Source organism: Coturnix japonica, chromosome 5 (genome assembly GCF_001577835.2).
Source record: "Coturnix japonica isolate 7356 chromosome 5, Coturnix japonica 2.1, whole genome shotgun sequence".
Taxonomy (NCBI): Eukaryota; Metazoa; Chordata; class Aves; order Galliformes; family Phasianidae; genus Coturnix; species Coturnix japonica.
Window position 1 is genome coordinate 48,791,138 of NC_029520.1, and position 72,089 is coordinate 48,863,226.

At 41.7% G+C, this 72,089-nt stretch overlaps 1 protein-coding gene and 1 long non-coding RNA gene across 3 annotated transcripts in view; both read left to right on the forward strand.

The window, feature by feature from the left end:
* KCNH5 (potassium voltage-gated channel subfamily H member 5) overlaps positions 1–14,335 on the forward strand; it is a 153,911-nt gene extending 139,576 nt beyond the window's left edge. Inside the window, exon 11 of the mRNA XM_015865668.2 lies at positions 1,076–14,335. Coding sequence (XP_015721154.1) covers positions 1,076–2,023 — 948 coding nt within the window. The 3' untranslated portion in view covers positions 2,024–14,335. The remainder of the gene's footprint in view (positions 1–1,075) is intronic.
* Positions 14,336–22,790: 8,455 nt separating this feature from the next.
* LOC107315281 lies at positions 22,791–31,201 on the forward strand. Of its 2 annotated transcripts, none has more exons than XR_004307584.1 (4): positions 22,791–22,820; positions 27,051–27,177; positions 27,286–27,439; positions 29,012–31,201. It is a non-coding gene; the product is annotated as an uncharacterized LOC107315281 (long non-coding RNA). The 2 variants fall into 2 exon arrangements; XR_001555853.2 differs by having other exon boundaries at positions 22,792–22,820; positions 27,001–27,177.
* Positions 31,202–72,089: the final 40,888 nt, after the last annotated feature.

Genomic DNA, 72,089 nt, shown 5'->3' on the forward strand with positions numbered 1-72,089 from the left:
CATGGTGCAGAGCAGCAGTCAGAAAATGTGGCATCACTTATGAGTAACAAGCATAGAGTCAACTTGAAGGGTTGAGGTAGCAATTCCTTGGGTCCTTCCACATGCTCACATTCCTTTCTCTATGGAGCGATGCTTCAGGGTGAAACATCTGCATCACTAAGTGCCTTCCTCTTCCTACAGCATCATGAGACTGTGGATATTGCTGTGTGTTAGAATCACACAGTTCCGTTATGATGCTCCTGGGACACTCACACATATTAGACACATAAAGTGTTGTGCTGCTTTGTGAAGCCACATGACACAGCACATGGGGAGCCTAATTGCACCCTCTGGCCGCTGCCACATCAGTAGCAAGAGGGAGAGCTCAGAAGTAGTGCACACGTTTGGATGTTCCAGTCTCTGAAAGAGTGTACTCATTGAGTTATGCTTATGGCTATGCTGAATTATCGTTTCCTTTTGATCTGCACTAAAGAGAGGAACAGAACAGGTATAAGTGTGAGTGTAATGGATAGGTGCGGGTCTCTGCATTCAGGTTCTTGTTTGCTTCTTTTCTTCCCTTTGTTCAGTTTCTTTCCTCCTGCCATCAGGATATTTTTAGTTTTTCAGGACTGTATCTTCTGCATCAAAATACAGGTGGAACTCACTTTTTATCTGTACCTTAAAGATGGTGTGTGCACATATGTATATATATGCACTAGCATATATCTGAGATTACTATGATCATAGAATCATAGAACAGCCAGGGTTGGAAGGGATCACAATGATCATCCATTTACAACCCCCCTGCTGTGTGCAGGGTCACCAACCACCAGACCAGGCTGCCCAGAGCCACATCCAGCCTGGCCTTGAATGCCTGCAGGGATGGAGCATCCACAACCTCCTTGCACAGCCTGTTCCAGTGTGTCACCACCCTTGATCAGCACCATTGTAATTGACTATAAGAAACTGAGATAGAAAGGAAGGAGAAATATCTTTCCCCAATTAGGATCATGTTGTTTCCCCATCTGCCACTTGTGCTGCACTGTTGTGTTTGGTGTCCTGTGGGTACTGACTGTTTTGGTCTTGTCCCCTGTAGATCATCTTCAGGAAGATCAGTGATGTCAAGAAGGAAGAAGAGGAGCGCATGCGCCAGAAGAATGAGGTGACACTGAGCATTCCTGTGGACCACCCCGTGCGGAAACTCTTTCAGAAGTTCAAACAGCAAAAGGAGATGAGGAATCAAGGCTCAACCCACATCGACCCAGAAAGGAACCAGCTTCAGGTGGAAAGTCGGAGTGTGCAGAATGGGGCCTCTATCACAGGCACCAGCGTGGTCACTGTGTCTCAGATCACCCCCATCCAGACATCCCTGGCTTATGTGAAAACCACTGAGGCAGTGAAGCAGAACAACAGGGATGCAATGGAGCTCAAGCCCAACGGGAATGGAGATCAAAAGTGTCTCAAAGTGAACAGCCCCATGCGGATGAAAAATGGAAATGGGAAAGGGTGGCTTCGACTGAAGAACACGATGGGGACCCACGAGGAGAAGAAGGAAGACTGGAACAACGTCACAAAGGCTGAATCAATGGGGTTGCTCTCTGAGGACCCTAAGTGTAACGACTCAGAGAATGGTGTAAATAAAAACCCACTGAGGAAAACAGACTCTTGTGACAGTGGAATAACTAAAAGTGACCTTCGCTTGGATAAAGCCGGTGAGACTCGCAGCCCCCTGGAGCACAGCCCCATTCAGGCTGATGCTAGGCATCCCTTCTACCCTATTCCTGAGCAGGCCTTACAAACCACGCTGCAGGAAGTCAAGCACGAACTCAAAGAAGATATCCAGCTGCTAAGCAGCAGGATGGCTGCCCTTGAGAAGCAGGTGGCAGAAATTTTAAAGATATTGTCTGAAAAGAACGTACCCCAGGTCTCTTCCCCCACATCCCATTTATCACCCCAGCGGCCCCCCCAGATACCTTGCCAGGATATTTTTAGTGTTTCGAGGCCTGCATCACCTGAATCAGAAAAAGATGAAATCCACTTTTAGCATATACCTATGTGTATATATGTATACAGTATATATGCAGAGGTGTATATATACCTTTATACATATATAGGTGTGTGTATAAGGTAAATATATATACATATATATTTTCACTTGCATCCAATATGACTTGAACACACCAAGGATTTTGATATGTAAATATTGCATGTCCAGCTGGATTCTGGCCTGCCAAAGAAAACAATTATTAACATAGATATTGCTTGTATAATATGCAGTTGACTGCATGCACACTTTACATTTATTTATAATCTCTATTATGTAATAAAAGAATGACTTTTGTTTAACAAAGGCAATGTACTATTTAAAGAATCAGGGTCTAACCTGCCAATATTGCCATGACAGTTTTGATCTCAGGCTGGGTGAACTGAGCTTTTACTTCCTCACTGTCTTTTCTGCCAAGTTAGGCAGTAGGTTAATGTGACATGGAGGACATGTTCAGACTTCAAGTAGTACCATTTCCTGGTATCATTCCATTACAATATACTGTATATTTGGTAATAAGTCCCCCTACTCCTCCTAAAGGGTAGGCTCAGCTCAGTTGACAGGGAAGGGCACCATGTTGGGTGCTGAAGTAGATCACTGGAATTTATTCGTGTGGACGTTGTGCATGCACAGCCTTCTCTTTCAAGTATCCTCCTGCTCTTTTAACATCGTAAGTAAGACATAGTAATGGTGATGTATGTAATGAAATGCAACAAACAGAAGCTCTCTCAGCTGCACACCCTGTCTGTTTGGGGGTAACATCTTTCTGAAAAGCCTCCTTTTATTGATGCAGTTTTTACTGAATCGTTAGAGTAACATTATGTAGATTCTCTTTGCAGCACTTGGCAATGGTGTCCGCTTCTGTCAGTATCTTCATTAGGATGTCCTGTTCTTCAGAGGTTGCTCTCCCTCTGTCCCCTTCATTGCCTCTGGCAAAATGACTTTGAATGAGGTCTGAGCAAGGGAGATAGCAGTCATGCTTCAGCTGCTTGGGAGCCTAGGGAGCAGATTTGGGAAGCTGGAAGTTAAAAGACTGCAGTGAATCCCCCCTTCTGAGGTTGTTTATCCATCTGAAGCTACCTTTGAGAAAGAGAGAAAATCAACAGCCAGGATGGGAAGTTGGTGATGGTAAAATTCCCTTTAGCCTGTGGCACTCGGTTGATGTTGGGGTAGGAGACTGGTGGGTGTGATGTGGGAAGATGTCCTTCTTGCCTTGGACTTGATGAAGCTTTCAGTGGATAGGATGTGAAGATTTGTGTGCAAGCTCTCTGCATCCACACCACCAGTTGTTAGGCATATTAAGGCCAGTAGTTCTGTTTTAGGTGCTCTGACCTTCCTCTTGGCTGGCTCCCATCAGCATCTTCCATTCTTGATCTGTGCTCAGCCTCCTCTGCCACTTAGACCGATGCACTGCCCTTTGTGATGGCTTTGCAGGGCATGCTTTTGCATTTGACCCTGTTTTTTCTGCTACTGGGAGCTGAGCTCTTGGACTCTGGGTCTGATGTTGGGCATGGTGTGGGTATTTTTGCCTCTTTGCACTGTGTGAGAATTCAGGTAGACACTACAGTCAGCAGAAGAGGCCATCATGGCAGAGCTACTGGTGGCAGAGCAGAGGGCAGCAGCTCCTTCAGAGAAGGACATCTCTACCACACTTCAGTGGCCTCTCACATTAAAGTCCCATGTTTTCAGAAGTGCCTGGAGTAAAACATATGTATCAGCCACAAGGCATCACTATCAATCAGGTAAATAAAAGGCATCTTTATAATCAGTGGGTATCCGTACCAGAAATGTTACTTCACATTAGGAAACTAAGTTGAACTAGATGACTTCTTGAGAAACCAAAAAAAATCCAAAGCAAACAAAAAACAGCCAACCAACCAACATCTGTAGTAGTGGCAATTAGGAACCTGCATCACATCTCCTGCTGTGAAATCCAAACCCATAAGCTACAAAAGGATCTTAGAAAAGCCAAAGAAGCCATTGCTTCTGCTGTATCAGCTCGTGGAAGGACAACAGTGATCTTTCTCCTTTGTTATTCCTTTCTGGCCCATTTCTGCCTCTCTTTCGGTCTCTTTCTTCATGAAATCATAGAAAAAAAAGAAAGTAGAATCACTGAAAGGGACAACTCTTCCTAAAGGCTGATGTTAGCCTGCTTGCTCATCGTGCTTTCTGCAGCTGCAGGTGCGATTGTCAAACAGGGCAGCTGTATTTTGCAGCTGCTCTTCTGACACAAGTACAGATCTGCAGCCACACTTTGGTCAGCAGGGACAATCTGCACTCGCAGAACAGCGGAACTTTCAGAGTCCTGCTCTAAACCTTCCCCTGGTACTCTGACAGAGCTGTGGGGTTGCAGCGTTCAGGAGTTACAGGGTTGCAGCAGGCTGCTGGAGCATGCACGGACCTTGGCAGGTACAACTTAAGTGCCAAGTTTTGAAGATGCGGCTGTTGTTGCCTGGCTGGATTTGTGGCTCAGCCTCACAGCAGCTTAGCTCCCTCTGCCCTGAACTATGCAGTCAGCAGCAGAGCCATGTGGCTGCCTGGGTTGTGGTTGAGTCGAGTTCCTTGCATGCATGAGTATGCCCTGAAAGAACCAGCAGGGTGGTAGGGGTGACTCTGTTAGAAAGCTTTAGCCTTAATGGCATTCCTCTGCCTTTGTGAAGGACTTTTTCTGTTTCTCTGTAACTGATATTAACTCTAGCTAGAACTGCATGGCATGCAAAGGGATCTCTGTATCAGTTTATCTTGCAAGTCAGATGTAACTTTGTGCCACCTTACAATGAGAGATCATGTAATAGGATTAATCTAACCTTGAAAATTATTTGAGCCCGGAATGTCTATTGCAGTTCAAGTGCAACTATACTGGTTAAAACACTATAAATAATGTAAAATAGTAAGTTCCTGAAACAAATGCAGCATTTCCAGGGTCACTTTGCTTCAACTCTGATATTCTAGTGTTGTCTGTTGTTCAGTGGAACTGGCTGGTGCCTTGCTCAGTCCGTAGTGTGATGGGTGTCTTGCAAACAACAAAACTCTCTGTGCAGATGGTCTCTGTGTGCTGGGGGTGCAGCTGGAGCTTCAACTCCAATTACTGCTGTGCTGAAAATACGTTTTATACAGTTCGGAAGCATTTTGGAGCATAATATGTTGTTTCATGGAGTTATTGCTGGGGCACTTGTTCAGCTTTCCCATCTGCTAATGGCAGTGCATGGTGTGATCCAGCACACTGCCGGCTGGAGCGTCCCTCTCCTGTTCAAGAAGCATGAGTCCGTGTTGCATTCAGCCTTGACTCAAAGCAACCACCTACAGCCGTGCAGTAAGGGACCACACGTGTCCCTTCCACCTATGCCAGCAGCCACGTGCTGCATGCAGGGAGCTCTCAGCTGCATGCTTTCCTTTCCTGTAAGAGCTGCATACGTGTACAGATGTTCCTGCCACGCCTGGTAGCGGTGTTCATAGCACGTACAGTGTGCTCCGTGTGTTCCAAGCATTTTAGCCACACACAAGTGGATTTTATCTTTCTGGATAAGGTATGAATAGAAATAAAACATGTAAACACTTTCCAAGGCATACAAACTAGAATACTTCAAATAGCATTTTTGTGTAATACTACCTATATGAGATAGAACAGCACTTCTGGCTAATAGCTGAAAAAAATAACTATTGTAGTGGAGATATAGAGGGGAAATATCCCTCAGTTCTTCTGATTTTGTATTTGTATGTCCTGTTTTCTATGTTTTTGTCTTTGCCAGGGGGCAAGGGTTAGAGCAGGGCTGGCTCTGGAAGTGACAAACTTAAGCATTGCCAATTTTTCTTTTCCCTGTTCTGCAGAAGTAGCGCAGCTGTAGGGATTTGAAGCTGCTGGCACTGATGTTTGGGCTCATTGCTAGATCCAAACTGAGTCTTCATTCACCACCGTGTGGAAAGCAATCCTGTTACACAGGTGTGAGCTGAAGTTTGAATCTGATGAACTTATGGAACCATACAGTGTGTTTTGGATTCCAGGACAATTGTAGAGAACTGCAGGCTGCAGAATTAATGTTGCGCTATTTGCAAGCAGCGAGCAGTCGCTCTGGAAGGAACCCATCGTTTGCATGGGTCACAGAACAGATGCGTTCATAAAAGAGCTTGGAGGCTGTTTTGGGAAAAAGGCATCCTGAACTGGAAGGAAAAAATCCACAAAAGCCAAAGGTTTAATGTGCAACTTGGGAGTGAGGAGGAGGAAGTGGGATGCATTACAGTGACTTGACGCTTTCTTACTTGGATTTGGAGCATTTGGAAACCCCAGGCCGATCTTTATGGATGTCAGAATTGGACAGATGATTGTTTGTTGAATATTTTTCTTAAGTGAAGTGCCATCAAAGCAATACTCAATTTTTAAGAAAGCACATTCAAATAGCAGTTTCCTGCAGAAGAGAGTTTTTACAGATCTTGTTACAGTTGGGTTTAGCAGGCTGGATCTAAAAGCTTTATTCAGTTCCTTTTTTGAAGCAAAAGCTTGTGTTAACACATATCTTCAAGCCTATACATCAGTTGTGCTTTATAGTTTTGCTGCCAACATGCTTGATAGGGAGTGTTTAAGAAGTGGGGTTCCTTTGGAGAAAAGCATCTCATCATGGTACCCTGTGCTCTGTGACTCCAGTCCTGAGCTGTAGGAGTTAAACATTTCTCTTGGCACTTGTGCATCTGCACTGGTTCCATTTAGGGAATTTAAGGGGAGAAATAGAATAGTTGATGCAGTCCTTTACTCAGATGGCCCTACTCTTTACCTATGTCTCTGCCACCAGAGCACCTTCTTATGGTGTCCACAGGGAAGGAAGGTTGGATCAGACCAGACCTCAACATCTGAGAACAGGTTTTGTCATTTCCCCTTATTTTTTTCCATACAAGCAACTAATGTGATCTCTGATTTTTCTTATTGGTTTTAATGTGTTGAGGCGCATTTCAAAAGAGAATACATTCTTAAAGCAAATTGCTGACTGGAGCTAAAATAGATAAAAAGAAAGAAATGTCTTGCTTTTTCTGGCAGAAAAGCAAGAAATGTTCATACTGACATAAAGAATATTGTGCAAAGATCAGCGTCGTGATACCCTACAAATGACAAACAAAATAAAATCATCATTCCTGAGGGTGCATTTAATAATACAGAAAATTGACCTTGTGCTTTGCTGTGGGATGAGGAGACTTATTTTGATTTTGAACACTCAGATGATACAACCATTCAAAAAGGGCTTGTGCAGGCCATAGTAAATAAATTATGTGGATTTATTACATTAATCTGCCTCCTGTTGCAAGGCAGGTGGATTCAAGCATCTGAGGCAGTATTATTTCCTCATGGTTTTCTGCTCAGAGATGCGAGCTTGCTTGGCCCACAGTCTGAGACTGCTGATGTGCACCAACTCTGTATCTGTCTGTCCACCATAAATATGTCAATTGGCCTTAATTAAAAGCCCTATAAAAAGAACTTTGTATTAGCTTGGGGTCAGCCACCCCAATAACATGTCTGTCAGTTATCTGGTCCAGAGCACAACTCACAGTCATCAATGGCAAAGTAAATGTTTCTGCCTGTTTGCTAAGGATATATGGGCATATCATAGGTGTATATACCTGCCCATTTGCAGTAGAGACAGATCAGGCCCATTGGAGTCAGGTGTTTCAGATGAGTGGAATAAATAATGCTCCAGAGGTGTTAGTCTCCCACCACTTACAGTAGAGTAACGAGTTCAGATTAGACACTTGATTTGTAGACTGCTGGAGGGCAGGTTAAGAGAATGCAGCCTGTAACTCAAGCTCCCAGCCTGATCCTGCTTGTATGAAAAGGTGCCCCTAAAAGAAACCACTTACCATCTTTCCATCACAGAGGCACTTTCATACAGGGAAAACTGAAATGTCTCAGCATGCACCCAGAAACAAAGTGTTCGGCTCCTAAGCTGCTGAGACAGCTCCCTAAAAACACTCAGGTGCTTGGTTCTTGGCCAGTGGTGATTGGGTTTTTAACTTTTTACTCCAGTATCTTTGTATGATACTCCAGGAATCCTCATTTGGGGATCTTTGCCTGCCATGGGGCATTAAGAATGCCAGGAGTCTCATAGCTAGGCTGTGTTGTGCTGTGGAAAGAGGATGAATCTTGGAAGTGTTCAACAGAGGGAAAATATGTGCTGGAGAGCTTCCAAAGTAGAGAGTGACTGACCATCAGGTGATTGCCCAAAGTGAGCAGAGCCCTGGCTCCATATTGTGCAACGTGGGAGAGAGAGGGGAGAGGAAAGGAAAGGATATAAAGAATGAGGGTCCACAAATGGCCACACGTTGCTGAAGTTATTTTTTATTAGTCCCTATATAGTAGTTGTTGGTGCTTTGTAATTTATTTATCTGGAAGCTGGCAGGGTCGTGTTTCCTAAAGTTCTATGGACTGTGCATCATCACAGCATATGGGCTCTGACTTTGAAGCTGACCCTACTTTGAACAGGACCAAAGGATTTCCCAGCAGTCCTGCCTGAGATGTGTTTTTGTATCACTGGCGTTTCTGGAGGTTTTAGTAGCACAAATGGGAAGTGAAATATGAGAGTTCTCAGTTACATCTCATTATCTTCCAGTTTTTGATATAAACTTATTGAGGAATCTGATGTCAGGTTTCAAGGTAAAATGTGTTTCTAAGAGCTGATTCTTATCAAGAAGACACCAGAGAAATTTGGCGTGATCTGACACTACACCATTTAAATGAATTAAACCATTCGCTTGGTATCAGCTAACATCCACAGTCAGTGCCAAATGCTGAGAAGGATGTCTTGGTGACCATGCAGTTTCTGGAAGCAGTGGACTAAGACAGATACTTCTGCAACATCCAGCCTCTTCCAGCCTCTTCCCCAGCCCATTGAAAAGTGATTGTGATGTCTAGAAATGCCATAAAAAAAAATCAATTGCATTTGAGCTGATTTTCAGTGTTGCACTGGCAGAGATCCGTGGGCTATTCTTACTCTTCTGAATTCAGCCTTTTGTTCTCATTGTCAGCATGTTGACACCATTACTTAAGCAGGATGGGACTGTCCATAGAGTCTGACTACATCTATGGGGCCCATGCACATCCCTAGAGGCTGCTCCAGCCCCATTCCCAGGCTCATCCTCTGTTCTCATGGTGTGATATTACAGGCTCATCCCAAGTTTACTCATGACCCTTTTAGGTTTAACTGGAAAACTGCTTTTCTAAACACTCTGACTTTCTGTGTGCCCCTGCTGTCTTGCAGATTTACTCAAAAAATCCTTTCCAAACCACGGCTTAGCAGTGAATTTCCAAGTAAATCAAGCATGCCAAGGCAAACCTTCCATTCTCATTCTTATTTTATTAAACACACCTTAATTTTTGTTTTATATTGGGCACTTCTTTGTGGTCTTGAACATTATAGTATCCCGTAGGGATGGCAAGGACTGGAATGTTTGTGTTTTCTAATGAGGTTTTCTAATGAGAAAGGGAACTCAAATGAGACACCAGCTTCATGTTCAGTCCAATATCTGCCACGTGTGACTCTTTTCTCTGTTCTCCTCCTGCAGTTACAGCTTAGTTGAAGTTCAGCACTGGCAGCACTTTGAATTGATGCCATCCAGTGCTACTAAAGGTCCTCTTTATTTCCTCCAGACTACCCTACAGCTCTACTCATCATTTCCTTGTGAGTTATGCAGGGATGCTCAGGTGCTTTCCTGTCTTGGACTTATTTCAGAAGAGTTTCCTATTTGATTCACCTGTTTTCTCTGTTGTTATTTGGTTTTCCTAGAACAAAAAGCCTGTTTTGTGTTGGTAGGTCAGGAGAAGACATGCATGGCTTGTTTCAAGCCAGCAAAGAGCAGCAATGCCATACACTTCACTTTCAGGATGATGGAGCAGTTGAGGCTGCTTTCAGGACCATTAGTCTGAGGTCACAGTTCAGATTGTAAATTGAGTGTCTTGCCCAACCTCTCATGGAAAAAGGAGTTTTCTTCTAAAGCAAAACAAAATTTGTGTTCTGCTTCTAATTATCCCTCTGGTGTCCCTGCAGGATTAATTACTGCTGCCTCCACTTGTATCATCAAAAGCCGTTTGGCCACAGCTTCTTTTTTTCTCCTTTCTTTTTAGGTATAATTAGGAGTTCTGGTATTATTGAGAAGTTCAGTCAGGTGGTACTTAAGAGTTACAGAGCTGAAATGTCACTTAAACATGTACCTTAAACCTGCCTTTTGAATGCTAAAACCACCATTGAACTTTGTGAGCTCATGCCTCTGGGATCACCCATACATAAAATCTTTCTTCTGAAATAAAGAGCAAAAGTGTATTTTCATTCATCGTGGTGCTCCCATGATGTGACTAATAGGAAAGGACCACAGGTGCAAGGATGTGATGGCACCTTCCAGCTCTTGCTACCACCTCTTGGTGCTCTCCAAGTTCCCAGCTGCATTTTTTACTTAAGGGAAGGGCTGAGTGCCACCAACTGCGTAATTCTATCAAGTGGTAAATTCAATTTATTGAGTGGGAGAGGCAGCAGCTCGCAATAAGGCAGGATTTGGGTTTTTTAAATCTGCCTTGTGGGAATTGGGCAAGCTACCAGAAAGACAATAAGGGATTTATCTGGCAATGAATGCCAGAGGAATGCTAAATATGTGAGTGGCAGAATTTATTAATACCAATGAAAAAGCTCATTAGTGCTAAAGTGCAAAGCAACTCTGTAAATACACTTTTCAACTGTCCCAATAAAATCCCTCTACTCAGACAAGGAGAACTCAGGCCTGTGCAGTGCAGAATTGGCTGATCAGCTTTCTCACCAAATTCACACACAAAACACATCTCCCCCAGCACAACAGTTTGCACTGTTACATCAGCACAGACAAATTTAACCTCTTTCTGTTTCCGTCGTTGCTAGTTTGACAGTCTCAATGCTGTTCCTAGAGCTCACTCTGGACTGTTCCTCATTTTTCTCTTTGGATAGGTGTGCTTCCTTTTTTGCTTCTTGCTGGTTGTTGATCGTTTGCTTGTCAGCAGATCTGTGGTCCTATAAGGGAAGTGGGAGCAAACATAAAACATGCAGCTTATGAGAGTGCAGGGGAGGTGGAAAGGTTACCAGATTTTTAAGGACAGTGTCCCAGCAGTAAAAATAATGCTTGTGGCTTTCTAAACACTGAGGTCTGCCTGCACATTTTTGTGCAATAGTATTGTTGAGAGGCACGTGGCAACACAATGTACGTGCATTTGGCCGTGATGTGCTTCATAAACTTTACATACCTATTTGATATTGTTAAGCATGACAGAAGCCCACAACTTGTTGGAGCTTTTATGAGCAACTGCAGCTGGGGAGATTGTGCTCAATTCTACGTGCTTTGAAAGCTGTGTGATCTGAAGCAAAGTACTTATGTCCCTTCCCTTCCCTTCCCTTCCCTTCCCTTCCCTTCCCTTCCCTTCCCTTCCCTTCCCTTCCCTTCCTTCCCTTCCCTTCCCTTCCCTTCCCTTCCCTTCCTCCCATCTTCCTTTTTTTTTTTCTCTCTGTCTCTTTCCTTCCTAGCCTCCTTTCATTTTTTCCTCTTGTCTAGGTTATCAGGCTACCTATTAGCTTGTAGAAACAGGCAGATTTAATAAGTTATGCTGCCCTAGCACATCTAATGAGATAATTATCTGTTTTTCTATTTGTGCTCAGAAGAAATAATATGCTAATAGGAGCTGTAGTTAGAGCTGATTTGTTAATGTCCTGCTTAAACACCAGCCAGTGGCTCAGTGGTACAGTAAAGGGATCTCAGCAGATCTGCTAAACACTGTTTTTCATTTGGAAGGTAAATACCTTTGGACTTGGAGAATCCTGCGTAAGAATTCTTACTAAGTGGAATTATTATCCCACTAGTTTCACTAACTCCCACCCAGGTCTGAGGCACAAAGATGGATTTCTGGTGTGGACTGAGCTTTCTGAAAGCCAAGAACTGGTGGTACTGGAAGTTTAATTTCCAGCCCTTGTCTAATGCAAATGTGTCCCTACAGAAAGCATGCCAAATGTCATCAAAATGTAGAGGATGTGTTTGAAGCTTGGGACAGCTAGGTAAATCTCCATAAAATCAGGACCAATCAGAGGAAAGGGCACTCTATAATTAATATGTATTTGAATCCAGATAACTTATTCTCAGTGTCTGAATTGTCAGTAATCTCCATCCAAATTAACTGCTCAAAATTCATGACTGTCTAGAATATCTTCATACAAGACAATATGTACATCAGCTGTGCAAACTCTCTCTGGGGAAAAGAACAGTTAAGAATAAAGTTATTATCGCTGCTGTGGAGAGGGACAGTGACAGAGACAGGGGGTGTGCACTGGGTGCTGCTGGCCCAGACATGGCCTAAAGTGCTCCATTTTTGAGCCCTTTTGGGTTTCTTCATATCCACTCACGTAAGAGGTAGGAGCAGAGCATTGTGCAGTGGCAAAGCAGCTTGCATAATGCTTCATGAAGTATAGCCCCTTCCCCAAACCAGGCTTTGAAGGGTGAATTCCCAGCTCCATGGTGTGCCACCTCTCCCTCCTCCGTCCTTCTGAAATGCTTGTGAGTTCCCACTCACCTTTAGACAATGAAGTCATTCTGGGCTCTTAGGGGAATTAAAATCTGGGGAATGTGAACTGGGAGGAAAGGAGGATGGGGGCTGGGAATGGTCTTTTGTCTGTGCAGCCCCAGCTCCTCAGGGGTGCCAGGTGATAGCATCTCTGCACAGCGTGCTCAGGCTACTCACACCATTGGTGGCAGGTGGAGACTTCCTAAGTCATCACAAAGCACCTCGCTACTATCAGAACTGTCTAGATTTTGTTCCTAGGCTTCCTCCTCCCCCTGAATGGCAACTGAAAACATGAGCATGGCTTAGTGGGTATGATGACAATGGGTTGACCATTGGATGAGATGATAATATGGTCTTTTCCAAGCTTTATGATTCTAAGCTGAGCCAGGAGCTGCTGCACCATTGATCTGTGTGGGGAAAGGCTGAACCTACAACCACGCCAGCTCACTCTTACAAAACCTGCAGTCTCTGCTTAGCACCCACCCCACCCTTCATTCCTATCTCCTTCCCTGCTGTAACACCGCTGTGTGGCCAAGGTGTGGGGTTTTCCCTTTCCCTGGGATCTGTGGGTTTCCAGCCCTGTGCTCATGCTGTGACACCTCACTCAGCATCCCTGAGCACCCAGCAGGGCTGATCCTGTGACACTAATCCTTGGTTTGTGAGAGTGGTTCCACTGAAATTAGCAGGACTTTCTTCCCAAGGGAGGATTAATTCAGAGGAGCATAATGGGCTTTAAAACCTCCTTTTACCCTTAGGTCCTTAGTTTTGCTTTCACATTTCAAGGTGTTCAGTTAGCAGAAAAGGCACCGCCCAGATAATCCCACATGTGACCCTGTTTATAGAGAAATTGGGCAAAACAACTGGTTTTAAAAGCTCCTCTTGGAAAAACGGGCCTACAGAGTAACTGCAGCTTTTGAATGTATGTGATTCACAGACACTGGACTGAGGGGAGAGAAATATTTTGTGAAAACTCTTTTTTTTTTTTTCAAGGGAGAAATGGAGGGAATGGGTTGTTGCTCAGATGATTCTTTTGTTACTACTTACTGCTGTTTGTACGCTTGCCAATGCAGACGGCATTTGTGTTACTGGTGATATTTTTGAACAGCCCAGCTATCTTTTTTGCTGTTGTTAATATACTGAGGATTTGGGAGGATTTTAAATGCCTCTGCCCTTCAGGATTATTTCTACAAAAGCAATTAAGAACTGTATTTTGACAGCAGGAAGCTTATAAAAACCTGGAGAGAAATAATATATATATATATATAATAATATATTAAAAAAAAGCATTTGAAACTGAATAGCTACAAAAGGAATGCACCTCTGCTACCATATCGGAGATTCACAAAGTGATCATGAATGACATCAAGGAAGGACCATCCTTCAACTGAGACATCAGCTCATACAGAATGGACGCTCCTTGACCGCTCGCCTGCCTGCTGACGAGGGACCGTGGGGACACGCTGGTGGGAGGTGATGGTTCTGTCATTCCTGGACATTGCCACGTGTGGGTCAATGCACATTGGTTAATCCGTAGCAAAGTTTCTTGTTGCACTTTTCTGTTTGCTAAATTTCAACAACAAGGAAAAAAATGTGGGTCACTTTAAAAGCATTGGCAGACAACTGTTTCTAACCCAAAGGATTATGGGTTTTAGCACAATGAACTGTACTTCTTCAGGGAGGATCAACTTTGATTTTTTTTTCCACACGTCTTTATTTACATGTGGCTATATTTTCATTGATACAGAATAAAAAGTGCATTTTATTGACCTGGTGTTGGTGTGTTGTTGCATCTCATGAGCTCTGGCACCACAGAAGTGAGAGCTGCTGCTTTTCCTGACCAAAGCAGAACAGAGTTTGATGGAATTAATGAGCAAAGTATAATCTTATTTTTAGGAGGATTGGGGGTGGGGAAGGAACGCAGATCTATTGTTAGAATAGAGCTTGAATACAGAACAATAGGTACAGCGTTAGCCTTCCCCTCACTAGCCTGGAGGCAACAGGAAATAAATCAAGCTGAGCCAGGCACAGTCATCTCATCCATAACATTCTGAAGCATTTAATTCTTCCCCACCCCCATGGTAAATTAGAAGGAAGAGAGAATATTTTTTCTAAATGGATAGTAAGTATTTGTTTGTAGCCTTTCCTTTCATGAAGCGTTCCATTTGGATTGGTGTAAAGGCATAACTTTGCTTCAAAATAATAATAATAAAATCCTACGTTCGTTTCACTCCAAATGAAAAATGAAGATTAGGAGGATGGGTACAGGCAGAAGTGTTTCCCTTGTGCCAAGGTGCCACTTCCCTTGCACACAACGTTGGTGACATGTTCATGAACTGTGGCTGCTTCTATGCTTTGGCCCAGAAAATAAAGCATGTGGAAATGAGTTTTTTTCTGTTCCCTTCCATGGCTTTGACCCACATTCTATGGGCTCTGTGATGGTACCAATGTGTGAGTGAAGTATGTCAGATAGAGTGGAATGGATCCAATCTGAGGATAAGGCATCTAAATCTACCCATCCACATTCTCTACCATCCATAGGGACAGTATTCTGGGGAGAAAATGCTTTCTGTTTATAATGAAAACTATCCATCACTGACCTTTCAGCTTTCTCTTGACTTTCTGAGCTCAGTCTCTGGAACAGTGGTTATGCAGAGGCATGGCTGCCCAGGTAGGTGTTGGAATCACTGCCCCTGGAGGTGTCCAAGGATTGTGGAGATGTGACACTGAGGACCATGGTCAGTGGGCATGTTGGAGGTGGGTTTGCTGTTGGTCTGGATGAACTTAGTGGTCTTTTCCAACCTTAGTGATACCATGATTCTATGATCTTCAGCTGCAGTGAGGCAACCCATGCTCAGCACAAAGAGAGGACATCTTACAGCCTTCATGGCAAGCATAGAGAGAGAAGCTGTAATTTTCATTGCTTGAAATCTTGGTGGTAGAGCCCCCTCCTGCTGCTTGCCATTTCTCATCATTAAGGCTGGCTTTTGCTACACAGGGAGCTGGCAGTATCAGTGTTGCAGCATTTCCAATTGAGCGTTTGGGACAGTGAAAGGATGTGCTTCCCAGCTCGGAGCTGTGCTGGAAGCGGAGCTGCATGGAGATGAGGTGAAAGCAGATGTACTTGCAGAGCCCATGCTGCCTTGCAGATTGCTTTACCTGTGTGCATTAGCTTTGCCTAAGCAAGCCCTGTAAGCCAGGAAAACAAGGTAATATATATGCACATCTCATTTGCTTGGTACCAGCACCAAGCTGGGCTGAAGATTTATTCTCCAGGGCTGCTACTCCCAGTAATTTAGGATCCAGCCATAAACAACTTGTATGAGCCATCAGGGGCAGAGGCGGAGATTTGGTGCAGATCAGCTCCTTCCCCACATCACTGCATGCTTTGATAGGCAACTTCTTACACATTTTGTTTTATAATTTGCCCACAGTGATGTCATTTGGAAGAGCATGAAGCTAAAATGATCATCTTACACCTCTGGTTAGGCAGAGTAATGAAGACGGATTGAGGAAGTTCTTTAATGCTGGAAATCCTTCAGTGGTTAAGTTTGCTGCATAAAAAATAAAGCATTTGCTCACCTCAGAGCACAAATTGTGCTGGGCTTCAAAAGCTGTATGAGTGTGCTTAGTGCAAGCCTAGTAAATGGATAAAGAGAGCCATGCCATGGAAGGTAGTGACTTTGGAGGCCAACATGATGACTGCTCCCTCACAGCCAATGATTTCCATGTAGCCACATGTGCCATAATGTTGTTTCTTGCTCACCTGGTCACACAGCTCAGATGTGGAAAGCAGAGCTTTCACCAAAGTGGTTAACATCTAAATAGTCTTTTTTCTGTTCTGCTCCCTAAGGCCTGTGTTTATCCCACCTGAAATTCTGACAGTGAACTGAGGGACCCCAAATGGGGACTGGTTTTACAAAAGGTGCCTCAGGGTAGACAGTATACACATCACTTCCAGTTCATTGAAAGCCTTTGGATGAGTTTGCCCCCATTACCAAGATAGAGGCCCTAAGGGGATCAAACCCTTACACTGTTAGTGCCCTACTAAACCATGCCATGCAAACGTGTTTTCCTGTGTTATTGCACAGACCCTTCAAGAGCATCTCATACAGTATCTGCATATCAATGTCATTCTCAATGAATGTCCCATTTGCAAAAGATGATAAAAACTACTTCTAGAGAAAGCTTTCTGTGAGCATGTTATGAAGAGCTGGCTAAGTTCCGTTGCTGGCTTTGCTCTGGTTCTTGGCCAGGCCTCTTAGTTCAGCTGCAGAGATGCCTCGGTTGGCCAGTTTGGACCAACACAGGTGGTATCTAATGAGCTCTGCGCCACCCTCAGTGTCAGTCCCAAGGGAAGGTGATTATCTTAGTGGTCTTTTCCAGCCTTGATGATTCCATGATTCTTCTGCTTGGATGGGAGAGAGAAGCTGAGGAGGCCAGATGGGGAAACTGCCTCCACTCTAACTGCTCTTAACAAACTCAATGAAGATTCAGTTTATTCAAATATGTTCTCTTTTAGGAGCTTTCTTTCTATTGCAGAAGCCAAAACAAAGTTTTGCCCCAGTGGGACTCTCTGGCTCCACAGGCACTGTCCCAGGGTTATGCTCAGCACCTCTTTTAATCACCAGCAGGAAGGTCTATGCAGTGGAGTCGCTACCCCTAGAAGTTTACATGAAGTTTGTACATGTGGCACTGAGGGACGTGGTCAGTGGTTTTGGGTTGGACTAGATGATCTTTTCCAACCTGAAAGGATTTTATGATTATATAAATCCTCCTGACATGGGCTGGTGCAGTCTCTGAAGAGCCCTCCAGGGCAGATGCCAGCAGCACATCACAAAGCATTTTTAAAACATCACCGGAACAAAGCCTGGAGTGTGCACTGTCGGGAAGTGTCACTGATTGGCATAAAGATAGGCTGGCTGCTTTAATAAACCTCTTCCATCTCTTGCCTCTGTAATTCTGTGACATTTTCTACAGGAAAGTAGCATACTTCCAAATTAATCTGATTGCAGCCAGGCAGACTGTCGTCGTCCCCTGGAGAGAGCAGGGCTCTGCTGGCAAAGGCAGGATGGAGCAGTGCAGCAGCGGCTGGCAACAGGTGGGAGCTGCCCCATGACATGGAAGGACCCTGAGAGCCTGCCAAGTCGTTTGCCAGTAATTAGCAGGGAAATGAAGAGAGGCTGGGTAAGGAGATAGGCTGAATCAAGTTATTGCCAGACGGATATATAAAGCACAGGCGAGAAAAGAAGAGAGATGAGAAGTAGATGGACAGACTTAATGGATTAATCAATCGTCATCTACTTACAAGTAGACATTAGGAGGACATTAAAAATCAGTTGTATAAACAGTACTCAAAGATTAGCACATTGGTGTGCGAGATCTATGACTGCAGCACAGATGCTATTCTACACAGAAGGAGAATTTGGCTGCATTATCTTTTTTTTCATAAAACCATTAGAAAAGACATTTAAGTTCCTCCAGCCTAACTCCAACCCATCCCCACCATGTCCACTAAAACACATCCCTCAGTGCCACATCTCTATGCTTCTTGAACACCTCCACAGCTGGTGACTCCACCACTCTCTGGACAGCCTGTTCCAGTGCATTGCCAGTCCTTTGCAGAAGAAATGTTTCTTTATATCCAACCTGAACCTCCCCTGGCACCACTTGAGGGCATTCCCTCTTATTCAACTGTTGTTACCTGGGAGCAAAAGCTAACCCCCACCTTGCCACAGCTTCCTTTTCAGGGGGTTGTTGAGAGCAATAAAGTCTTCTGTGAGCCTTCTCTTTTCCAGACTAAACTCAACCTCTCCCATTAAGATTTGTGCTTCAAACCCTTCACAGTTTCACTTCCCTTCTCTGGATATGCTCCATGGTCTCAATGTCTTTCTCACAGTGAGAGGTCCACAACTGCACAGCACTTGAGGTGCTGTGGATGCATATAGGTATTGTAATACTCAAAAGCCCCAACTCCACCGCACCACAGCTTGGCAGCATCCTGCATCATAGACTGAGTGACCAGTGGGACCACCTTTGGGACCAGATGGACTCAGCACAGCCACCTACCCACCTAGATCATGTTTATCACAGCCATGTGTTGATATGGAATGAAGAGCGGGAAGAGAACTGGAGAAACATAGTTCTGTCCTTCTCATTCCATTTATTGGATTCTTTCATTTGGATACTTCACATTACTGTAACAACATATACTGTAATAACATATACTGTAATAATGACTACATACCAGGTTTCATTGGGGAGAGAAGTCTGAAAATACCCACAGCCTTTTAGGAGTAGCTCAGCCAATTGTAATTTTCTGGGCATTCTCAGAAGTGTTCCTTCATGCTCTGGACACCAAAGTTCCATCTTCAGTAGCAGTTTTTAAACAAGAGAAGTCTGGAATCAGTGGGTATGTACAGACACACAGAATGCTATCTCTGGTCCACAATCTGATTGCACAGAGCATACTGTTCATATAAAACACCCCCATCCTCCTTATCTTCTATTTACTTTGTGAAGCTGAGCCAGGAGCTGCAGTGATTTCCTCCAGCCAATAGATCACCCACCCGTTGTCTTTCTCCTTCCTTCTAGAGATTAAAAAACACAACCTCCGTCTTGCACACTGTAATTCTTTAGCTGTGTATATAATCAGCTTTTCTGAGTAAAAAATGACAAGTGCCAAGTAAAAGCTTCCTAGCCGTGCACCATCCTCTGCATCCCTGCAAGAAATAAGGACAGGCCTACTGTAGACTCACTGCTAATAAACCTACAGCTTTAACAAGCCAGGAAACATTGTTAAGAGTTTATGGAGGTGTTAACAGTTTTACAAAAGACCCAATTTTCCTTTTGTAGGCTGATCTTCCTTTTCCTGTTCATCTTTTTCGTTTCCCTATCCTTATCATAGAATCATAGAATCACAAGGTTGGAAAGGACCTACAAGATCACCTAGTCCAATCCTTGGCCCTTTCTTCTTCCTTTTATGTGTTTTCTTTATGTTCTTGAGCTCCATCAAGAAATATTGACTCTTGTTCTGGCCTCTTTGACCCTGAGTTTAAAGTTTGTGTTGCCAAATAACTTTCTAACAGGGAGACAAAGAAACAAACCCAAACAGACGAATTAAAAACAACAACAAGAAAACCACCACCAAAACCAACCCTCTGGGGAAACGAAGATACCAACTGTGATAGCAAAAATACTCTGCCAGTCTAACGCACTCTGCATTTCCAGATGAGCTTGCTTAAAACAAAGCCGACTAAAGAAGACAAACAGAAGAATCCCAGCCTGTTTAAACCTGCAAGAGCTGACCCCTTACCATGCGATATTTGCTAATGAACTCCATGCAGTGAGAATCCTTTCCCAGGCTTTCTTAGGGTGGGTCCTGGGCTATTATCAAGAAATGTAACAAGCAAGCCTGAAAATGGGTTGTGGTGGGTGGTTGCTTTTTATTATTATTATTTTTTTCCCTGCTAAATCACAGCATAAATGTTTCCCTCAGCAGATGCAGACGCACATCATTTCTTTCGGGATTTTATAACCATGACAACCAGTTTTAAAGGAACCTCTTCAGTTTCTATCATTTAAATTAGAAGTATGTCCAAAAAGAGGATTGCAGAATGAGCAGAAGTACACTACTATTCCCACACCTTAAGCACAGTGGAGGGTTCGATTTTTGCCTTTGTTATTACATACAAACATGGTGCAGTGTAAGATAAAGATTCTGTACTTTTACTTAAAAAAAAATAATTTAAAAAGCAAAGTTTATTCCCTTGCTCCAAAGCCTTCCTTTTAAAGGTGATGAAATTAAATCTTCCTCATTTTAACTCATGTTAGATTTAATGATACTGTAATTTATAATGAGTAAAGTGTGTTGACATTTAATGCATATGACTTCTTTGAAGTTACATCCTTTTAGTAAAGATGAATTTTGATGAGCTTTACCAAAAGGGTTGAAAGAGTTTAGGTAAGCTAAAAATAACTCAGGAGCAAGTTTAATCTGGGTTAGACATTGTTCCTTTTATCTTACACTGAAATCTCATTAGCAGCAAGGTGCAGAGAAACTTTCAGTGTTTCCAAATGCTCTAAAAATCGATGTGAAGATCTGGGCTGAAGTCACAAGGAGTGGTCAGCACCTGTGTTCTTCATGCTGACAGTGCTAGTGGCACTCGCAGCCTGCAGAGCTGGGCTTCACTCCAAGAGGCTCCACTTCTGCCTCTGGCTCTGTCCTGCTCTGTCTCAGGTTCATCCATTCTGACCTGCATATGCTCAGCTGAAACACACCAGTGTTGCTTACTTGAACCCAAATGTTCAGGCCAATAGGAAAAGCAATGAGTGTGCACCACCCTAACGGAGGGTTTACAAAGATCCTGCCCCAAAATTTCCATCTTTATTGTCCCATGAAAGAAACCACAAAAGAATGGAGACTGACCTCAGAACTTTGCAAAGGAAGATAAACCCATATTGCATACCCATGCAATGAGTACACCCACTGTTTGATCTCCATAAATGTTCAGTGAGTGTTGAAGAATGTCAGTGGTTGCAAGTTTTTCAGTATGGAGGAATTCAGTGACACACCTTTGCTCCATACGTTCTTCCATATCAGACACCATTTTGTCAGACTGCTCCTCTGCTGCCATCTGTCACACAACAACAAAATGTAATGGAACATTGGTGGGAAGGTTCAACCTCTACTGCCATACTACCAGCATCTGCCTCTGACACTGTGAGTCAACATCATAAAACAGAAGGCAGTGGTATCATTTCATTGTATGGTCTGCTTGAAAGTTGGGTGTTGGGATGAAATGAACCACCCAAGGTGTCTCTGCTGATGAAATGAGGAAGGATTGCTCTCATTTATTCTGATGTTTGAAGAAAGCGACAGCTTTTGGGGTGGCAAATCTTTCTCCCCTGTTGGACTTGCTAGTGCAGAATTAGGGGAGATAACTGAAGAATCTGACTTTAAATTCTATACCTTTGAACGAGCTTTTGACACACAGGAATGAAGAGATTCAACTTCATCTAGCCTGAAGACCTGCTTAGCTGAGGGTTACAGAAAATAATAGTTTTACATATTTTTTTTTTTTTACTATTGTTATGTAAAATTCTCAACGTCTAACAGATGTAAGGTCATTAGACCTTACAGCCACGTGAACGCATCAGAGCCCAAACTTACATGTTTTTTAATGTAAGCTCAGCTACCTTTGAGAATAACACTGCAGCTAGGTTTGTTTTAATAAGGGCTGAGAAAATGCTGGGTGTAATTTTCAAGCAGGAGGAAATGAATGCCATGGTTTAGAAAAGAGCTCTGCAGGGAGAGCAGCAACACAAGTCCAGTGCAAATTACAGAAGACACATACTCCTATACAAGAAAACACACATATATATGCACACATGCACAGATTCCTATGTGCATGAAAAGTAGGTTATTAAAGAGACAGAATGAAGGCAGAAGAAAGACAAAGAGCAGAGGAGGGTGCTGCCTGTGGTAGGAGATTGGAACTAGTTATCTTTGAGGTCTCTTCCAACCTAAGCCATTCGGTGATTCTAGGATTCTATGGGAAGTTTTCACCCACAAGAGCAGAATCTGTTGGAGAAAAACACCAAGAAAACAGCACTGTGAAGGGGCAGGTTTTTCCACTGCCTTTGTTATTCCTCTGGGCAGTGCTGCTCCCTCCTTCCTGCCACCATAGAGGCAGCCAATTAGAAGTGAAAGTGTGGTCCTGTTGCCAGTTACTGACAAAGAGCCCGAACACTTTTGCTAAATAATACAGCACAAATGAATAGAACATGGCTCTATGAATGCCCCTACTGAAGAAAAGGACACTTAAAGGAATAAAAATAGAAAATTCTATGTTTGGGTTTTTTCTTTTATTTAAAGAGATCATCTTTCCCAATCAGGTATGACACACCTAGTTACGCTTGGTATGACTGAAGGATATATTAGGCTCTTTCATCAGAGCTCCAATCTTAATTTTATCACGGTTCTCAGGAAATTAAATGCATTGTATGTTGTTCCTTCCTTTGTAAGGTACCTGACTGTAGTGAAAACGCTGAGTCACAGCTTGAACAGGTGACTGAGCACCTGGCAGGAAGGCAAGGCCAACCCAAAGGAGCTCAGGTGCAAGCAAGCAATGCACCTCAATGATTGCAAGGGGTGGAGCCAGGATCCACCTCCTCCAAGACCTCATTTAAGGGCTGGCAGTGTAGGCAAGGGTATCTTGTTGGAGATTTCTGCCTACCTGAGGTCTTCTGAAGGTAGGCAGCTTTTTTCTTTTTCTTCTCTTTTTTTCTTTGCTGCTGCTGCACTTGGGCTTATTCTCTCTTGCTGTAGCTTGGGACTCTGCTACCCGCTATCATTGCTGTGTTTTCTGTCATGTTCTAGTACTATGCTGATTATGGTCTGGTTTTAGATTTCTCCAAATGGGCAGTCATAATTCCTCCATTCTGTTGTTGTTGAACCTGAGATATCTGAATAATTGAGGCCTCTTGTTTCCTTATCATATGATTTGAGCTGCTAAACTATGTACTTTCTCCCTGAGCAATGTATGAAAGAATGAAGACATGGATGATTTATGCGAGGTTCAAGCACTCTTTCATATATGAAACATTAGCCTAGTTCCCTTTTATTTTCCAAGCTGTACTTTGTACTACACAGAGAATGCTCAAATTCTGTCAAATTAAACCAGAAGTATAAAGATAATCCTAAGCATGATGTGCATTAGACCCACTTGAGCTGTGAAAAATCAGCTTAACCAACCTATCTGCTTATACTGTATCTTTGGTCTAAGTCCCTCAAACAGAGCTCCCAGTTCACTGGATAAACCAAAATATACGTTTTGAACTCAAATTAAGTCCTAAAGATTAGGGATAGCTAAGACTTCTATAATAGAATAATCTATCCTTGTACACATTTGAAAGCAGAAACTTCCTCATACAGGAAGGGAAAGCTGAAAATTTAATAAAAATATTTGTACTTTATGCTACACATCAAGAACAATCCTGTAAAAGCACAATGAGACAAAGCTGCAGGATCTCAGGGGTTGGATGGTAACTCAAGAGGTCACCAAGTGCAACCCCCAGCTGAAGCAGGCTGCCTACAATAGGTCACACAGGTAGGTAGCCAGCTGGGTTTTTTGTATCTCCATAGAAGGGGAAACCTGCTAGTTATAAGCCTTCAACCAGACTCTGTGCCAGTGATGACCACCTTCTGAGCTCAGCCAGTTCTCAATCCACCTCACTGTCCACTCATCTATCCCACATTTTCTAAGTTTCATAACAAGGATGTTGTGGGAGACGGTGTCAAACACCTTGCTGAAGTCAAGGTACACAACATTCACTGTGCTTCCCACAGTGAGACTCATTGAAGCAGCATTATTCTAGCCTGGCTGTCAATTGACATAACTCAGTATCTACATTGCAGTGAAAGCCAGGTTAGAAGCAGATCTAACTGTTGTGCTTGAAAAAGAATCATCATCTTGGGTGTTCAGGAGAAGATGAAACCCAGGTGGTGTTGAGGCTTTAAGGAAACGGACCTGTTTTTGTCCTTGAACTAAAATCTATTTTCTTCGGGACGTTCTACGCTACAGTTGTGCTGTTTTCTTCATATGCTCAAAATTTGTAAAAACAAATATTAAAAATAAGATTCCAAATATTAATAGGATAAAAAAGCAGACTAAGTATGGAGTCTCTTCTTTTTTCAGTAAAGGAGCTTTGTCTGATTTGAAGGAGTTCTAGCTACAGGGCCAAAAATCATTTATTATGAACAGGGCTACTGACAAACCTTCACTTGCATGAATCCAAATGGAGGATGGGTCACAGGCTCAGCTGGTGCAAGTTCAGCATACAACAGCCAGTGCAAGTATTGTGATTTACACCAGCTGAGATGTGCCTTGCTGTTTCTATTTTAATAAATCTGCTGTAAGAATAAATTTCTCCTTACTTGCCTGGCACAGTTCTGTTGAGATGTTTAACCACAGTAACAAAATGACTATGTTTTTAGTGCAGATCACAAATGAAACATCCATTGTGCAATATAATGTCCATCTTACAGCCCAAATTGATTTTAGAGGTGCTAATTATATTATACCATAATGTTGCAGAAACTACAGTAATTTACTTCTAGAATCCTTTTTATTTCTTTTTAATTACTCATGTTTACCAATTCCTATATATTCAGAAACAGCTCAGAATTGCAATAAGCAAAGGAGGTTTGAAGTGGAATGATTAAGAACATCTGGCACACACATAATTATACCAGGCAGTTTATTTTGCCTTTACCATCTCACTATAGCCATGTTAATGAGGTAGAGTTGGATTCTATCAATCTTCTGGAAATTTAGGATTGCTTTATTGCATGGGTAGTTTCACTGAAATAACTGGCATCAAATAAAGTAGTCACACCAAACCTGGAAGAAAGGGTGGCAGACTCTTCCCTCATACTAAGTGGAGCTTCTGACCTTAGATATGTGGCCAGCCTTACCCATGTCTTATCTTGTTGATCATTTCACCCAAGTCTGAGTTCAACTGATGAGTATGTGAACAGAGTTACAATGGCAAATGTTCCTGGGAAGTGCCGCTAATGAAGAGTTACCAGTGGTTCCTTTATTGTTGGCTTTGTGATCAGTTGGGAAGAGATGTATTTTTCTAGTCTGGAAAAGGATCTGGGGAGACCTACTTATGACCTTCTAACATTTGAAGGGAGATTATAAACAGGAGGGAGATCTCCTGTTATTCTGCCTTTTGAATTTTTGTAAGATACAGAACAGAGAAAACTGCCCCTACTATACTGTCAGAACAGTTTCAGCTGGTAGGGGCAGTAGATGAGTGAAAGACTTGGGTTGCTCAGTCCATTATGAACCAGCTCAGTTTAAGGTGACTACAGCTCTCTTCCTGTTGGAGGGAAATCACTCCCACTCCTCTTAGACCGGTCAGTTGAAGGAACACTTTGTGTCTGTACATCAGCAGTGGCTCAGAAGAGATGGGTAGTGAATTTTCACAAGCAATGTAGTTGCTCTCACCACAAAACTAATTGCAAGGGGAGTAAACAACAGGCCCATCAGTCATTCAGTGTGACTTCATTTATAAGGATGTCAGAATATACTACTTGTGATTCCCAGCTCCTGCAGGTAAGTGGAACTATAGGTAAGCAACATTGTCCAGCATCTATTACCTTGTAGAAGGACTTTATTTCTTCTGTTTTCTTCTGCAGTCTCCTGTCCTACTCACTCACTTGTTATTGGCTTCTAGTTACCCCGTGGAACCAATTTCCATTCTTTGTTCTGGGGATCTGTCAAGTCCACAACAGCACTGACCCTAATTTATCATTTCTTGCGGTTTCAGTTGTGTCTTGTTCCATCTTTATGTCTGTTCCTTTGTGCAATTTCAGATTAGCTTACTTTGGCTACATCACTCTTGTGAATACAAGCAGGACTTTTATTGAAGATTCAGCTTTTCTTCCTCATTCCCTGCCTGCCAAATATCGAACTGGGTTTTGCTGGAGCCTACAGTTCACAAACTGAACTGAAAGGCATTTTATTCTAGTGGTTGCTGTCTTTATTTTAAATACTTTCTTTCCATATATGCATGTTTATTGCTGTATGAAAATTCACATCTATGTCTGGTTCATGATTCAAGTTCTCTTTATAGAATCAAAGCAACTCATTGTACAGATTTCAGTAATGTTACCCCTGATTTGCGTTTGTTGGGGAGAGTTCTAAGTCTGATCTGCCCAGCTCTAGTGACTGTGTAAGGATAAATGTGCCTCCAGTATTCACTCTAACTACGCTTCTAATAGAAGGAAATCTTTAGCCCACAGTAATGATAGTGCCTATACTTGCATCATTTTTTTAATTTCAGTTTATGATGGAACAAATTGGTGTGAGTGCTCAACATTGCTGAGGATACATATGGCTTTTGTTTTTTTAATTCAGTTAATGGTATGTATTTATCAACACTAACTTCTATGTGAAATGAAGAGAAACACCACCTACTGAAAGCAAGACGGTCTGACATCCATTTCAGGGAATGTTTGTGCATGTAGTAAAGGCCTGATTAACAATACTTGCTTTAAGAGGATCTGTTTTCTATTGCTTATATCTATCTCATACTATAAAGTGTTCCACTCTAAGAAGTCATATGAAGTAGAATTGCTTTGGATCCCTTTCCCAAAACTGTTTAAGAGCAATATTTAGAACTCCAGAACAAGAAGAAAAGAGAACAGGAAATGTATTTTTCTTTGCTGTCTCAAAATAATACTGGCAACCCTTTTAGTTTTGTTTTGCTTAGTGCCATTAGAAACCACAAACATTCTACGATTTAGTGAGGGGCTGATCTCTGGGGTCACAGTTCTGCCTTTTTCTGTTGCTGTGAAAATCCACTTAATTATAATGTCCTGTTTAGTGGATTTTTCCAGCTTTGGATGTTGATACTTTTAAAGTTTGCAGTGTCAGTCTCAGAGGATTATACAGTCTCTGACGTGTGATTCAGGTGAAGAACGAGGTAGATGAGTTTCAAAAGAGGAACCTGCAAAGCAGCGTAACAGAGGAAGAAGAATGAAGATATGAGATGGTATCTAAACCTTGGAGAAGGGGTTACAACAGGACTGTAAGATACAGTAGGTATACATTATCACCACATAACACTTAAAAAAACCCAAACAAACAGCATTTTCAATCTCACAGTTGAAATTAATAATTAAAAAATTATTGTTTTTCTCATTAAGATCTCTGCACACACATCCACGAAACATGATATGTGCAGCCCACAGGCTTGTACATCTAGTCGTAACAAACCTTGCTTCGTTCTCTACTATTTGTGGAGATACTGACTACTTCAACACCCATAAGTGGAAAGCTCATGTCAAGCTACCAAGTCAGGTGAGTTACTGTTAACCTGTACTATTTTGGATGGCTCAGCTTTTGTTTAATTGTGAAATTCTAGAATTGGAATGCTTCTTACCTTCTTCCTTCATTTTGGAGAGGTGCAGTCTGCAGGCACCCAGACTGACAATAAAAGGCACTGTGCAATGGACCCACTCCATCGGGCACATTGTGCAGCACAGCACTGAATATTTAAGATGTGCTATCAGTCATTTTAAGAATGACATTTTGGAAGTTTGGGGCAAATGTAAGCATGCTATTAAGTTCAGTTGACTTGATGTTGCTGGATTAAACAATAAAATCAAAGAAGCTCTTCAAGCTATTGATTTCTTCAGTGCATTGTTTGCATTTACGTAAATCTAATTAAAACATTGTGCATAACCCAATTACAAGCTATTCCCTTACAGCAAGTTTTATATTTATCTAAGCCAGGCTGTGCCAGCTGTGAGACAAAACCTTGGATTTGCAAATAGCTATTGTGTAACAGCTGTAGTGGTCAGATAAATACACCGATTATTTTGTCTTTCTGCTAATGAATCATGCACTTGTGGATCAGGAATATTTTTTGCTGTATCAGGTTGCTAAGATTTTTTTCAGAGGCATGTCTCAGCTATCAGATTGTACAGCAGATTAGTAATATAATTTAAAAAGCAGGCAGTTATGGGGCTGAAGGACATCAGGAAGTGCTCACTTTGTGTTCTGCTGGTAGGTGGGGAGGCAAGTCTTTAAAGGTAATATCAACACTCTGGATTGTTCTCTGGGGAAGCCAATCTCTACCCATTGGCAATCCAGGGGAATGGACTTCAAAGTTTAATCCTTGGTTCTCTGAATAAGTTTCTTTGAGCCTTAAGGTTCTTAGGTCACCAGTATTTAGATTTAGATGGGGTTTGCACCAGTGTTCATGAAAACTCCCCTAAGAGTCCTGAAAGCTCAGTTTTGTCACCCAAGTACCAGTGGAAGAAGATGAAGAAGGGCAAAACTTCCTGTTTTCTACATACACTATGTGTCTGTTTTGTTTTTTTTAGATTTGCAACAAATCTACCCCACATTTGTGACAGCCTATGTGTACTTTTTTTTTCCTAATGCTGGATGAAGTACCAGGGGGAAGAAAACAATACAACAAACTTTTGTCCACAGCAGCAGAGCCTTCTTGAAATGTTCCTGAACCCTCTAAGAATGCTTCAAAGAAAACCATCCTTCAAGGCTCAAATCTATGACAGCTTATGAAGAAGAGCTAATACAGAAGATCCCATTCCCAGCCTGGGAAAAGGGAGAGAGGACAAACAGTGGGGTAGGAAAGTCCGGTTAGGTACATGAAGAGGAAGAGAGAGAAGAGGAAAAGAGAAGACACAGATGCACTGATGAGGACAGTACAGACCAAAGGAGGAATGGGCAGAGCATGGGTAAGGCAGTACAGAGTGATAGTGGGAAGAAAAGATGCAGGACAACTTTCAGTGTGTCATTTACTATTTCATCCCTCTAAGACAGGAACTGATGTCGTTAAGTGGGAAGACCATACCCCTTTAACGCTCAAGAAATGATTTTTCCTTTTGTTTTTTTTTCCCTCAGATGTTGATAGGGACAACTCAGCTGGCTGGTCAGTAGTTTATTATCCATCCCTACTCAAGGAACACTTTTCCAAGAAACCCTTCAGCTTCTGGCACAGTAACTACAGAGGCGCAATGCTGCTGGCTGCAGAACAGCATAACAAGGAGCAATCTCTCCTCATGCAACCTTTAAGTATAGGCTTTAAGTGTTGCAAGCATTCCCTAGGGCAAGTGAGACTGAAATGGCACCTCAGCACATGTACTACCCAACTCTGGGATTTCAAACTACATACCATTCCCTTCCAGCTGGAGACAAGTTTATGAGCTTGAGCAGGCAATGAGAGCTTCTTTCCATACTAATGAAATGTCCAAGTCCTAATGGATTAGTAGTTTTCATATCAGATTAAATCTTCTATTTTTGCTGATAAAGGCACAAAAGTCACTCCTAATAGGCTTTCAGATTTTGTTAGCAAAAATACATCTCAATAGAGCACAGTGCCAATGAGATACAAACAAGACAGAAGAGGCTTTAACGTGTTATGACGGACTGCTCAGAAACTCTGCTTTCCTCCAACTGGCCAGAACACAGAGAGACAACATGCAGAGGTTGATTGCTGATGCATAGAAACCCTATGGGCACGTTTCTAGAAACTCATGCACAGCCAGCCAACCTCTGGTCTCCACAGAAGTCCCTGGAGCTGTTCTGGAACCCTGATCGGCCACGGGGACTCTGGAGTCTGAGGAAGTTTTCAGGCTATTTTGATGCCAGAAGTTATTCCATTCATTCATAAAGTCACTGATTGGATAGAGATCCCAAATTCAATGGCTCACCAGTAACCTTTCACCATACAGGACTACAAGTGTTGGGATAAAATATCAGCCATGCAGTTCCTCTGGATTTACTTAAAGACAGAAGCCTCACACATCTACCCCAGGTGAAAACATACATCCTGTTGTGCTTTCTAAGCATGTTAAATTCTCTCCATGTGCCAATCTATATTTATAAGTGATATAAAGTATAGCATAATATTGTCTCTACCCACAAGTACTTGGATAGCTTTTTTAAATGGCTGTTTTTGTTCTTGTTGCTGTTTTCTTCGCACCTATAAGCTTTTCTATTTGTTATTTTGGTTCCTAACAAAGTGATTGCTGTTTCAATCAGTGTTCCAGTATGCTCCCTTCCTTTAGTTTCTGAATGAGTCTATGATAATTTTCAGAAAGGAAGGGAAAAAGGCAGATGAATTATGGCACCTGAAGTCAGAAAGAAAATTCTGAAAGGAAAATGTAATTAAGAAATAAATTGAAAAACGGAAGCACCTGTGATACAGTGGTCAGGAGTGATTATTTTAGGGCAGATACCATTGCAGGCAGCTTAATTCCCTTTCATTCTTTTCTTTCAAGATTTGGACTGTTTGCTCATTTATAGGGATAAAATGTAAACCTCTCCTACTTGCACTGTTAGATGTAATGAGTACTATTTTGCAGTTAAGTAAAATACTGACATAGTTCCACTGATGAAAAGGTTTCTGTTGCTTTTCAGAAAGCCCCCGATTCTTTAATTTATAGGGCGTAGTTAAAATCTGCTTGGCAAATATGTATCTGGAACGTGTTTTGCTTGTATGGCTAAAAGCCACCAGTCCTCTAAATTCAAAGGTTTTAGAGAGATCGAAAAGGCTGTAAGAAATTCCCATCTCTAAAGAATTCTTTAAATTAGTTTCTGAGCAAGATGGGAATGGAAAATATGAAGGAGAGTGACTGCAGAAATGGTAAATAACAGTGACATTTTGAATGTTTGATCAAGAATTGATCCTAATATAATTTTACATGGAAATATGAGTACACTGGGATATGAAGCACTGCTGAAATTTTATGGATTTTTGAGTCAGTAGCACTGAAGGGGTATGAGATGCAATGAATGTGCTGACACCTGAAAACGTACTTTATCTTTGGGACAGACCCAAACAGATTCTACCCTAGAACATTATAAGAGCATGATGACTTGTTTCTGGCCTCTCATACTTGTTCCTTTCGCAGGGCCTGGAAGCAAAGTCTGACTGAAGTCCAGTAATGCAGATTTTCCTCTTTATGATGGACCCAGGGCTATCCCATAACCACAGAACATTAAGCCCTGCCATATTTTTTTCCAATTTGTAGGAAATTTGTCCCCTTTTACCAAATGCATCACAAAGAACATTATTAAGTAACAAATGCTTTCTCAATGTGTCAGTATTCCTTATTCCTAGACCATTTTTTTCCTTCTGTATCTTTGAATATCTCATAAGAGAGAAGGGTGTTTCATGTCTAATATCTATAGCTGCAATGATTTCAGTGTACCTTAACTGAAATGCTGAGTAAAAACAAATCTCCTGAAACAGATCTGGCATGCAACAGTTACTATTAGCAATCTTGATTCACAGCTTCTTAGAGGCACTTTCAGTTCACTGTTCATTTCTGTGGTATTACATATTTATCAAAACAACCTTAGTAAAAGAAAAAGATGGGAGCAGCAGAATCCCAATAGATCACAAGGACAGTGAGAGAAATGGTTGAGATGACATTAACCTATTTAAGTTTATTAAATCTGAAGTACTTGTTAAAAGTAGAGATAAATTTTTAAAGAGAAGGCTCCAAGACCTTATAGTAGCCTTCTGGTACCTGAAGGGGGCCTACGGAAAAGCTGGGGAGGGACTTTTTATAAGGACAGTTTGCTATAAGGTAAGGGCAAATGGTTTTAACTGGAAGAGGGTAGATTTAGACTAGATATCAGGAAGAAATTCTTTACCTTGAGGGTGGTGAGATGCTGGAATTGTTGCTCAGTGAGGTTGTGGATGCTCCCTCCCTGGAAGCATTAAAGACTGGACTGGATGGGGCTGTGAGCAGCTGATCTAGAGGGAGGTGTCCCTGCCTATAGCAGGGACTTGGAACTGGATGATCTTAAAGGATCAACCCAAACAAATCTGTGATTCTATAAAGTTGCTATAATTTAGTATCAACAGAACTCTGAGACTAAGATAGAAACAACATGCATGAGGAATAACTAAGCTAAATTTATAGCATTTTTGTCATCATAAGGCACATAATCTCTGCAGCTATTAAAATACATGAGACTTGATAGTAATCTACAACTAGTCCAGATAATAAGATTCCAAGTACTGGATTCCCTTTCCAAAAGCTGGGCTGATTCTAATTGATTTAGAGTGTTTTTACAGAGTAACTGTGGGAACAACAGCCAGTCGAAAGTTATGAGAATGGCTGTTTTTACACTAGAAAATGGCATCCTAAACAACTGAGGGAAAACAAAGCAAGGAAAGAAACAAACAAACAAAAATCCCTCAAACCAAACTAAAGCAAAACAATTGGCAATTGTTTTCAATATTTCAGTGCTGATGCAGCCCAAGAGAACTGCAGACTCACAGAATGGATGAGGTTGGAAGGGACCTAGTTTCACTTACATGCTTACATACAGATGACACATTTGTGAACATATTTAACACAGCACCGTGAACCGATGCTGTAATCTTACTATGGTTTGGAGCGCCTCAATTTTGGGGGTTTGCAGAGCACTTTGTGACCACTGCTCTGATAGAAAGACAATGATTTCTTCAAATCACCACTTGATGTCACTTGACACCATACTGATAAACTTGATAAAGCCCACTTCTGGGCAATAGACAAAGGTTCTTAGAATAAGATGTCTGAAAAGGGGAAACCAAGATGCTATAGAAGTCCTACAGAAAAATAATATTTAGTGGCTTTGGGTTTGCCTAAAATTTCTGTAACCAGTGTTGACAACTGCTAAATTACTTACAAATACACAATCTCTTTTTGTTCACAGAAGTATTTGTACCAGTTTTCTCTTCCAGAGACAGACTAGAATTAATCACTGAGACTATGATTTATTAAGTTAGGATGTGATCCTCAATTATTAGGTGAAGAGGTTTGAAGAGACGTGAAACAGACACAGATGTTTCTAGATCACTGTTCCAAAAATAAGACTCCATATCTCAGTGTCATTTGTCACTTAAAAAGTTTTGGCTGAGCCTCAGGTTTTTTCCCTGCTGCATCTTCATTCCTTACTGATACAGTGAGTTCCATATTTCCCATGCATATGAAATACCAGCTCTGAGAATGAAGGCAGGATAACACATTTCCTAATCTATCTAGTCCAAAGTAAAGTGAATTATTGTTCCCCAATGGAATTTGTCATACGTCGGCACGACCTGAATCTTAATCAGTTTATGTGGTCGCAGTCTTGCAGTCTCTCCTCTTCCATTTTCCATTTATTTTCTGCTGGGACTCAGATTTATTTGTGACAGAAACCTTTATCCTGAGACTTGTGTACATTGGTTGTATTCTCCAGTAATCACCAGCCAGGTGGTCTTGCCAGGAAATAGACCTGATCTTTTGTAGATTAAATATTAACCCACTACATTTTCAATCCCAGAGCTTCTGGAAATATTTTACCTAGAAGAGATCTTCATTGCAGCTTCACTGAAAGCGAAGTGTTTTTCTGGATACTGTTTTCAAACTACTGTTAGATAAAACAGAAAAAAAAATAAAAGTAAAAGGCTGTTTGAGGTTGTCCCAATTTGTTTTGAAGATGTCAAAAGTCATTTGTTCTTACTTTAATCAAAGCAAGAGGAATGAGTGGCACTGAATTATATTCATATAATATTTTGTATGGTTTTTGATGTTTTTTTAGCACTTCAGTGGTTCCAAGTTTAAACAGTTTGGAATCCATATTACCCAAAGTTTTGAAGAACAGAAAAGGTTGTGATTCTTGTTTGCCTTCCAACACTGGCTTTTAGCACAGAAAGAAAATATCCACTGTAGTTAATGCTAGCTGCTTGCTCTCATTTATAAAATGTTATACTTGGAGAATATAGACTTCCACCTGGATAAGAACTTATCCTTGGCAAGGTAGTCTGGATCAATACCAATAAGGTATCATCTGCACTCCTCATTCAGTGTAATTCAACTGAAGTCTGTAGAAACTCCATCCTTATACTCAAGGACTGTCCAAGAAGCCTCAAGGTATTTCATTTACTGTTGTGTCTTACCAGCTATCACTCTTCCTCTCTTCAACAGCTGAGCTCCTACTTGCTTTATTGTATGTCACATTTTAAAACAAACAAACAAACAAAAAACCCACACACAAAGAAACAGAAACAGCAGTGCTTTGATGTCTGTATACGCATCAGAAAACGCTTTGGTTGTGTACAGTATGCATGAATGCTGGTGGCATTTCCCACTTGGAAGGGTTGAGAACTTCTTGGTCACTTGTGGGTTTCCGCATCCCACATCAAGCAAACAAGACTATCTATGTTGCATAGTGAATCTGGCTGGAAATTGGCTTGAACTCTGACTCCTTCAAGAGGACCAAGAGCATAAAAAATAATTCTATTTTGCATACATATATACGGACGTTTTAGCCAATATTGCTTTCCATAGGAACTAAAAACTGGAATATTTTTGAAGACTGAGATCCAAAGGAGCCCCAGATAGGTAGGAAGAGTATCCATTTCCAAACTTCTGGTCCCCCCATTTAGGAATATTATTAAGATAATAAACTTTCTTCCTTAGGGAGGTAACTTCAGAGACAAATTACTTTCCAGCACTGTCTTCCCTATCAGCTAGTGCTTAGAGCTCTCTAGTGCTTTATAATCTGAATTTCTACAAGCACTGAGCAGATATTGGTGATTTATTCCCATAATTATTGTGCTTCTGAATCTGTACCAAATGGAATGCATAGTTCCTTGCTAAACATTGCAAGTTAAACCCCACTGGTCAGGAAAGAGAAAAAGAAGCAATTTAAATCTATCTATAGCACTTTTCAGCCTTTGCCTGGCTGTCCATCAAACAGAACGATCTTCTAGAGAAAGATGAGAGAGAGAGCCACATGTAATCTATCTTCTTTCAGTGCATGCAGAGCACGCAGGTTATTCATCCAGCAATTTAAACTGTGTCCCTTGGCCCCTCTCTTTCAAATAGGAGCTGACTAGAATTTCTAGGGGCAGGAAAATTTGATATTTCATTGCAAATTGGAATGAGAAACAATTATTTTTAGAAATTATGAAAATAATTGGCAAAGCTACTTTCTCTTTTTTGCAGTGCCAGAGTTGGGTTCTAAAGCACCCAGAAATGTAATAAATGTGAAAACTGACATAAAACAAAAGCTGAAGAAAACCAGCAGAGACAGAGATAATGACTGTATCTCCCCAAAACAAAATATACAGCAGAAACAGAAATGATTGAGCCATCTGTTCTCATACAAAATCATATTTGTAGCAGATTTTGTTAAGTAAAAGTTGACAAAAGTGTTTGAAGTGTGTGTATTTCCTTAGTTTAGGAATCCTGACCTCATGCTTATTCACTGTAATCTTCAGCCACAATGAAAGGCAAGAATTACTCAGCTTTAAAACAACAGAATCTCTATTCCTCTCATCAGGTTGGCAACATGAAAGGAGGTATGTTTGCACTCCACTGCCAAGTTTGTCATGATACCACAATAGAAGAAACTGGTTTGTTGGATCTCAGTGTAACAAAGGGATTCTATACAAGCTTAGCTCTGGTTATAGCAGATAGCATAGCATCATTCATCTGTAGGTGGGTAGATTCCCTCACATTTGCTATCTTTGGGCACAGTGCACCTCTAGCAAATCTGAATGTCAATATTCTTTGCTCATTTTGTGTCCTGAATCACCAGTTAACCTTAACTACTTCTTTCATTGGCCCTGGAATATTAGAATATTGCACTGTACATTGCACTTTCCTCTGTCTTTTCTTTTTGATCCCACTTGTGGTAATTCAAGAAACTCACGCATCAACCCAAGAAATTCAGCCTAAATCTGATCTCAGTGATCTGGCATCCATACTGGTGTGACAGCTGCATAAACAAGAGGGAAAGACTTACAATTCCATTCTAATAAGTCTCTTTGTTTTTTTCAGCAAGTTAACTTTGCCTTCCTATCAAGAGACGATCCTGCTTAAATATGAATCTTGGACGAAATGGAATGAGCCTGAGCAGGACATGGACAGCTCTGAATGTGAAATGGCACCTCCCGGACCCCTCTGAAATGTCCCATGGCTCTCATCATGCTTCTTTGTGCCCTGGGGGTTCTTCCATCCTTACTGAGACACCTCTCCCCACAGAGAGTGATGGGCTGAGACACTCCTTGATGAAATGCTCCTTATAATCAAGAACCAGAAAACTCTGGAGAGTGGGAGAAACAGAGGCTGGAAGTGACATGCGGAAACCACCTTAGGAGGTAACTTGAGAAGGAGCAGTCCAGAAATGGTTTCTGCTTTTCCCATGTCAGATTTCTTTGTTCATTATGCATTTGACACGAAAATAGATGTCAGTAATTAATATCTTGTGTCAAGCTCACCTCGTATTGTTGAAAGAATTAATTTGATAGTGTCGCTGCGATTCCTTTGAACTACTGAACTCCATATAATTTTCAGAAGGAAAAAAAAAAAAGTCTCTATTTACAGAGCAGAAATCATTGAAAACCACCCATTTATTATCCTAAGAGCTTCCTAGGGTACACATCAGCACAGATTTGATTTATGTTAGGTTAGGAAGGCAGGATGCTGGTCTAATACACAGACAGGTACAGTTGGGAAGAACAACTGGAACAGTACATCACCAGTCAAAAGCTGATGAGAAAATGCATGAAGAATTAAATGCACAGGCAGAACAAATCTTGGGAGGTGTTCTATGGGATGAGGGAGAGGGAGAAAGGGTGGTGTTGGTGGAGCCTTAGGAGTCAAACAGCCTTTTCATATCATTTTTTCTTCTTTCTTCTTGTGACGTGAAGTGCAATCAGGCTAAAAACAGCTGGAAGAGGCACAGCTGCACCCAGACCTCAACTGTGTGCCATTACCTGATGGAGCAGTTAGAAGAGTGAGAAACCACAGGCTGAAACTCAGGAGTAAACTGCAACAATTGCATACAATCTGCCTGCTGAATGTTACAGCAGGGGAGGTAGGAGACTTGGGCCATGTCACAGGGGGTGGGATGGAAGGTTGGGGGAACCTCTTAGCAAATCCTAAGAGATGAACTGATGATGAAGGAGGGGAAGCAGAAGAGTAGTGCTGTAGTGATGGAAAAGGTGGGTGGGGAAGTAAAAGTAAGACTAGAAATTTTTGTGTGTGTGTAATTGCAGTTGCTAATTTAAGAATATCAGTGGCACTGGGAGATGGCATTATAATGTCAAACATGTTATGTTACTAGGAGAACTGGTGGAAGAGGGAAAAAGATTAATTGGCAGGATCCTCACAGACAAATCAGCAATCCCATTTTCTTCAGCTGTTGGGAAGCAATGTGCCTCCATGCTTTCTCAGTGGGTTAATTTTGATGGTGTTTCTTTGAGACAAAGTGCTAATTGTTAAGGCCATGCTTCTGCTCCAGTCTAATCCTATGTCCTGTTTAGAGCAGGCTTAGATATAGGCTTCAACAGTAGCCTGTGCTGGCCATGTTTCTATTAAGACTTGTCTTGGTCTGCGCGCCCATCAGCTTTCTGACAGGATGTCAGCCATGTGATGGGCATTTCTTTGCATTGATGTGGTGACACAGAAGTGCTCATGGATGGGTATGAGTATCCAATCCCTGCCAGCTGTAAATGGGGTCGTATTCTTACTGTGAAACTTACTTTACTGGATTTATAGAATTAATTCACACTGATAGAATCAGGAGCTGACAGGGGTGATAAGACAGATTATTTCTCATTATTAAAAAAATCAGTGAAGGGTTTTCTATCAAATGCATCTAATACATTAAACTGCATTTCTTTTATGGCTCCCCTACCCAACTAAGATAAGTCGATCAATGGAGCAAAAAAAAATAGTCTGCATTAAAGTGAGAGTATAGATAATAACCAGCTACAAGTGTGAAGATAATTCATGTTCCATTTGAATGCCTTTGTTTTCTGCTCCAACATTCCTGAAGTGCTCCATGACCCTTGCAGGCCTATTGTGGGAAGGTTAGGATGGGGAGGTGTATGGGAACTGTTGAGTCACAGCCTGAACCACTGATGAGCACCTGGGGAAAGGACCTGATCAGCCCTGAGAGCACAGCTGAAGGCAGTTCAGCTGTGTGATGGGGAGGGGTGGAGCATGGCAGCATCTCTCTTAGACCCCATTTAAAGACTGACTGCCACTAGGGAAGGATCTCTGGTTGGAGATGCCTTCCTTGTGGAGTTTTCCTTATGAGCCTAGATCTTCAGAGATGGGTGAGTACTTTTCCTTTTTCTTTGTAACGCCACTCCATCCCTTTGCACTCCTGTATTGCTCTTCCTGACCTTTCTGATTGTAACAGGAGGGAAGGGGAACCATGATGCCTGACAGTTTGCAGGGAGGGACAAAGCCCTGAGGCTGTGGTAGTGCTGTAAGCAGCTGACAATATCCAAAGCCAAAGTTAAGCCACTGAGTTAAGAGTTACTGCTGAAATGAGGCTTTCTGACCCAGGTGTCTTACATTTCTACAGTCAAAGGATGCAGGACAGCTTCACCTATCCATGTCAGTGTAGAGCTGAACTGACATGTCATTAGTCATAGGAAGCTGATGATTCATGTGGATAGGAACTTATTTGCTGAGACATAAACCATTTCCAGGTGTAGAAGCTTCCCAAGAAGCAGTTTAGGTGTCTATGACTTCCAGCAACATTGGAAGGGAGCACGTGAAGAGAATTCCACTACCTGAGTTGCTAAGGGAGTATGTCAGTTGTGCACTACTCGACTAGTTCACAAAATTAACACAAAACTCGTGTTTGTTTTAAAAGATCATTAGAGCAGGAAAAGAATTTGAAAAGCCTGTTCCACACAAGAGAAGCTGTGAGTGTGCTGGAACAGTGCAAGCACATCTCGTGCTTGAAAAAAAAGCTTTTTCAAGGAAAAAACAGGCAACTGCTCACTGAAGCCTCATCTTTCCTTCCACAAATCAAGAAGATAAGCAGAAAGGATGACAAGCCTGGGCCTGGTTGCCAGTGAGCCGGAGGCCCACACTAGCCTTTGGGTTTGTTCTGCTCCTGATTCCAGACACGCATTCCTGGATTTGAGTAATGAGGTCTCTCTGATGAGTTTAAGAGGAGGGCATAGAAAGTATTTTACAGAAGGTAAAGCATCTGTGAAATGGAAGCTTGCCTATTCCACTTGCATATGTGTTCACCAGCATCTTTGGCTCGGTGTAGAAATGAACAGACATGATACCAAATTGTCAGTTACAGATCCCTGCCTCCTCTACTTCCTACCTATTATTTTTCTTCTGAATGACCCTGAGCATTAATTACATGCTAAAGTCACTTTGATGCGGTCCATCATGTTAGTGTAGGTATGTTTTACTGCTCCTAAAACTGATGGGACCCAAATGAGGGAAGTGGTCTGCATGATAACCAAGCCACCTTTGGCCTTCTAGCCTGAATGACCACCCAGTCTGGTGCAAAGCCTGAAATGATATCCCCAGCTCTGCAGCAAATCACCCTCTATATTTTTATCACTAAGCCAGAGGTGCTCTGCAATTAAAACTCAGAAAGAAATTCCTGCTCCAAGGACACAGAAGAAATAAGGACTGATTTTCATTTTACAGTCTGGAAAGTGATGCGCTAGAGGATGTTGATTTAGTTATACCATACAAGTAGCTGTAGATACTACTGAAGTAGTACCTTGCCCATAATGAATGCCAGATTTACTGGTATTTGTCCTGTAGATATCTCTGCACATGCTGCCAGTCTCTACAGGCTGCTCAAAAGCAGTGTGGCCAGCAGGTCCAGCGAGGTGATCCTGCTCTTCTGCTCTGTTGCAGGTGAGACCTTACCTGGAGTACAGCATCCAGATGTGGAGTCCTCAGTACAGGAAAGACATGGACCTGCTGGAACACCTCCCGAGGAGGGCCACAAAAATGATCCAAGGTATGGAACATCTCCAAAAGGACAGGTTGTGCAGCCTGGGGAAGAGAAGGCTGTGCAGAGATCTGAGAGCAGTCTTTGGGTATCTAAAGGAGGGCTATAAGAAAGAAGACAGACTCATTAGCATGAGTGATGGTGGATTGGTGGTGTCCTTGGAGACACTCAAGGTCAGGCTGGACAGAGCTCTGAGTACCTGATGGAGTGTCCCTGGGTGTCCCTGTTCATTGCAGGGGAGTGGGATCAGATGACCTGTAAGGGTTTCTTCCAACTCAAATGATTCCACAACTAATCTATGATCCCATGATGCTCTGAACAGATTGGCTTTGAGTCATGGGAAGTGAGCCTGAAGCACCAGCCTTTCCATGCTTGTAGAATTCCTGTTACCTGTGCATACTGTGGACCTTTCTCTAGAGTTTCCAGACAACCAGAATCCAGAGTTTGATCACTGGCTACTACAGCATGGTTACTGGTTGCCTCTGGGAATAGTGGAGCTGACAAGTTGAAATGGGGGACAAAATTGAGATTTGGTAAGTTGCATGTATAGGTATTAGGGAAAAGAACAGGCACTTTTATTACTAAACATATTCTTCATAACCTGATCTCTGTTCTGGATTTCAGAAACAAGATTTTCTATATCTACTTCTCTCATGCCATTCATTTTCCCAGTATGAGGAGGATTCCAGGACCCCCTGGTTGACTTGTCTCAGAGAGTGAACAAGAAGAGTATCCATAATGAGCATCAAGTTAAGGTATGGAGACAAAACATCCTCTTAATTGTGTGTTGGGAACTAATCTCACGAGCTGCCTAATAGGGACTCATGCCTTGCACCATAGCAAATACAGGAAAAAAACACTCATGTTTGTTTAAAAATTTCAGTATCTCCCCTTGCTCAGAGAATCCACAACTTCTGTGTCCTATTTCTTTTTGTTATCTATCGCTTCCTTTTTAGGAAGATTGTTTTATTTTGTGACATACACTCCCGGTTATAATCCAAATAATAGTAGCTAAGCTTACTGACAGATGGTACATTCATTATTTAAAGATTCTTAGCCCCAGAGCCACCAGAAAAACCAAAGCTGAAGAACTAATATTTTTACTTACACCAGCACAGTGAAGTGAAGGACTAATGCATTCCCTACTGAGCAAGAAATTAAAATAAGCCTAAAGCAACAAGCAATTTCTGGCTTTTCCATGTGTATTTTTACTTCCATATCTCTGGTGTCTACCTATGAGTAGGAGTACGTCAAAAGCTTCCCTGAACTCCGAACTGAATTATTAACATCAGCAGAATTTCCACCAGGCTTTATTTAGCTGGTGCTGCATGGGTGCTGTGCACCAGCCTGTGGTCTGCTTCCAAGTGGACAGGGAATCCTGTGGGAAATGAGGAGGTTTTGATCAGCAGGGAGGGTTTCAGCATCAGTTCAGAGAGTTTTCCTGGGGTGAAGAATAATCGGGCTGATGTGAAGATGTGCCCTCAGCTCACTGATGCAGCAGACATCCAGTCCTGCCTTCCCAAACTTGTTTGGTGGTCTATAGCTGTGGGGCCATTACAGTAGTGGGTTTCTTCTTGCACACCTCCCTTCTTGCTGCTTGCTTCGAAGGAGAAACTATTCACATTACAGCTATCAGTCTGCTGCTACACAGACAGTCAAGCCTGTCCATACATTCATAGTGTTCAGCCAGCAGTTATCAAAGCTGCACATGGTTCTTTGCTACTTCAGTTCTCCATCACACACCAAGCTGGGCTTGTTCCCCACTTCTGTGAATCAAAAAAGGACAAAGAGCACAAGTTGAACTCAGGGAACATTTCTCAGATAAGTTCTGCTTTGTAAGCATTCAGTTCTAGCTTGACTTTTTTCACCGCTATCTGAACTGCCTGAAAAGAAATCAAACACAGTCATTCCTAGCAACAGGGTGTTAGAAGAGGATGGAACTTACAATATCAGCAGTACCTAAAAATGTAGTACTATACTGACTACAGGCAGTCAGTTTAACCTAAAATTCCTAAAATTAGAGTCTAAAATTGTAACTTTAAAAGGATATTTTTTCATTGAAAATGTCACAGATGGAACCTGTAAAATTACTTAGCTCAGGTTGGTGAGGGACAAGATTGTCTTGCAAGTTAAGCTGGGCTGCTCCCCTGTCTCTTGTTCCAGGGGCTGCAGAAGGATTTGCACAACACCTCACCATGTGCTGCCTTCCTCCACAGAAGGTCTAAAACTAAACTAAACTTCATCCCAAGTCCCCAAAACAAACAGCCTTTGGGAGGCTGAAGGAAGTCCAATAGCTTCCTTTTCTCATTGTTATTATTTTTGAACACTTCCCCCATTCAGCCTTTAACAGAAGTGCTGAAAATACAAATGCTTCTTGGCATCTGTAGATAGCAGTATTCCTTACCCTCTGATGGCAATGTTCTTTTCAAGCCTCACATTCATAAACCTTTCAAATGCCCAAAAGATAACTAAGTACTATGGTGTACCATTATGGTAACCTGAGGCACTAAGAGGTTAAGCAACTCTTCATGCGTTACCAACAGAATAAGAGCTTGGCACTGAACCTCCAGGTTCTGATGCCTTACTTTACTTCTGACCACTCACCAGTGATCCCTCTCCCCATGGCCCAGCTTTCTGGCTTGGCGACCACATTTTTGCTGCTGATTCTTTTTCTTCCATTCAGCAGATTCATTAACTTCTAAGATTTAACCTCCTGCTTATGTAAATGGAAAACACATCTAGAATTCTTAGCACAAAAGACTCAGCATTCCATTAAAGAAAACTCATTTCTTGGCAAGAGTGAGATAGGTCCAGTTCCTCCACCATTCAGTTGCTGCCTTCTCTTCCAGGGGTCCACCTTGGAAGTAAGTGTCTGTTCCAGACCCCACTCTGCTGACTTCCAGCCACCTTTGTATGCTCAGCTTAAATAATGAGTGTATGTTATGTAATCTGTGAGACAGCAAGAGGAGGTGAGATTTTACAGCATGGAGGTAGGGGGAAAGGAAGTGAAAAAGGAGCACCACCAAGAGGTGAAATCTGCTCAATTAAATGTGGCTTGAACATCTCTAGTTCAGCCCTTCTCTGCAAGCTTCTTCCAAGTCATCCTGCACAAATAAAGAGGATGGACAGCTTATATTTCTTTGGCTCCTTGCCTGCATCAGGCATTCAGTCAAGCTGGGTGCTGATGAATTCTGCCAGAGGCCTCTGAATTGAATCCATGCCTTTTTCTGTGCACCACTTTTTTCTTTTTTCTTTTTAATAAAGTGACAACAGTAAGTTTATTTTTCATTTTAAAATAAAAGATTCTTCGAATAACTTAAGAATTAATCTTCAATAGGAAGAATGTTGGAAGGTTCCTCCAGGGTCCACCCTAGACTTCACTGAGCTGGATATCTGAGGACAAGCCTAACTGCTTTACATGGCAAGGTAAGGTGAGTAACTGCACAATCCACCCACTAAATAGATCTCAGTAAAGAGGATCCAGAACGTCTTTAACTTCCATTCAAAGTCACTATAATGAGTTCAATAGCTGTTCTCATGGGAGAGGCCCTCAGTCTGCCAACTGCCATCTCTGACATGGGTAGAACAAAGGTCATACCACTTTTGTAGTCATCCCAATGGCATGATCTCTCCCCATTTCATTGACTTTCTTACAGGCAAAGCTGGCAGAATTAATGCCATTCTTCATAAATATTAGCAGGAGGGGCTACTGAAGGAAATGAGTAACTAGATGTTGAAGAGTCTACCCCGACAAACTAACTATACGGCTGCTGAGAGGCTCAAGCTAGCCAAAATGGAACAAAACCAGAGTCAAAGTCCTGAAGATACAGGCATCTGCCAAGTTCCTTGGACCTGAAACAGGGTCTTTTAGTCGATCACTTCTTGCCCTACACCACTCCAAGGAAGCTTTGGGGATTTCAGATACACAAAGGAAAACCTACTGACTACCTGAAATGTGACTTCAAGCAGGTTTGTTAGAGACAGAAATACTAGAAAAAAAAAAGCCACAATTATTGGTATCTACAATGAAGCTCAAGGAATGGCTGAGACAGCTGTTGCCAATCTATTTGCAAATTAGGAAGTGAGGCAGATGTACCCCCTTGGCTCTGCCTGAAGCCTTCTGTCAGAAGCTGCTAAAGGAGCAGGTGCTTTGTGCAGACCTTATTACCAAAGAGGCTACAAGATGACAGCTGTGAGAAAATGAAGCTGTTCTCTGCAGAGTGGTTGCAGGAGGAGTAGGACAACATGTCTTGGAAAGAAGCCCTCTTACGGTTTTATTATTCAAGTATGAAAGGAATACTGTATATCCAGGGAACATATGCTGCAATGCTGTTGGGTCTCACTCTTTTTATAAGGCATGGAGAAGTGCTTTCTGCAGAGCTCTAATGGCAGACCTCATCCCCATTAAGTCTGAGTGGACTTCTGCAGCATCAGGTTGTTGAGGTTAATACAAGATCAAAACTCTAAGCTGGAATTCAAATCAGCTCCAAACAGACCCATGAAGGCTCCCATTCCATTCGATGTAAATTTTTGCAGAAGTTTTGGCTTACTGTAACCAATATTCTGATGATTTCTGAGAGGAACAGCTCCTGCAGGCAACTTGCTGGGACTTGCAGCAATGGCCTGGCCCACCCCATCTCCTGTTAAAGGGAGAATGTGCAGAACAGCCTAAAAAAGACAGATAATCCTGAGCAGAACTACTATTCAATTACAGATGTGCTGAGAAAGTTACAGTCTTGGCAGAATTGAAGTCATCAAGACAATTGCTTGATTGTCTTAGCAGAAAAACAACAGCAATGTTTTGCAGGCTCATTCTTGAAACACAAACCAGAATATATCTGCTTTATACCACCTTAGGGCACCACATCATACTCCATTTTCATCATCCTGGATTGTCCTTGAGCATAAAGAATTTGTCTGATTTGTTAATGTGTCCAAGCAGGTTGATAAAGAAAGTGGGGGACAGATAGTTCTTTTTTAGCTGGGTAGCCACATGATACAAATCTCATACTTCAGACTTGCTGTTGCTTGCATGCAATGGGCAGAAGGGGAATTGTCTGAGCCTCTTCTGTCATTTGTTTGTTGCAGGTCATACACCAGTCACAAGTGGGACATGTTTTACATTGCTTGCATGTGTGAACAGTGGCTGTTCTGTGGACTTCTCAGCCAGGTTTCTACTGTTTGGTATCCTGCTCTCAAACAGATTACATCCAGTGCTATGGGTGATTGATTGCTTTTGTGCCAATAATTCTACATTTAATTCATCCCTAATTAAAGGAAAAGATTCACAGCAATAAGAAAAACATCATCAGGCTACAAAGATTATATTGTAGCTATACAAGAATCTTTCAATTCTGTTCTACCAAGTGGGCCTACTTAAAAACTGGGCCCTATGCATTACACAAGTGCTCCATACTATGTAAGCTTTTCTTGCATTCATTCTGTTCTGACAGTGCCATGAACCCAATTCTTCGAGGTCAGAGACTGGAGGAGGAGGGCAAAACCTCAGCTAAAAATTTCCAGTTCCTGGCTGTTTCAAGACATGCCGGCAACATCACGTTTCTCTTAGTAGAAAAGCAATTTTAACCATGTGGTTAAAATGCCACTTCTTAGGAACTACAGTCTTTTAAAAGATCTTTATTTCCCACTCATCCTGATTGCCACCTCCTACCTTGCAGATTCTCTGGAGCAATGGCCAACGTTTCAATGTCAGTTTACATAATGTGCTTTACAGGCAATTCAGTTTTAGCCACTGAAAATAAGAATAACAATTGCATGGGAAAATCTCTCACTTGTTTTGCACTTAAAAACATTGCAGTGAGAATACTGGCTTTGTAGCCTGACACATTTTCCTTTGCTTGTCTTTCATGTACGGATACATGCATCTACAAGGTCCGTGTGTGGGGTGCAGCCACACTTCTATGCACATACCTTGAGTAGTTCCTTACTGTAATAATCATCTTATAAAAATCTTTTCTGCTATGCTTTCTCCAGTACCCAAGAGAATCCTCTATAGCCCATAACCAGAATCTTCCAGCTGTAATTAACAATAAAATAAATGCCACAGGCAGTAAAACAAAACATCCTAACATGTACAAATTTAAAGACAAAAAATGCATATTCATTTAAACAGCTTTCTAAAGCTATCTCTCTATATTTTTAATGCTTCAGATATTTTTAAGAAAAAGGTTTTGATGAGTTGAAGATATTTGATTTTGAAGCTCTTAACTAACACCATGGATTCGTTTTCTTTTTAATAGGAGTTGGGAACAATGCTTATATGCAGAATTATACACAATCCAACATGTATTTGAATCTTGACAATGTCTGAACTATGTAGCAAATAAAATATTGATGCTCCAAGTACATACATATCACTGCAGAGTACTTAGTTATAACAGTGGAATATAAGTGTCAGGATACACATTGCCCAGTGAATAGATGGCATGCTACTTACATAATGTCAAGTATGAGGCTTACATCCTTCAGTCACAAAATACCTCTGATTGAAGTCCTCTTCAATCAGATGTATGGACTTCTTGGTTTCCCAGTCAGAAGTACTTCATTCATAAGAAAGGTAGATCAAGGGAGAGGAAAGTCCTGAAACAGCATTAAGAACCTGAGCATTCAGCTCCCAGTGTTAGTAGGAAGTCAGACACGGATGGCTCTTTACCAACTAATGTGGACTAAACAGTATATTTTCAGAGTGCAAGCGAGACAAGTGGGAGGACAAGAGAAGATCATGAGGCAGCAAGGCCATCACGATGCTCCTCTGTTACTGCAAGAAAGCAGAACCAGAAGATTGACATGTTTCATGTTTCTTTTTCCCAAGGAATTCTGGTCCTCAGCCAGAGAGAACAAAAAACATAAACTATTGGGCTCCAGTCTTTGAAAGTATCCTTCTGCTTCCATCAGATTCAGGCTACCACTCTGATGGATTGAAGTGCTCATGCTCTGAGAAAATACGTCGACACTGACACACCCAATAAGCTCTTGGGGTCACCATTAACTGCATTGCCACAGTCAAGTTCAATGACAGCAACATTTGTCTTGGTTACACCTGCCACTGCTGCAGTGCTGCAAGTGAAGAACAGCCTTGACAGTCTGTTAATCAAAGGCAAGGAGAGAGGAAATTAAGAAGAAACTTCATTGCTCCTTACCAGCAGCCTCCTACCCCCTGAGCAAGATGCATGTTGGACTGAGCTTGTAGCTCACCACAGGAAAATAACACCTGCAAAACATTTCACTTTGGCACTAGCAGAAAATCAATGATAGCCTCAGCACTGTGTGCTTTACTATAGCAAAACTCTACTTCTCCTCCATGTATCCCAACACCATGCTAAGCATTCCCAGGATCTAAAGAGCTTAAAGCTGAGAAGCTTATAATACATCACGCTATACCTCCAGTCAATTGAGGCCCCTTATAGTCTGGTAGCATAGGTTTCTTGAGCCCATTTTTAATAGGCATTTACTCATTTGGGTTACAAAAATATGAAAAAACTCAATAGATCTGAATGAACACTCAATATACTTGCATCTCTATTTTGTGCACTGCTGACTAATATTCAGATTCTTCTGAAAGAACATCAAAATGCTGCCAGGCAGAAAGGATCCAATTAGACAAGGGGGTTCCACTGGGCCATATATTTGCTGAAGAAAAGAAATGGAGACTGTAAACAGTAGAAACAAAGATTCTCTTACCCACCATTGCACATCCACCTGATTTAAAGAACAAACGATGAAGGACAACAGCATTTGTCAGATGTTCACAAAGATAGTCTAGAGGAGCAGTCAACCCCAGTTATTTTCTTTTCATGAGGCTATGAACAAAGGCATAGCTAACAAACAACCAGCATTTGGGATCACAGCTCCATGTTTTACATTTTCTTGTTCAGAAGGTAACACATACCAACTAGCATTATGCTGACTTTAGTGCATTGCTAGAGCTGCACCAAGATTAGCATGCAGTGATCCATTTCAGAGTTAAAAAGTCTGTATTTCAGATATTACAGATTCAGGCAAGGATGAAGCAATCATGGACAGCTATCAATCTTGATAACATTAGGATAAATTTCAGACAAGTTAGCTCATATGGTCCACCAATCCAGATTGGCACTAGAACTAAGAGCTGATGGACAATTGAATGTCTTCATAATACTATCATTAGGGTGGCTACCACACCACCACCCATCCAACCTTTTCCCACATTAATACCCACAGACAAGTAGCGTGGTTTCTATTCATGTATTTGACCATTTCTTGAACTCTCTTTTCACCTCTAGCACTTTCCATTTCTGGTCACGCCATTTAACTCCAACAGTATCCTCATCATGTGGTTTCCTTATTCACTGCCATTCATTAACACAGATGGCAAACCAATCCTCTTCACTAGACCTGCTCCCCAGATCACTGTAACACCTCTTGGAGAGACAGGAAGAGTCCAGCATTTCCAGTTTGGCACATTTAGGTGAACTCAATGATTAGATTGAGTCAGGAAAGCAAATAAAATCCCTTAGCCTCAGTAGAGCTACACGCCATGCAGGCATTTTATCATCCAGCAGACAGTTTGTGTAGCAGTGAACGTTAGAAAAGCACTTCTTGACTAGGTTCATGTTGCAATAACCATATCCAGGTATGTTGGCCTGTGGGTGAGTGACATCCTCAGCAAGTGACTCCCACTGGAGGAGTGAGCAGCTACTCTTGAAAACACTGCTTTCTATTTCAGTTTGAGGACAGCTTTGCCAGTTTTTATTGTTGCTGCTATACCTGACTGATCATACACTCTGGTGGTATATTATTCTCCCTTGCCTGCCCTCACCAATCACTGTACCTCTGTCAAAAGTGTTGCTGTCAGTTGGCACAGTTGCATTACGATTGGGAATAAGCCAGGTCTTTTGGAAACCCTATGAATTTTCATAGTGCGAGTGAGTTCGCTACAGAAGCTGGCTGAAATTTTAGCTCCGGTGTTGTGTTTTCAAGATGCTGAAAAACATCAGTCAGCACTTAACGGGACTGAATTATAGTGGCTGGACAAAAAAAAATTGAACACCCAGTAACAAAAAGGCAGTCAGTCAAAGAGGACAATTGTGATTTCTGCAAAAGCAATTGGAACATTTAATAGACTTTTTAAAATCCCAGAACGAAGTCACAAAGTCCTCAGACACTGAATTAAAATATCCACAATAGCCAGTTCTGAAATGGAGACGAGGAGGTTTTAGACGTTGAATAAATGGCAGACTTCACACTCAGTGCCAAGACTTCAATTGCAGCTTCGAGCTGCTTCACTTCAATATTGTCTACCAACTTTCCTTTTTTTTTTTTTTTTTTTTTTTTTAATGTTGAGATTTAGAAATGATATTGCTGTGCTGGCAAGAACTGTTATTAGGTGCTGAAAAATTCAATCATGCAGCAGGGAGCGGGGTGGAGGGGAAATGTATGCCAGGTTATTTATTATCTCCCTGTAGAAGCCCTGCATTTTGTCAAGGCAGCATCCTAAGGAAAATATCATTGTAGTTATAAAAATAAAAAGACAATGGAAAATCCAATACAAATCTGAAAATTCTGATAGTAGCTTTGCATTCAGCCTAGTTTAATTCAGCTGCATACCTTCAATATATGCTGATCTAATTTAGAACTTCTGAATAGCTATTAATAGAAACATATCTGGGATGCTAATAATGTGGGCTTTATGCCCCTGCATAGCAAAGCTGTTATGTTAGAAGCAATAAGACTATTAGTGCTACAAGAAGCTGCTTGCAAAAGATGGTGAATAACTCCATGTGGGCAGCATCTTCCCACCCAAGAGACACTGTAGATATCAGTAGTGCCCCCTGCCTACATGATGCAAAGGACTATCACTTATAGTTCCTGTAAGTAATGACTAATCTTTAAAAAGCACAGACAGAAAGGAGTTTGTCTAGAAAGAGGTACACTTGGTGAAACAGCATCTAATACCTGGCATCTCTTGCACCCCTACATACAACACTCTTACAGCCCTTTGAGCTCTGTTCTAAAAAGAAAGTCATGATCTAGCAGGGAAAGCTGAGTAGACACAAAGCATATTGCACAGTGAGACTGGAGGCATCCTCTGCAGATGCAGACTCTGACACACTGCTAAATATTTGGAGAGCAGCAGATGTGACTGATGTCCAGAAGGGGCTGAAGAAAAATGTCTCCTCAGGTCTGGTGCCACAGCACCATGCAAGAGAACTCAGTGAGACTAAATTATGAGGTCAACCGAACAGAAAGTTGGAGGTAACGAAACCTAAAGAAGTCTGATTCCTTTTCTCCATGTTAGCTACCTAAGGCAAAACATCTATCTTACTTCTTCCTTGGCTTCATTTGTTTGCTGTTTTTGCACAAAATAGCACAATTGACAAATGAATAAAAACAGGTCTTAAAAGGCTACTTGAACAAGTTTTACAACAGTAAATGTATGTATTTACCCATATATATATATACATATACCCATATATATACGTGTGTGTGTGTGTATATATATATATATATACACATACATACATACACACACACACACACACACATATATATATATATATATATATAAATAAAACAAAAATAAGGAAGTTTTTCAAGGAAAGCATCAAATTCCATCAGTGCTTTCACTGGGAAATGACATTTCGCTGTGATACATTCCAATCATTTTGTTTCAATAGAATAATTTTAGCTATTATTATGACAGCAGAAATAAGAGCAAAATGTTCCAAATTACCATTACGAAGCATTTCAAGAAAGCCATTTCAACTTTTCAGGGACAGAACATTTCCAAAACTTCATCTCGTATTTAATTTTGACTTATGCTGGGTTGAAAACTAAACTTACAAGTTTTCTGCAGAGTGAAAATTCCATTTTCTGACCAGCCACCTTCAACAGGAGCATTTGAGATCTAATAATGAAGGACAATGGATCTATTGTCATGCACCACTATGAGGGCAGCGTTCCATTTTTCTCTTGGCCTTTTACCATACAATGGCCACTGTTCCCTCTCCTTCTCATACACAGAGGGATTTTTTTGTGTGCAGCCACAGTGAGCTGCACACAACACATCAACCTGCAATAATGTCCAGGAAGAAGCCTTGGTCACTTTTATAATGATGTTACAAAGCCAGGTTAAGGCAAATCTAATAAACCAGAGGACAGGAAAGCTATTTCAGAGAGCACTAGAAGGGAAGAAAAGGCTAGGAAATAGAGTTGTGGGAATCCATTTACCCACTGCAAGCTTCAGTGGGTTTCACACAAAATTTGTGGAGATAGAATGGGTCACAAATGTCTTGTCCTCGTGTCTGATAAATAAATTATACATTCAACTAATGCAAAAAGAAAAAGAAATAGAAAAAGAGGGGGAAAAAGTGATTTATGTCTAAGAAAGAGAGGAGATGCACTCCCCTAGGAATTACAGTTGGCATGCAAAGGCACTCCCTTCATCCATCTACTCAGTGCACACCTAAGCAGATCCTGCTTTTCTCAGAGGGTCAACATTAGCCTCCTACACCCTATTGGAAGGCACTCTGAAGAGGATTTTTCTGCAAAGATCACACAGACCAGGTATTTCTGTGGTCCCTCCTGGCTTACACAAGCTCTCCAACCCTACTGGGGCAGTGGGAGCAACAGAAATGAAGCACCCTGTAGATCTGAGGAATTACTTTCCTTCCAATGTGCTCATGGGATTGCACAGTCTGAGAACATTTAAATGTTTTAAATGATTTTTTCTTTCCTGATAAACCTCACATCTCAAAGGAGTGCTCTCTCAGCTGGGAGATAACACAGAGGGTTCCAAGTGTGAGCAGTCTGCCCCCCTGGAGACCCTGGCAGTGGGAATAAAACCTGCAGGCTACAGCATCATAGCTCTGCTGTGCTTTACATCCAAACTCAAAGCAGCCTGCAGAGGGCTACAAAGATGGGGAAGGGTCTGGAAGCAAAGGTATATGAAGAGTATCTGAGGCCACTGAGCTTGTTGGGCCCAGAGCAGGCTGAGGGGAGGCTTCATGGTGACCTGCAGCTCCTCACATGGAGCACTCAGCTCTGCTATCTGTGACAGCAGAAGGTCTGAGGGAACATCGTGGGAAAGGTTTTGCCCCAAAGGGCATGGAACAGGGCAGTGGACAGAGCCCCAAGCTTACAGAGCTCAGGAAGCATTGGGACATTACTCTTGGACACAGGGTTTGGGTGGGGATGTGCAGAGCCAGCACTTGCACTCAGTACTCCTTGTGGGACCCTTGCAATGTGAGATATTCTATGATCCTATGAAACTGGGTAGGAAACAGAAGAGGTGAAGTTGGAGGGTCTGGAAGGGACCACGAGTGTGAACCTGGGGATGGAGGAAAAGAACAAATGGTTAAATGTATCTTAAGAGATATCATGGCAATGGCTGCACTGCAACAAACACCACTGTCAGCAGAGGGGCATGTTGCCAGGATACAGCTGGACATGCATCTGAGCAGAGCTGAACTGTTGTCTATGCCCTTCCTGGTGTGAAAGACATACTCCTTCTGCAGGGCTGTGCAACAGGGATGGATTTCATTTGTTTCTCATAGGCATCTGTCCTGAATATCAGCCAGCGCACAGAGACACGATGTTTGTAAGCCAGCCATCAGCAGGATTTTATTTCCTAGTCTCTCTTTAATTGCAGTGTTAACTTGTCAAATACCACAGCATTGCTTTCCCATGACCTTTCCTGTTAACCAGAGACTTCGGGGCAAGCTGGATTGCTCCTTGTGCTCAGCAGCAGCTGTGGGAGCAGCCAACTGCATTAGGCAATCTGCAGCACAGGGACTGACTCAGAAGCTTCAACTGAAGTGTGAAATTTGCCTTCCCCTCACTTCTTAATCAGCCTTTTACATTTATAACCTCTGCAACAACTTTGATGCCACCATACTAGGGGGTGGCTGAGTGAATGCAAATCACGGCATATTCATTAATTATGAATTCACATTAAGTGGACAACTAGTGCCAGTGTGTCCCTCATTGGGAGGCTCTCATCAGCATGACAGAAGGTTCTTGAAGAAACAGCAATATTTTATAAGGAAAAGATATCTATAGAAAATGGAAAGCCATTTTAACACTCAGAACATATTCTATAGAGCCAGACCCTGCTGAGTTAATACATGTATCCTCCATATGCACTAGTTCTAACTCTGCTCTGTTTGTAACCCCACTGACACTTCATGTCCTAAGTATAACGCTAGTGCTATTACAGACAATGCAGTCGGCTCTGAGGTCATAAGCTCAGTTAGGTGTCTGAAGGGGCAACTAGGATAAACTCATAAAATGAAAAGATATTACCAAATAAACTTAAATTCTCAAACTTACACACAGAAATTAATGGCTTCTAAGGAACAGAGGAGACAGCAGCTTCAAACCTTCAAAAACACTGCCCTGACAGATAAAAGTGGCTGCCCTCTTCACATGCTCCTTGAGGAGAGCCAGACACAGCCTGTATCTGTTACAACACCCCTCATCATCCCACTGCCTTGAGATGAACCTTGAGCTTCATCTCTACCACGTGAGAAAACAATCACATTTTCCACAAGTCTAATGAGCTCAAAGCACTTCACATGCAAACTGCCTTTTTTAGCTGCATTACATTAGGAGTACAATACAGACAGAAAAGTAGAGCTGCAAACCAAAAGTCGCATGGTGTAAGTTGGTGATGGGACCAGATAAGGACCCCCGTTCATGACTCTCCATTCTATCAGCTACCTGGGCCAGCATTGCCAGACTATCCCTGCAATGGGGCATGTGGTGTCTGGGAGCACAGGGAACTGCTGACTTGGGTTGTCTGCACTAAATTTCCTTCCTGGGCTGTGGACCAGTGTAAAAGGGAATACAGCCAAGCCAAGCCAAACTTTCTCTGCAGAGGCACAGTGAATATTCTTTTCCTTTTTTTCTTTTCCTCCCCGATAACAAATTGCAACAATTTCAAACTATTTCTCTTGGAAGCATTTCATGTGCTTTGGGTAGAGCTGCTTATTCAAGATTTGGGGTTAATTTGGGGACAGGATAGAGTTTATTAAAAAAAAAACAAAACAAAAAAAAAACCAAGAAAAGAATTACTACATTGGTGGAAGTATGAAATCTATCTAACTACACAGGGTTACACACAGCAAAACACCTTATACTACTGCAAAACTTCTCATTTCAAGTTTACCAGTGCCTTTTAGCACTGATAAACACTGATAGAACTGAACGCTCTCAGGGAGAACTGAGAGTGGCATTTCAATATCGGAAGAGGAGCTATTATAAAGAAGAAGTGGACAGAATCTGCTGTGATAGGACAAGGGGAAATGGTTTCAAACTAAAAGAACGGAGACTTTGACTGGATATAAGGAAAAGGGTTTTTTTACAGTAAGGGTGGTGCAGCATTGGCAAAGGTTGCCCAGAGGTGGTGAATGCTCCATCCTTGTAGACACTCAGTGTCTGGCTGGAAATGGCTCTGAGCATCTGATGGAGCTCTAGGTGTTCATTGCAGTGGGATTGGACCAGGTGGCCTTAAAGGATCTCTTACAACTCCAGTGATTCTATAATCTTATCAAAACATGGTTTGCCCCAGCATTTAGCTATTTACCCTCATACACAAAGCTACGTGGTACACGTTACTCCTAGCTCCGTTATTCAGTTGGACATACACGCAGTATCCTAAAAATGGATAAAAATCCACCCTCAGTAGTAGGAGAACTTATGACTTGAGAGATGCCTCTGGATCCCTAAGAAAGGAGAGGAATGTGAGGCTTCTGCCTTCACTGTTATTTGAAGCAGCTCATGTCTTAACAAAGGCAGTATAATCTTCAAATATCCTAAGCAAGTAGGATGAGCTTTTGCAACAAGATCAGCAAAACACACCCGTACTGGTCTGACAACTTTAGCTTGACAAGGGGGAAACGAACTCTCCCAGTTCAGTCCCTGATGAAAAGCAGGCCCTTCATAACCTTCCCCACAGGCTACAATAATCAGCACCACAGCTCCACTGTTAGTCCAAGATCAGAAGCTGTTTGGGATAGGATCAGCAGAGGATGCTTCATGCCAAGGGATCAACACATCTATCTGGGGCAGTCTCAACATCGCCTACCAGCCCTACAACTGACTCGCATCCATGCTACTCATCCCTTGCTTTCATAAAAGTCGAGCTCCATATGCAAGCTTAAAAAAAGAAGTTAAAAAAAAAAAAAAAAGCAAACTTTTTTTTCCCCCCTTCATCAAATCCTGTCTAAGCAGTCAGCTTTTGAAAGGCTCAGCAGTTTCTGAGTTTCAGGCTCCCTTCATGTTTCTCACAAAGTGGCTGCCCAAAGTCATCAGATCTGTTTGAAAACCTTTGCCTTCCACCACATAGGAAATCAGATGCACAGCTGTATTTCCCCAGGGTTTCAGAGTGTCCTCCCTGGCTCACAAAATATAGCATGGAAGAGGCTGGTTTGTGCCTAAAATGCAGACAAATAAACGGTAGCTCACATTGTGGGGATTTGTTTATTTTAGCTGAGACTCAGAATGAAAGATGACTTGAAAGGAAAAGGTCATGTGATCCTTATTTTGTCCACTGCATGGAACTTCTTTTCCAAATCCTCCAGCCATTTAAATATGACAGCTTCAGGAGGCTGCCAAGATCAGAGAAACAAAAGGGCAATCCTTCACATAAACACCAACCCTCCACTTTAAAAGCTCCCTGTGCAATCTTTCAACTTCTGCCCCCAATTATATTTTCTTAACATTCAAAAAAGGCTTTAGGACAGCAGGTGCCTTCCTCGCTCTTGTGCTGCTCACACAACGTTGCCTGCTTTCCCTGCGGTTGTCTTCTTCTTCTTTACAGTATCACATTTCCTTATACTCCCCCCTTCACTCCCCACAAAAAGCCGAAAGACAGAAGATCTGCTGTCCTCTACATTCCAGCCTGACCTGTGAGAAGTCTGTGCTCTGAGCTGCTTGGTGTCAATGCAACACTTCTGCTATGGAAAGAAATAATTGGGTTGGGTGTATACCTGCATTGGGGCCGTGTTCTGCAAAGCATAGCCAGGCAGCTCCCCAAATACCCCTTGGTGGGAGTCCACAGAGGAAACCAGAAGGTAATAAAGAAAACATTTAAAAATTCATATCCACATAATGAGTCCTGCAACTTCTTACCCCAGAATGCAGAAGGCCCATTCAAAGCAATATAAGGCACTGTTTCCTCCAAGTTGTTCACACAGACATTTACACCGCAAAAGTGAGTTTGCAAATCATCCTGCTGCAGAGCAGCTTGCACAGCACAGTGTGTTGCATAGGCTGCCATCTTGGTCACCCTTATTAAAAAATAAATCATGTAGAGAAAGGGAGGAGCAGCGTTGTGCTGCTCTGCAAGGGCTCCTGATTAAGCATGCTGCTGCTTTTAATGACCCTCAAATCTGGCATTTTAATGCCTGGCAGGGGTGCGTTGGTTTGATTTTAAAGCATCAAGGGCACATGAAAAACAGACTCAGATGATTAAGTCTATCAATATAACCTTTTGTTTCTCATTTCTTTGTAGAATGGTGCCTGGTTTCAGGCACAGAAAAGAGGCAAAACTGCCTCTGTATTTTTGGCATGTCCTCATTACTTCTAGCCTTGTTTCTGATCATGGCCTAATCACAACAAGTAACAACCAATTACTAGTGCCTACCTATGGATGAAAGCTGTGGAGGACCAATGGGAGCATTTTGAAGGGGAAGGGAGAAAGTTTACTGTGCATACCATTCCCTCTCCCTTTATTTCTTTATCTAGTGGGATCTGCACTGGCCCACCCTACCTGCAAGAAACCCCAAAGAAATTGGAAGACTCAATCCTTACTACCCCTGGAGACTGAGCACTGGAACAGGTTGCAGGGAGAGGTTTAGGAGCCTCCTTCTATGGAGATATTCAAGATCCATTTGAACACCTAGCTATATGATTTATTGTAGGAGACTGCTCTGGGCAGGGAGGATGGACTCACTGATCTCTTGTGGTTCAACCCCTGTGATTCTGTAATTTTCATTCAACAGATCCCCTTGAGGGACATAGGAGGAACAGCAGAAACATGCAGGATGTTCAGGTAGCATAACAACGGCAGTAAAGCTAGAAGGAATGCCCTCTGACTGCACACTGATTGCTCCAAATGTCTTAATTCCCGCTGTCCCACAGCCTTTCTTCTCTGGTGGTACAGATTTACCACCTGGTAAATAATACAGCTTCAGGGTCAGAAGGAAATGCTGCTGTTCTCTACTATGCATTACCCTGTAACACAGAACCAAGGACTTCCTGGGATTTCACCCCATTTAAACCACAGTTCTGTTTAAAAAAGAAACCACAGAACTTTGAACATTTAAGAGATGCCAGCAACAGACAGCTGACAAGAACTCCTCACATTTGCTCCAGTGATTACTTGCCATCACTACGAAAAAACACACAGACTGTTTCCACTCTGGATTAGGCTTGGCTTGAATCTCCAATGCCTTCAAAAGTTTATAAAGAGGAAATGCAAGTTTAGCATGATCATCTTTAGGAGCACCTACAGCATAAGAAAAAACTCATTCACTGTGCCTGTAACTCATTTCTTTCAGAGTGCATATGCCAGCTCTTCCTAATGATCTCACCAGTGTGGTGACCCTACATGACATCTCCTACTGCCTATTTGGGTCTATTGGTGTAGGAAATATTTCCTTCACAGACCGTGTCCTAGCAATTCAAACTACAGCCTTAGCACATGATCATTAAGGACCAACAGCACTTTGAGTTCCATGAAGTCCCCCAAATGTTGTTGCATTTTTCAAAAAAAATCTTTTTTTTTTCTTCTTCAAAACCGAATTGTTTCAGGAAAAAAAAAATAAAAAAATAAAAAAATCTTTAAAATGCAGCTTTGTGATACTTTTTTCTCCCCTTCCAGCCCACATCAGCAACTCAGGTAGCAGTGAACCCAAATTGTCAGCTTTGGACAATCATGGAAGATGGAGTAGAAGCAATTACTTGCATACTTTAAAACACCGTTGATCTGATGCTGTCACAGGAGAATTCATGCCTGATTCTGATAGCATATATCCTGCTGAAATGAACCTACACTGTCACTCTGTGACTAAAATATATAACAATGTAGAATATTTTGAGCTTAGGTCAGAGATCCCCTGATATCACATGGAAAATTCTGAAGCATGCTTGGAGATATTTTTGCTGATATCACATTTTTCTGTCTATCTCTACCTATTTCAGGTTCTTTGGAACCAACAGCCTATGCATTTATACAATATTATGGGCTATGAATCTTGAAACTTGGAAAAATAAAGGATCTGTTGAAGTTCCTGGGCTGATCTGCCACTATTGCATATTTAACTAGATATGTAATCTTTCACTGAACATATTACATACCTGACTGGTACCTTTTGTTTTTTAAATTCCATTTTAATTGAGGTAAGGGATCCATATGATTCATCCCCAAGAACAGAAAATAGTTTTCTATAAACTAAAGTCTATGTGTTACTGAAAGAGTAAGCTCATAAAAGAAACCAATAGCCACCCAGAAGTAGCCCTTTCTCGCTTAGAAACTGTATAAATTCATCTGAGGAATAAAACTAGAGGCATAATATGGCTGTGAGGTGTCTCATGGCAGCTCAACAACCACAAGAACATTTGATAAGACAATGACATGTGGCATGTATCTCAGCTTCCCAAAGCCTAGATAGAAGATCTGTGGGAGAACACTTCCATGCTGAGCACTGCATAGGCTCCATCTTTCCTGGCATCCACACCTGCTAAGGCAGCCCATTTCTACTGCAGTCATACCCCTCTGCAGGTTACCATCCACAGGAAATGCTTACGAATAAGTTAGCAATAAAATAAATGCTTTCCTGAACATTTTCAGGAGGGAGTCATTGTTGAAGCCACATAAGTAGACATTAAAGCACATAAAGGAGGAGAAATTATCTGGGTTGAAGTTCTCAGCAGCTTCATGCTGAGCAAACAGACCAACCTCTGTGGATATATGCCAGTATCAAAGATCAGCAGCATCCCAAATGATAAGAGTGAGAAACACTTGTAAAATTAAGAAAGGTAAAGAAAACATTGATGCCTACAGTTTGTAAAAGAAAAAAGACTTGTTTACAAAGTAAGAATTTGTTTCCCAAGTGGACTGTATTAGCAGGCTGAAATTGGGAGGTGGTAGTTGTTGGTCAACAGTAAGACCACTAAGCTACACACATTAAAAATAGCTTAATACTACATTTGACAGAGTAAGTAGCAGAAAGACTCAAAGCAATTCAACATGGCAAGGCTAGTAGGTAAAACTCTGCATAGCAGTGAGTTGACAAGTGTAAACATCTCTCTTAGCAACTTGTTTGTGTAATTGACCAAAAGAACAAGAAAAGCATTGAAAAGAAAAGTGGTACAAAAAAATTAAGAGCAAAGCATTAAGATAAAATCTCCTAAAAGATCCTTGAATATATTTATAAAGGGATCTTGTATCTTAGAGACTTGTCTTGAAAGGAAAAATGAGTCTACGTAGTATTTTTTTAACATCATCATCTAACATTTGAAATTTTCTTAATAAAAATTTTCAACAAAAATAATCTCTTTAAATAGATTTTCTGTCAAAAACATATGGATTTAAGCGTTTGAGTCATACGTGAACATTCCAGTTTGCTGTCACTCCATCAGGTTATTCGCATTTTACAATACAGTTTAATCAAGGATATTTTCTGCCCAGTTAAATAAACGTCACAATCCATTATCTTTTATGGAGCAGGAATTCTGATTTCCATTTATGCTATTTCCTTTATCCAAGTGAAACTTCAATTGTGATTTAAATGAAGGGACAGGAACAGTAAAAAACGCTCTGTGCAAAAGACTTTTTAAACCAGCAGAGATAACTTCCAATGTTTGGATGCTTAAGTCCGCAAAGTTCAAATACAGAATAAGACATTTCAAATGGTGAGAACAAGTAAAGATTGGAGCAGAATGTGAAGGAGAGGGCAGTACATTGCATTGTTATCTATCTGATCTTTGTAAGCAAAGATCATATGCTTTATTAAAAGGTATATTCTATTTCAGCTGAGCAACCACACAGCAGAGCTTACATCTAAGCAGTGCTCTGAGTCCAGCATTCAGATATCCCATACAGCAGCATCGCATTTGATTGGATGACAAGAAATGTCCTCAAGTCGCACCAGGAGAGGTTCAAGTTGGGTATTAGGAAAATCTTGTTCTTGAAAAGCCTTGTTGAACACTGGTCCATGCTGCCCAGAGAGGTGGTGAAGTCACCATCCATGAAGGTGTTCAAGAACCGTGGATATGCAACACTGAGGGACATGGTCAGTGGGCAATATTAGTGGGAGGTGGTCAGCTGGACTAGAGCCTAAAGGCTGTAAAGCTATAACAGGGTGATAATTGCAGGATGTCAAAGCCTTTGGCAACAGCAACAAGAACAAACCCAAATGCAACAGTCACAGATACAGAAATGAAGAAAAAGAGCTGCTTACCTTTGGAAGGCCTCAGATAGGCAGGGATCTCCAGAAAATGATCCATTCATCTCCACTGCCAGCCCTTGAATAAGGTCTGAGAAAGGGTGGGATCCTGGTTCTACCCCTTCCAGTCACTCAGGTGCAGTGCTTGCACCTGAGCTCCCCTGGTGCTGACTCTGCCTTCCCACCAGGTGCTCAATCACTGTTTCAGGCTGTGACTTAGCATTTCTTCTACATAGGTCTTTTCTAACTTTAATGATTCTAGGATTCACAGCAAGTTTGTATGAGATGGTAAAGTGTCTGTAATTTGGACACAAAACCTTTCTAGCAGGGATGATCAGGGATGAGCTGCTGACCCTCAGCTCAACAGCTGCTCTGGGAACTCATTCACCTGGTCATTTTTAATTGGGAAATCAATGCATTACTGCATGTGTCCAACCTTTTGGCTTACCTGGTTCACATTTCACAAATGCAGGTACTAAGGAAAAGCAATGCAGTAAAACAGTTGTGATTGTGAAGCAAGAGATATTTCTCTGTGGTAAGATAGGACTTATCAAAGTCTGGTAAAGAGATGTGATCAGATTTGTAGTCGCAGTTCAGTACATTCCATTTGAAAATGCCTTGGTTTCAGCTCAGATGGGATTCGTAGTGCACCCATATTCACTTGGTGCTGAGTGTGTGCTGTGCTGGGCCAGCGTGGCCCATGGACATGGACTGGACATGGTTGCATTACTACTTCCCTTGAAGGCAGGGGCAATTTCAGCACGTTATCTCCGAGGTTCAGAGCTTACCAAGGTTACCTGTATACCCAACAGCAGGGCACACTGCAGCTTCTCATTTAGAGACTGTAATACCTGCCCAGATCTTGCTCTCAGGGAAGCTGAGAAATTTAATTATTGGGCCTGAAATGAGAGCTGACTGCTGTGACTGGGCCGAGCGTTTTCATACCTGATGCAGCCCTAGAGGACACTCCATGGCCAGGCAGACAAGCACAAGATGTTATTAGCTTGTCGGCTCATTTCCATCCTTCTCCCTAATTTCAGGGCAGTCATTTCATTGGCTTGGGCTGCCAAGGCTTCACCAACTCACAGGCTGTGTTTGGAAGCAGTGTCAAAATGGCCTTTTACAACCTACAGATGAGAAAGAACAGGAGTCTCAAACTGTTGGTCAATGCAGAAAAAGCATTGGATTTATCAGCAAATGTGTACACAATGACTACTGCAAGACCGAGCTATCCATCTTTGATCTGTATTTTAGGGCTGGTGGTTTCATTGCCTGACTGACATCTGCATAAGCAGCTGGATTCTGTGTTCCTGAATGAGATTAAAATCATAAATATGATTAATTAACAGCATCAACACCAGAAGAAAGGGTGATAAAACCAGGGTGTGAAGTGGAATACAACATACTTGGAGCCACACTCTATGAATACACAGAACAAATAGTTGGATCTTGACAGATTTAAGTAAGTTTGACTTAAAACAGGCATTTCTTAGTATACCTGAAGTGAACTTGAGAATCTGACAGCTCCGTCCCCAGGAGGTATCTTCAGTATCTGATCTATCCATGTGGTATGGAGGAAGCTGGGTCCATGGATGAGGCTTTTCCAATCTCACATAAGTCTCATGGTGCCTGACTGATGCCTGCACAGGAATCTTGGATGTCCACCAGCTCGACCCAAAGAGAGAGCTTGAGCTGGCAACATAATATGGACATGATCTGCTTAGTGGTATTTGCTGTTCAAAATACCCACTTAAGACAGATGAGACCTGGGAACACAATTGGGAAGAGAAATCTAATAAAAATGTGAGAAGTAATGTCACCTGTACATGAGACTTACCCCACCTGAGCCAGTTTTAAACAGCTAATGGAGCTGTGCCTTAGCATTAAATGCTTGGCATGAGTAATGTTTTCACACTGACTGGAGAAAGGCATCTTTCCTAACCTACCCAAACAGCACACCGCAGTTTGGCTTTCATCATGAGAACTGAAGGAATATTTTTAAGTGCTAGAGATGACAATCTCACACAGAATCTTTCTTTCTCAGGACAAGTGTTCCTTCTTCAAAAGCAGTTCTGTTAAAACTTTCCTGCTTCACATAATCTTGGCAAAATAGTTGAGACAATACCTCAGGGGAAATCCAAGTTAAATAAGGAAGTCACATTTCAGACTAATAAACGTTAACGAGTCTTTCACAGACAAATCTTCTTACAGAGGAAAGTTTTCAGTTCGGTTACCCTAAGTGGAGGTTTTTCCTGTGAGGAGTTTGAGTTAGATACAAGGTGGCTGCATGAGAAAGTTTAGATTCAACATTTTTCCCTGTGACAAAGAAGGGAGATTACAACTGCACAAAGAAGGCTATCAGAGCTCTGTGAGGGCTGAGTGATGGGTGCTGCACTGTCAGTTCACACTGACTCTGGTTCTTCTGTTATCTGTCATTGTTTTGGGGATCTAGGTGCCCGTATCTACCTCTCTTGAAGATATGCCACTTTCTGATCAACCTTTGGGCAGAAGAGACAAGGAGATTGATCCCCTGAGTTGGGCAGAGCATCTACCTGCAAAGCAGCATATCTGTGCTCCTGTCCCTGCTGAGTATTACCTGGCCAGTAATACAGAAGAGTAGCTTTATATCACTGCTCTCTGTAGGGTGAGTTCATGGTGCAGCTGGATGCAGCACTGCATCTTGCTGAGGATGCTGAGACAAAGTTTGGTTGCATCTATCCAAGGGAGATGTGGGCAGCCACAACAAGACCCGTTGCTTGTATAGGTAGAGTGTGTCCCTTAAATGGGGCATACTCTGCATAGTGCCCAAATATAGGTCAGGTTATTTTGTTCACATTATATCCCAAGACAAAAAAAATAATAATAAAATAAAATAAAATAAAATGCTATGTATTGGGAACCAATACTGTTGCTGCTTCTTGTTTCCAGTGCAGCAGAGAATGATCTAAAAATAGAAAACAAAGATCCAAAACTCAACAGCAGCCTGCGTCACTGCTATATATCTTCAGACCACAGTAATATGAGATGATAAATAAAAATTGAGGAAAAAAAACCTCCGGGCCATAAAAACAGAGAAAGGGAAGAAGTTTCCAAGGAGAAAAAAACACCTCTCAACTGTTGCAACTTAAAATGAAAAGCAACCTAACATTAACATTTTATTTATTCCAAGTCACTGAGAAATACCCCAGGTATGTAAAGAAAAAATACTGTGGCCAACAAAGCCTCCTTCCTAAAGAAGCTTATGTCCTTGTTCAGAGCCTCATACCACCATAAGCCTTTGGACCAGAGATCCTGCACTCCAATGCCAACATCAAACCTGGATTTAGAAGGCTGTTAAGTCTAGAGAAGTGAAAGTCTCATAAGAGGTTTCAATAGGGAATTATCCTCACTACCAAAATCACACATGGGTACAGTGATGCTTGGACTCTGGGGATGGTGCAGAAGTGTGTCTCCACACCAGTCCTTGCTGTTTATCACTCCTGGGTAGTCAACAGGCTTGCTTTCTTAACCAGATCAATTTCTGATCTCACGTTTTATGCTAACCCAACTGCTTGAAATAATGAACACTTTTTAATTGGCCAAATATTTATTTAATGCCAGGGGGTGAGCGGGGAGTTGTATTCTCCAGCAGTCACAACTCTCTCTCTGAACACAACCTATAGTGCCACAAGCAGAATTCTTATTGCCTTCATCCCTGCATGGAAATGGGAAACCTTGCTGCACTGGGGCAAACCTCTCTTTGTTCTGCAATATGAAGGCTAAATTTAAACATCATTAAAATTACATCATGAAGCCTGGAGCTTTCTAAATAAAGCTGGTTAGTCTGCATCCCATTTCAGCTGCTGCAGCAGAAAGATAGTATTTACTTATTCACCTGCTTTTTAATAGCATCTTGCACTTAACTATTCAGAAAAGAGGTTTAAGAAACATAAAGACTCTGATAACAGGAAATTTATTCTTTTTTTTCTTTTTCTTTTTTTTTTTTTTTTTCCCCCACGTTAAGAATGTAATTTTTTTTGTCAGTGTTAAAGCTATGGATGGCAGAGTTGTGCTGCTTCAGGCAATTGAAATATGAAATATGAGCAGTTTGGTTTGCTCAGATTTATCAAGCCCTGTAAATTAAACTTCCTTCTGAATCCTCACTGGTACTGCTAAGCTGCAACTCGGTAACAAGAATTCTTTTGTTGCTGGAAACAGATCAATGAAACAAATGCAAAAACAGAACTAGTGGCAACAATTACTGGAAGACAGAAACACCTTATAAAATATTTTGGGGAGAATTAGACAAAAGCAAACAAATCATGCAGTTCTTTCCTCAATACCTCCAGTGGTTCTAGGGAAGGTGGAAGCAAGCACCATGTTGATCATTGTTGCAGTTGTGGAAGCAGCTACACAGACTGTGTCCTCTTGAATCACTTTGCAAATTCATGATCTTGCTTATCTTCTCATCAAATGAAACACAGGAGAGAGAGCTTTTTCCCTAAATGACCTAAGAGCAAAAGTCTCACTAATTTTCAATGTGAAGCTGTCACCCAGGACACTAAACTCCTTTTGAAAGTCATACAGCCTGTGTCTCTATTTTTACACAATGGGACTTTCAGCCATACAGACTCTTTGATATCAACTCAAAGTCTCAGAAGAAAGCAGCCCGCTCCGTTTGTCAGTGGCCAGTTCTAAGGCCTCTGTTAAGCTTTTAAATGGAATTACTGAGGTTTTCAAAAGTTACCACAGATTTGTCGCCAAAAAGTTAAGCTCATACTTCTCACTGGATGCCTTTTGTGTATCATATAAAAGCAGAGCAAAATGAAGACTCAAAGAACAGCTATTCCCACAGACAGCATAGCACCGAGGAGAACAGAATGAAGATGCAGTAAGGTGCAGCTGGAATTAAGTAGTGAAGAGATACAACTTTCTCTGTTGCTTTGTTTCATAATGTGTAAATTAGATGCATTTGTGTGGAGGTAGAAAGCGTTCTGTTGCTCTCCACATCAACAGTCAACCCACAACCATGTTAACCCAATAGTCATTACAAAGCATGCCACTGTTTCAGACTGTGTCACATTGACTTGGCTGTGTGCAGCAGCAGCTTCTTGTTTTAGTACTCTTTTTAGGCCTTGTCTCTCTGAAACATATCAAAATGAGGAAGGAAAACAGACATGCCTGAAATTACTTTCTTGGTTTGACTTACAGAGAAGAAAATAAAAGCAATGTGTACTTAGGTGTCTTCCATGAGACAAAGAATCTGGTTTCTATGAGTCCTCAGATGACCCTGGGCAAAGTGTGATGCACAGGCACATTGCTGGTTTTTTTTGCTCATGCCCCAGTTTGCAAGGTATAGGCCAGAAGCAGCAGCAAGCTCAAACTGGCTGTAGTAGTATGCTCAAACTGTTCTGATCTGGATTTAGAAGTCAGCACCCCCATGGAGACCTGTCTCACATCTACATCTACTGGCATCCTTTCAAGATTCAGATGTTTATTCTCATGATAATATATAGCCACCCATATGAAATGGTAGCATGTTACAGTGTCCTTTCTTACGTTACCTTATCTGTCTCTGTGTCTTTTTATCCACATGATAACTAAGTACAAAGAAATGTCCAAGAGTTCTTCAGCACTACCAGCGCTCTAACTGAGAGAGGATCCATATATTAAAGGTATAAGTAAAATCAGAAGCTTTTATTAAATATGTCACTTCCAGCATCACTTACCCAAACAGGAATAGTATTACTGTAAGACCAAGAAATGGATTATCTATTAAACAAATAAGACATCAACAGAGAGGGAACAAAGTGTTGCCTAACAGATCACTGAAAACCCAGTATCAGTACATTTGTATGCCTGGCAGGGGGGCAGTGGGAGGCTCTGCATTAACTAGATGCAGTCCCATTTTGATCCCCACAAAAGAAAGTCATGTGTCTAACTTGAAAGATGAAATCTTATATGAAGATGCTTTACAGGAGACCTGTTATAATTCTGATTATGAATTCTCCAGACTCTCCTGGGGCCAATTTACAAAGGTTTGAGTGCAAACCTAATGCTGAGAGATGAAAACACAACATTGTTTAATATACAAAGAAAACTTGAACCAGAGTACCGTGATCACATGACTTCAGTGGCACCGAAAAAATAAAATGAGTTTGGAGTGAGCAGCTCTTAGAGACACCTTAAGAAAAATCACCATTTCGTGACTACTTTACACACTGCAGCAGACAGATTGTTTCCGAACTGGATCAAAACCTTTTCCAGCAGACACTGAAGAAGAAAGAATGCCTTTCCTTTTAAGGAGGGAAGAAAAACAAAGGTGTGTGCTTTCCTTGAAACATTTCAACTTTTTAGAGAAAATGGAAGCACTGGCATTCTGAGAAGTTCTTAGATTTCAGCCAAAAAAGAAATGACACGCTCCTGACATCGCACTGAGATGCCACATGCTCTCTTCATCTCTTTGGGCTGAGTTTCATGTGGGAAGCACAGAAAAAGGATTTAGGAGGCTCAAGGACTTTGGGAAGAGAGGGGTGAATCTGTAAACGTGGGAGGAGAACGGATGCACAAGGCATTGATCTTGAGTTCCCACATTTCATCAGCATTTCCAACCAGACCAGGGAAGAAACAGAGAAAGGATGAAGGGTATCATTGCTTTTTTTGGATAGGAAGAAGAAAAATAGCTTAAAAATTAACAGTTTCTTGTTTTATCGGCTGAAAAGCCAAAAACCTCCCATAGGGAACTCTTCCACCCCCTCTCTGATCTCCGACCACATTTGTTTGACCAGATTTTCTGGGTACTGGCATGCTGGTGCAGTGTTTCTTTTTAGGGAAAAGGAGGAGAATGTAGTCTGTCATATCTTAGGGAACTGGGTTAGCAAGAAGAGACAGATGACAAGGGTGATTGGGCATGGTGTTGGCAGGGTGTCAAGGGGAACTGAGTGGGGGTGAGAACCATCTGTCTGGTGAAGGTTGCTGAGATGGAGGTAAAGAAGGTGGCAGAAAGAGAACAAGCTTTTACAGCATTTCAGAAAGACTTTTGGATTAGTATGAGAGTAGGGTAAATAAGGATTCTTTTCTAATCTACAGAGAGGGTAGTTATTAATGATTCTCAGTATGACTTTCAGTGAACAAAAAGTTGGGTGAACTCACCCTCTAGAAGTTAGCATTTGGTTTCCTAATATTCAGATTAAACCTTCCTGTGGTAACCAAAGATTCACTCCCAGGTTTAAATTGTTCCTTACCTGAATGTGTAATTTGGCCCAGTATAAACAGAGTCAGAGATAAAAGCATGAAATATGTCTGCATCTATAGCCCCAGATGAGAAGGTTAGTAGGAATCAGAACTTTGCAGTTTTCTGGCTTGACAAAGTAGTGGACATGTTCATGAAAAGGTGGGAATTTCTAATTTCCTGCTGTTCTCAGACTTTGTTGAAATGCTCATGCTGTCTTTCTCCTCATATGACCTAAGCTCTGGAAATGTCCCTCATTTCCCCTGGGCACAAAACAATCTCCCTCCCTCTAGATCTGGTACCCAAGATAATGGTTCAGAGGGACATTAGATACACAGCAAACTACTCCCCAGAGCTCTGCCCTTTGCTTGCTTAGGAATATGTCAGTCTGGATGTAGCAGTTCTGTTTCAAGTTGATCTCAGGCTCTACCCATACAGGAACTTTCAGGCAGAAATACTCATTAATGAGCCAAGAAATAGTTATAGACACATCTATTGTCCTGGCGCTTCACTAAGCCACTGAGAGGGCATTTGGACCTGTGCTGGGAGCTATACCAATCATTTCCTTGGATACGGGACACTCATAAAGACAGCTTCATTGGTGAAATTTTCTGAATGGAAGAGTAGTTATGGAAATACAGGTTTGCTTATTCATTTTCTCCAGACAAGTATAGGAAAGGGTTGAGGTTCAACACTGAGTTCACCTGGTTCACAGCCAGTCTCCTCCCTTCAGAGACATCTGCCTTGAGCAGGGCACAGATCTGGTCTCCTGCAAGCCCAGATATAGTCCTAACAACCATTTGTGGAGTCTTCGTCCTTCCTCTCCTTTCTGCTTCTCAAAAGAGCCTTTCATTCTAAATAATGTATCTCTGCTGTGTGCTATTGTTCTGAAGGCAATACTATTTAATTAAAAACATTCAAAATTAACTTTACTTGTGAACTTAAAATCAACGTAACACTCCAGTTGATGCTGAAATCTTATTGAGGCCGGACTAATGAGTACAGCCTAAGTGCTGCATTGACTGCCTTATGTATTTGCATTAAAAAAAGTTGGACTAAGGGTGACAATCTTATATCTCGGGCATCTCATTTCTCCTGCTTCTGAAATCTGTAAAACATTCCCCCATTTGGCACTCCTGCTCCCTTTTTCAATGGAGAATGTTCCCCATCACAAGAACCAGCGGATGCAAGAGTGCAGGCACAGCTGTAAATGGCAGGAGTGCTGCAAAAAAGTTCAGATAAATCATTCCATCATTGCTTACAGAAATGAACATTTCCTCTAGCATAAGGGCAACCAATTAAAAAGGGAAAGATTAAATTTGTCAGGTAATTTGCTCGCAATGATTAATTCAACTAGCTCCAAACAATTCCATTATGTAGTCTTCCAGTATTGTGCTAATCTGGATCTCTTTTCCCCACCTCCCAAGAAACTGTGCAAAAAAAAAAAAAACATAAGAAGCTGAAATATTAATATTTTAGCATTAGACAGCCTGACCTTGCTCTCCATTAAGCAATGTTTCCATAGCTTCCATGTAATTTGTCATGGACGTGTTCACCTACATACCCAGTAGACTCTTTATATTACCAGACTTGCATTGGAAATAAAATCTGAATTGCTGCAGTTTAATGAAAATATAAAACCCAAAGTGAAGCTGTAAAATAAAACCCAAACCAGCAAACATTCATTTTTTTCTGCAGAGCATCAAATGTCTTTTTTAGGCCTGTCTCTGTGTACATGCAGAGCTCTCCAGAGAAAAGAGGGGGAAGGGGAAAAGGAGAGGGAGAGGGAGAGGGAGAGGGAGAAGGAGAGGCGTACAACATAGCATTTCTAAGGATGCAAGAAGCAGAAAGACCTTAAGCCAAAGCCCAGATCCACTGCAATTAACAGGATTTGGGCCATTGATTTCAAAGGATCATAAAGCTTCATAGCAACTGGTTAGAATTTCATTTCAGACCTTAAATTAAGGGCTTAGTTCCAGAGGTCCCATTGCTCAGGGCAGACACTCAAAAGCTGCTGCTCATGTAAGGATTTATGATCGTGTTTTCATGTTTTCTACTGTGGTGAAGGCAAAAGCTCTCCTGAAGAGCACACACAGGCAGATCAAGAGGGTCCAATCCCCGCATGCACTGAGGTGCAGCAGATAGCCAGAGAAAACTGATACAGACACTCAGCAAATTGGAAAGCCACAGCACCATGCATTTGCTCAGGTGAGGCACTGTGTGCTGAGCATTTGCTGCAGTTCAGTCGTCCACGCTGCAAAAGCAAACAGATCTGATAAACTGTGGGATGCTGCACATGTCAGCATCAGCTGGCAACAACCAGGAGTGTCACAGGAGGATTGCAGAATTGCTTTGGGGTATTTTTTTCCCCCTCAGCTAAGTGCAAATGAGAGATGCTGGCAAGAAGGATAAAATGTTAACTGCAAAACTTTCCACTCTCTTGGCAACCATAAAGAATTAATAGTTTCCTGAAAAGGTTTTCTAAATTGGCCAAAGGATTTTGCTGTGGAAAAGTAAGCAAGAGAAATCTTGTATCTGAAATGAAATAACTCTTTTTGGATGCCACAGTCCACAGTTTAAGAGAGCTCTTGGGGCATTCTTCCTTATATTTACGGAAGGAGAACAGTTCATGGTGAAATACAAAAGCATGAGCAGAAGAGTTTCTATGCTATGCACTTTCACATATGTGATCTTCCTGTACCTTCATGTATGGAACATGAATGGTCTTGCTTGAGCAACCTGCCTGAAGGTATCCAGAAGCAGTGAGCACATCTGAATCCCAAAGTAAGGACTTTCAAAGAAAAGAACTGATACCTATTTGTAAATAGAGTAGAATACACCCTGCCTCCTTTTCTTGATGTAGAATCATAGAATATTCTGAGTTGGAAAGGACCCATAAAGATTACTGAGTACAGATTCTACTGGTACTTAAAGGATGAAAGTTTACTTTGGGCTAACCTCGAAGTTAGATGAAAACCACAGTAAACCCAGTAGAGCTAATGGGAAATGGGTTGTTCTTCCAGCAGTGTGAATGCATTCATTCCATGGATTTCAAAAGAGCGCTGTCACTTTAATCAAAGACTGGCACAGAGCAAAATGCTGCAGCTCCCCTAGATGGGTGCTCAGTTGGAATTGCTCTGCTGGGGACTCAGTACCAGTCGGAAAAGTCATAAACAAGAAATTGCTATCGCTTAGTTTGGGAAAGAATAGGCATGACTGGTTTCTTCTCTCAAATCTGTTCACCTGTAGGAACAAGCAGTAACTGATTTTCTGCTGTCCTTGAAAAATCATTGCTTCTTATGCTAATCAATAGGCAAAAGCCACAAAACACACATGATTATCAGCAATCTTGGGAAACATTACCAACGAAAAAAAAAAGGACTTTGAAGAGCTAACTTCATACAAATTGAATTAAGAAATCAACCCCCCTTGCAAATGGTGAATCTTTATCACTAGTTTGGATGTCATAAAGTTAGATTGGTGAAATAAATCTGCAGTATGAGCGTGTGCGTGTGTGCACCTCTCTGACTTCACTGTGGTTATAGGGATCACATGCTGTGGTGGGGAAATGATTGATATCAGTGTTGGTAACTCAATTCTACATCAGCATAGAGTCATCAGTCTTCTGATGCTCTTAAAAAAAGTCTGAATAATGTTCTATTGATGTTCCGTGGAGTTTCTCCTTTCTGATGTTATGTATTATTGCTGCGGCTTCTTCTGAAATTGCAAAGATTTTCATTGTTTACAAAGTGAATTATGGCCTCATATCTTTTGCCTTACTGCTTCCCCAATTGCTTAGCAACAAGTCTCTAGAAAGAAATACAAAAAATCAAACAAAGCAAAATAACCCCAACAGAGTATTCCTTCTTTCACGTCATGCATCAGCTGCACCTGGGGTACAACACCAACATCAGCCAGCTTAATACTAAGGGTACATTTGGTCCATTGTGTCAATCCCAATGTTCTGTAGGGTCTATTTATGTCAATATTTAAATACTGCCTCTTTGCATCTATGACTGTTCCAGTCCTAGGGCTACAACTTCCACATTCAACATTGTTAAGATTGCTACTGGCTTCTGGTTGAAAAAAAAAAACAGCAGTTATTTATCCAGCTAATGAGTATGTACAACTCTGGGAACAGAGTTCTATGGTTTTCAAAGACAGTATCTTCAAAACATGTGTTGATGTTATTTCAGAGTTTTTTAAGCAGCCACAGTGATGCCCACCTTGTAAGAACTGTCTGTACCTCGACAGCTGCCTCTCAATTCTTTGGCTTAGAATATAGAGTTAAATGACTGGCTCCAATACTCTGAATTGACAATTGTTATATGCTAGATGGAACATTAACAGGTATACAACTCTTCTATGTAGGTATTTCAAAGGTTACTGAATGAGGCAAGATATACTGAGTGATGACCATGAACAAGAAGCACAGGGAGCAATCAGAGAAAAAAACATCCCAATAGCATGAGAGAAGAAATTATTGCTTCTCATAACAACACAAAAGGTCACACTGGAACACCAAGGAGGTACCAGACCTATA